This window comes from Anolis sagrei, chromosome 9 (assembly GCF_037176765.1).
Source record: "Anolis sagrei isolate rAnoSag1 chromosome 9, rAnoSag1.mat, whole genome shotgun sequence".
Taxonomy (NCBI): Eukaryota; Metazoa; Chordata; class Lepidosauria; order Squamata; family Dactyloidae; genus Anolis; species Anolis sagrei.
In genome coordinates this window covers 27,703,993-27,776,081 of record NC_090029.1, presented here as the reverse complement: position 1 = coordinate 27,776,081, position 72,089 = coordinate 27,703,993, and the positions used below count along the sequence as shown (strand labels likewise).

Sequence of the window (72,089 nt, the reverse complement as noted above, 5' to 3'; positions counted from 1 at the left end):
CTGTTTAGCCGGTATTGCACCACCTAACATCCGCTGGGAAGTAGCAGCAAAAAATGAAAGGACCAAGGCATTGACATCTCCGACCTATCCCCTGTTCAGATATCAGCCAGCATGCCAATGCCTTAAACCAAGAAATAGTTTTCTAAGATCTACAGAGATCTACAGAGATACTCACAGGAACACCCCAAGAAAGCAAGAGTCCAAAAGTGGCAGGCTCAAACCCAGAACCTCCATCCATGGCTGATACTGAATGAGAGACTCCCCCCTGGGCACACAGAAGACTGGGCAACTTGGAAGGTGCTGAACATGCTGAGCTCTGGCACTATGAGATGCAGAGTCAACCTTAAGAAGTTGGGTCACAAAGTAGAGTCCACAACATGCGAGTGTGGAGAACAAACCACAGAACACCAATTACAATGCAGGCTGAGCCCTGCCACATACACAATGGAGGACCTTCTTATAGCAACACCAGAGGCACTCCAAGTGGCCAGCTACTGGTCAAAGGACATTTAGTACGAGGGTTGAATGAAAAGTAATGCCTCCACCTTCGTAACTCCTCCACTGATGTCAGTACCGGTATGCGGCAGGTACTGGCTTGTTCAGTAGTCTCTCCTCTACCGTTCCATTTTGGCGGGAAGCCTTAGAATTGAACAGCTGTGTTTGTTAAAGTGCGAAGTATGGAACCCTGTGCACACGATCGGTCAGTGCGACTTAAGCAACGTGCAGTCATTGATTTCTTGACAGCAGAAAATATCACCCCAAAGGAGATTAATCAGAGAATGCAAGATGTTTATGGTGATTGTGTTGATGTGAGTACTGTGCATCGTTGGGCGAGTAAGTTTAAAGATGTTGAATTGGGAACATCTGACTTGTGTGTCAAACAAAGAGTTGGGCATCCTGTGACAGCAACTACCGAGTTTCACAAGCAAAAGATTGGCGGATTGATTCAGGACAATCATCGTATCGCTCAGAGAGAAATTTCAAGCATAACTGACAATTCACAAGAACGTGTGGGTCATATTATTGCTTTGCTTGATTATCGGAAGATCTGTGCACGATGGCTACCCAGGATGAGAGAACTGGGAGACGCTGGTTGCGGAAACAGAGTGTCGACTTCTTCAGAAAACCTGTTCATCGTTGGCAGAAATGTGAACAGGCAGAATGTCTGGTGATTATTTGGAAAAGAGAGTAGTTTAAAGATGTTGAAGTGGGAACATCTGACTTGTGTGACAAAGAGTTGGGCACCCTGTGACAGCGAGTTTCACAAGCAAAAGATTGGCGGATTGATTCAGGACAATTGTCGTATCACTCAGTAAGACATTTCAAGCATAATCGGCATTTCACAAGAACGTCTGAGTCATATTATTGCTTTGCTTGGCTATTGGAAGATTTGTGCACTATGGGTACCCAGGATGAGAGAACTGGTTGCGGAAACAGAGTGTCAACTTCTTCTGTGATGGCTTCAGAAAACTTGTTCATTGTTGGCAGAAATGTATCCAATTGTCTGGTGATTATGTGGAAAAGTGAATAGTGGTAGTTAAAGAGCACATTCTAAGAATTATTTTTGCTTTGGATTTATTAAAATATTCCCATCCAAACCCAAGTAACGAAGGTGGAGGCATTACTTTTCATTCAACCCTCGTATAATGCCAAGTTTTTTTTAAAAAATCGTGTTTTTTAAATACATTACAATTGTACCCCTGGATCGTTAAGGGAGGGATTATGGAAGCCGGGATCCAATCCCATCCAAAGGACCACATGCTTCCCTAGCTCTGCAGTACTACATCCTACACCTCTTTTTGGAAGCATTACAACATCAATCCTCACGCTATAATTCTGGGGAAATAAAACCACCTGCATCACTGAGAGTGTTTTGCCTTCAAAAGCCAGCATGAGCCGCTTTAAAGGTTGACAGAAGGGGAAAATGGGAGCACCAGCATGAACCAAATCAAAGTGCAGCTGCTCTTTTGGCTGTTTTAAATCATGCTCTATTAGCAACAAGTCTGGTGGTTGGCCAAGGCTCACGAAACGACATGCTGCCAGTGCGCACACACACACACACCCACACAAAGGTGCCACCAAGTCTTCCATCTGTCGCTAAAATTAGCCACGGCTCCGGCTTTCTGTGTGTCATCATTGTCCGGACTCACAAAGTCGACGCCGCTCACTCTCATGGAATCACGCAAACCTGCAAGCAAGCACACTATGCCGGCACATGCATTATAAGTCGTAATTCACAAGGAGAAGGTTTACACTGGGGGTTAGCAAAGCGAGGAAATGGATCAGAGGTGGAACACATCCCTAGCAGAGGGACTGCGGAAATGTGGATTTATGGAAATGAGATTAGCAAAACCAGGTAAACCTTGCAAGTTATTTTCAAAGCCACAATTGTCTCCCGTTATTGTCCCGCAAGGAGCCTCTGGTAGCACAGCAGGTTAAACCACTGAGCTGCTGAACTTGCTGACCGAAAGGTCGGTGGTTCAATTCTGGGGAGCAGGGTGAACTCCCGCTGTTAGCCCTAGCTTCTTCCAACTAAGCAGTTTGAATTATATAATCATAGAATCATAGAGTTGGAAGAGACCTCATGGGCCATCCAGTCCAACCCCATTCTGCCAAGAAGCAGGAATATTGCATTCAAAGCATCCCAGACAGATGGCCATCCAGCCTCTGTTTAAAAGCCTCCAAAGATGGAGCCTCCACCACACTCCGGGGCAGAGAGTTCTACTGCTGAACAGCTCTCACAGTCAGGAAGTTCTTCCTAATGTTCAGATGGAATCTCATTTCTTGTAGTTTGAAACCATTGTTCAATGTCCTAGTCTCCAGGGAAGCAGAAAACAAGCTTGCTCCCTCCTCCCTGTGACGTCCTCTCACATATTTATACATGGCTATCATGTCTCCTCTCAGCCTTCTCTTCTTCAGGCTAAACATGCCCAGCTCGTTAAGCCACTCTTCATAGGGTTTGTTCTCCAGACCCTTGATCATTTTAGTCGCCCTCCTCTGGACACATTCCAGTTTGTCAATAAACACGCAAATGTGAGTAGACCAATATTGATTATTTATTTATTGAAACCATTTATATTCCGCCCTTCTCGCTCCGAAGGGAACTCAGAGTGGAGCACAGCATATATACGGCAAACCTTCAATGCCAGGACAGGAATTCCTATACGCATACATAAACATTAAAAACATTTATCTCAATATTAAAATACACCATTTAAAACCGTCCTGGTCAGCTGCGTCAAATCCAGTTGGTCTGGTAATCTTTCCTATTGCTGCTTTATTGCCCTGTCTCGAAAGCTTGGTCCCACAGCCAAGTTTAGACCATCCTTCATAGATACTGTTTTGACAGGAAGGTAACGGCGCTCCATGCAGTCATGCTGACCACATGACCTAGGAGGCGTCTAAGGACAACGCCAGCTCTTCAGCTTAGAAATGGAGATGAGAACCATCCCCAGAGTCGGACACGACTAGGCTTAATGTCAAACCTTTGCCTTTACCTACTGTCCTGCCGTCCCCAAAACAGTTCATGATAGGAATAATTCTAACAGTTGTGATTGGCTTTCGTGTTTCTCTAAAACAATCCAAATAATTATATGCATTTTCAAAGGCTTCCATGGCCAGAAACACTGGATTTTTTTCAGGCTGTATGGCTATATTACAGTAGCATTCTCTCCTGAAGTTTTTGCCTGCATCTGTGGCAAGCATCCTTGGAGCTTCTGTTGGAAATGAGGCAAGTGGAATATATGTATATCTTGGGATGACCAATATCTGTGGTTTCATGTACCCTCATCTAACAAAGGGTGTCCAGCAGAGCACCTGATGAACCAACCTGGACACAGCATATTATTTGAGAACACAGAAATGCTGGACCACTCTCACAACCACCATGTCAGACTACACAGAGAAGCTATTGAAATCCACAAGCATGTGGACAATTTCAACAGAAAGGAGGAAACCATGAAAATGAACAAAATCTGGCTACCAGTATTAAAAAACTCTAAAAGTGCAACAGCACAACAACAGAGAGGAAACAAACAAGGACATCTAATTACCTCTCAACAAAAGTTTGCCCCAGGCACAGCCAGGCCATTGTATGCTAATCAAGGTGGTCAGTTGAAACATTCACACCTAGCTCTAGCAGAGAAGAGTCCTTTGTCTCACCCTGGTCATGGCACAGATATATAAATCCTTTTTCCTAGTTCCAACAGACCTCACTACCTCTGAGGATGCTTGCCATAGATGCAGGCGAAACATCAGGAGAGAATGCCTCTAGACCAGTGATCCTCAAACTAAGGCCCAGGTGCCGGATACGGCCCCCCAAGGTCATTTACCCGGCCCTCGCTCAGGATCAATCTAAGTCTGAAATGACTTGAAAGCACACAACAACAACAACAACAACAACAACAATCCTATCTCATCAGTCAAAAGCAGGCCCACAATTCCCATTGAAATAAGTTAATATTTGTTAAAATTGTTCTTCATTTTAATTATTGTACTGTTTTTAAGTATTTTTTTGTACTACAAATAGAATATGTGCAGTGTACAAATAGAATATGTGCAGGAGGTGCGGCAGGCTGCATCAAAGTTTGGTTTTCCAACGCAGCGCTCCTATCCAGCAAGGAGTAAGTGGAGGCCACCAGCACCCAGAGGGCGTAGGCCTTATGCTGAGATACATGGCTTCCACCACGGCAGTGACGGCATATGCCCGTCTCCGAATGTGGCCTCTACAAACTTGGTTTCTCTAGCTGTTCAACCCGTTACGAGACTCACCACATGCCATGCTCCACCACGTGCCATTTTTTTTTTCCAAATTATAATCCGGCCCTCCAAACAGTTTGAGGGACTGTGACCAGGCCCTCTGTTTAAAAAGTTTGTGGACCGCTGCTCTAGACCATGGCCATATAGCCTGAAAAATCCTACAACAACCCAAAGGGTGCATCCTTTTGTAATAAATGAAGATGGGATGTTGGAAGATGTAGTAGTTTGTTCTGCACATTTAAGAAAAATAAATCGATCAACAGGCAAGTTGAAAATATACCCATAGGCACATTTTGCAGAAACTTATATGCCCCTACTAAATCCATAGCAATGGTCCCATGTGCAGGCACATGTCCTTTAGTAACTCTTGGTTCCTGCAGCAGGAAGAGAAGAGAACCATCTCCTGCCCTTTAGCTCCCCCTACCGGTTGTGCCTATGGCCAACAATCTATATAAATAAAAATGTAATGTTAGTTCGTGCTACCATCAGAACTCAAAAACCACTGGGGGAATTGACACCAAATTTGGACACAAGACACCTAACCGTCCAATTTATGTCCTCCACTCAAAAAAATTGATTTTGTCATTTGGGAATTGTCGTTGCTGGGATTTATAGTTTACCTACAATCAAAGAGCATTCTGAACTCCACCAATGATGGAATTGGGCCAAACTTAGAACACGGGGCTCCCATGACCAACATAAAAAACTGGAAAGGTTTGGTGGACATTGACCTTGAGTTGCGGAATTATAGTTCACCCACATCCAGAGAGCACTGTGGACTCAAACAATGATGGATCTGGACCAAACTTGGCACGAATATTCCATATGCCCAAATATGAACACAGATTGAGTTTAAGGGAAATAGACCTTGACATTTGGGAGTTGGAGTTGCTGAGATTTATAGTTCACCTACAATCAAAGAGCATTCTGAACTCCACCAATGGTGGAATTCAACCAAACATGGCATACAGGACTTCCATGACCAACACACTGGAAGAGTTTGGTGGGCATTGACCTTGAGTTTGGGAGTTATAGTTCACCTACATCCAGAGAGCACTGTGGACTCAAACAATGATGGATCTGGACCAAACTTGACACAAATATTCCATGTGCCCAAATATGAACACATATGGAGTTTGGAGGAAATAGACCTTGACATTTGGGATTTGTACTTACTGGGATTTATAGTTCACCTACAATCAAACAGCATTCTGAACTCCACCAATGATGAAATTGAACCAAACATGGCATACAGGACTTCCATGACCAACAGAACACACTGGAAGGGTTTGGTGGGCATTGACCTTGAGTTTGGGAGTTGTAGTTCATCTGCATCCAGAGAGCACTGTGGACTCAAACAATGATGGATCTGGACAAACTTGACACAAAAATTCCACATGCCTAAATATGAACACAGATGGAGTTTGGAGGAAATAGACCTTGACATTTGGGGTTTGTAGTTACTGGGATTTATAGTTCACTACAATTAAAGAGTATTCTGAAACCCACAAACGACAGAAATGGGGCAAACTTCCCACACAGAACCCCCATGACCAACAGAAAATACTTAAGGCCATCCAGTCCAACTCTCTTCACCTGGGCAAGAAAATGTAATCAGAGCCCTCCTGACAAAGAGCCATCCAGTCATAAATATACATAGATAGATATGATTCTCTCTCACACACACACAGATATAGTATCATAGATTTGAAAAGGAGGAGGAGAGGAGGAGGAGATTCCATCTGAACATGAGGAAGAACTTCCTGACTGTGAGAGCCGTTCAGCAGTGGAACTCTCTGCCCCGGAGTGTGGGAGAGGCTCCTTCTTTGGAAGCTTTTAAGCAGAGGCTGGATGGCCATTTGTCAGGGGTGATTTGAATGCATGATATGTTGCATATTCCAGAGTAGGCAAACCAGACATCTCCACATCAACACTGACAAAGAAACAACAAGAAATGCTGTTTACTCACAAGCATCAAGACATGACATATATTAGAAACCAACACTTCCTCATTACTTTATTTTCCAGATCACCAGAATGGGCCACAGCAACGTGTGGCAGGGGACAGCTAGTGAATAATAAAATAATGTTGAATGTCATAGAGTAATATGCAGGTGCAGTGATTTTTGCATTAATGCTTGCATTAAGAATGCAAACATGCCGATTTTAATCATTATTATTATTATTATTATTATTGTATTTTTACATTATTTTATTATTATTTAAATAAATAATAATCCCAGGAGCAAGCTATCAGAACAAATGCAATTAAGGCCAGGATTGAAAAATCAGCTGATGACCCAAAATACAGACTATGTAAGGAAGCTGATGAAGCCATTGATCATATCCTCAGCTGTTTCAAGAAAATCGCACAGACAGACTACAAACAGAGGCACAACTCTGTGGCCCAAAGTATTCATTGGAACTTATGTCACAAGCACCACCTTCCAGTAATAAAGAACTGGTGGGATCATAAACCTGCAAAGGGAGTGGAAAATGAACACGCAAAAATACTGTGGGACTTTTGAATCTAGACTGACAAAGTTTTGGAACACAATACGCCATACATCACGATTGTGGAAAAGAAAATGTTTGGATTATTGATGTCGCCATACCAGGTGACAGCCGCATTGAGGAAAAACAACACGAAAAACTCAGCCGCTATCAAGACCTCAAAATCAAACTGCAAAGGCTCTGGCATAAACCAGTCCAGGTGGTCCCAGTGGTCATCAGCACATTGGGTGTCATGCCAAAAGATCTCTGCCGGCATTCGTAAACAATAAACATTGACAAAATCACAATCTGTCAACTGCAAAAGGCCACCTGACTTGGATCTGCACACATCATTTGAAAATACACCACACAGTCCTAGACGCTTGGGAAGTGTTCATCTTGTGATTTTGTGATACAAAATCCAATATATGTGTGTGTGTGTGTGTGTGTGTGTGTGTGTGTGTATTTTGTTTGCTGTGACATACTGTGTTTTTGTGTCAATATAACAACAACAACAACAACAAGTTGGCCATAGAGTGACGCTTAGAGGATCAAAGGCAAGAATTTATTTATTTATTTATTTACTGTATTTTTAGACCGCCGTTCTCAGCCCTAGGGCAACTCACGGCGGTGTACAACATATAAAAAAGACAATTTACAATAAAGGCAACAACACAAACAACAATAACAACATCACTATCAATAATACAATTACACTAAATCATTCGTGACGTCTCATCATAGAATCACAATCCAATCCTGGATTCATCGCTGAGCCTGGAGTCTCAGGTCTCGGCGGTGGCCAGGGGAGCATTTGCACAGCTCCGGCTCGTGCGCCAGCTGCGCCCGTACCTCGGGAAGTCTGACTTGGCCACGGTAGTCCACGCTCTGGTCACATCCCGTATAGATTACTGCAACGCGCTTTATGTGGGGCTGCCCTTGAAGACTGCCCGGAAGCTTCAGATGGTCCAGCGCTCGGCAGCCAGGTTACTAACAGGAGCAGCTCTCAGGGAGCATACCACTCCTCTGTTGAGCCAGCTCCACTGGCTGCCAATTTGCTACCGGGCACAATTCAAGGTGCTGGCGCTAGCCTACAAAGCCCTAAACGGTTCCGGCCCCACTTACCTCTCCGAACGCATCTCCACCTATGAACCGACGCGGACATTAAGATCGTCCGGGGAGGCCCTGCTCTCGGTTCCGCCTGCGTCACAGGCACGGTTGGCGGGAACGAGAGACAGGGCCTTCTCGGTGGTGGCCCCTCGGCTATGGAATGCCCTACCCATTGACATCAGACAGGCCCCTTCGCTGCTGGCGTTTCGGAAGAAGCTTAAAACCTGGTTCTTTGAGCAAGCGTTTGGCTAATCAGCGCAATCGAACATAGGATGACGGTAAACTGAACATAGGAACGGCACAAGGATTATGAGACTGGATCTTGTTTGTGATCGAGGCATTATGTATGATTGTTGTGTGTTTGCTACTGTGTATGCTGTGTTTTAATTGTTATTGCTGTGTTAATTAACATTGTGTAAACCGCATTGAGTCGCCTAATTAGGTTGAGAAACGCGGTATAGAAATAAAGCAAATAAATAAATAAATAAATCTCGTTTTCCATATTCCGTTCCAATCATCATTGCCAATTGTTGTAGCACTTAGTCAAACGCCTTCTCAAACAACCACGTCTGTTAGGAAAGAACAGTTCTGTTAGGAAAGGATGAGCCAAGCTATCTGCATATATAAAATATTACATTTCCCATCCGGTCACATGGTGGTCTACCCTTCAAATTTCCCCTTTTTGGCAGTCTGAATTAATCCTCTGCCATCCCATATTGTCAGTTGTTTTTAAAGTGTCCCAGATTCTCTCTACTCCTCCCACTTTCCCCTTTTGTCTTTAGACAACTTCTGTTGCCGCAAACTGCAGAAGTTTCAGAGCAGTTTGCTTTTTTGGGAGTCATGGCCCCAAATACTTAAAGGATCAAAAGTTGGAAAGAACAGTGATTCCCAACCTGTGGCCCATGGACCACCAGTAGTCTGCAAGAACTAAAATATGGTCCACGGCCTCATCATTACGACACCATTGCAACGAGAGCAACTGGTCTTGCAAAAACCTCTTATAGTGCCGAGGCTTATTCAATAGGGTTTTCAGTGGGCGAGCAGATGGCGACCACTGGGTGGCATATGTTCTGTATCAGAAACAAGAGCTGATGTGGTCTATCCAATGCAATTTTCTGAATCAGCACCCTAAATAATCAAACCGAATCTAAAGTTGACCAAAAACTGATTTGTAACTCTTGATATTAATGTTGGAGAGTGGTCCCTAGTTAAGTAGTCCCTGGTCAAAATAAGGTTGGGAACCACTGGTATAGAGGTATAGAGGCAATCAAAGCCAGGCAATAACATAGCAACAAAAAGCAATTTCCTAGTTACTTATTTGGTAACAGAACCAAAGTCTGGAAATATCCCCGGCTTCTCGGGTTTTGATTTTCCAAAGGAAGCTCGACAGGACACCAATATACACTTAGGCAAAGGGAAAAAGTTCTGTTTAGTCTGAGTTTATGACGTCCAGATCCTCTTTTCCTTCCAACTGTTTAGCACCTGTCAAGAGAAGACAGCCGGAGGGGAGAAGGATTGTTTAGCTCCATGATTGTCTCCTAATAGAGTTTGGTGAGGCCAGAACGGAAATAGAAATCCAGCATTTGCTTCTGCGTTGTTGTTTTTTTTTAAAAGAAAAGAAAAAGAATTCCTTTGTGAATTGATAAGGAGCTGGCACAAACTGATAGCAGTGATCTCATTTGCATGGAAATGGGCTCACGACTCCAGCGGGTGACAATAATTTCAGAGAACAGATTCCTGCAGAAAACGGGGACTCTCCCTCCCCCTCTTTCACCAACAGAAAAAGAAATAAGAGTTTCTCCGGACTTTAAAGGGCCCCAAAAAGAAACCTCACAAAGGACAGCAGCAATTTAAGGCAGTTGTCCTTGTTAAAAGGGAGATTACAATATATAAAAAGGGCTAATGTGTGTGTGTGTTCAGTGAGTGGATGTATTAACAAAAGACCCTCCTCATAAATGTACAGCAGAGTAGCTTATTAGCAGTAGCGTGACCCAGCACCAGTAGCCAAAAGCGATAAAAAGAACAAAAACACACAGACCAATGTTATCTCTTCCTCAGGAGGCTTTTCTGTATAGCAAAATAATATGGTTACACTATTTACCGGAACAATGTTTCCATAACACAAATAAAGTTCTTTATACTTCCTTCTTTACTTCCACGCTGAGCTTCTTTCTCATTCAGATAAACAGTTTTGCTCTCACTGAGCTTCCTCTCACACTGAACTTACACAGTAGCTTTTACACACAGCAGCCTTCACACTGGAGCTTCACCCATGAGGTCTTCAACCTGGGGCTTCTCTCACCGAAGCCTTCTCACACCAGACCATCCTCACACAAGGCCTCTCACACTAACATTGAGACCTACCTCACACTGAGGCCTACTAAAGCTGAGGTGTTCTCATACTGAGGTAAACCAACATTGAAGCCTTCGCACATTGAGGCCTCTCTCAGACTGAGACCTTTCTCTCGCTGAGGCCTCTCTAACACTGAAGCCTTCCAATACTGAGAACTCTCTCAGACTGAGGGCAACTAACACTGAGGCGTACTAAACTACAGTTCCCTCCTGTGAAATATAGCCTGTGATTCATTGGCGGTCTCCCTTCCAAGTGCTAACCAAGGCTGATCCTGCTTATCTTCCAAAGATGAACCATCAAGGAGGAGAAGATCTTCTGGGGAGGCCCTGCTCTCAGTCCCACCTGCTTCGCAAGTGCGGTTGGTGGAGACCTCTCTCCCCAATGAGATTAGATCTACACCCTCCCTCCTAGCCTTTAGAAAAAGAACAAAGACATGGTTATGAAACCAGGATTTTGACTAGTAATGCAGTACAAGAAGCAAATATGGAATATGTGCAATCGACATTTGGAATGGCCCTGTCTACGAGTTGGATAATTTGATTTTAATGCTTTTATTGGGTGTATAATTCTTATAGTTCTCAGTCCCACCTGCTTCGCAAGTGCGGTTGGTGGAGATGAGAAACAGAGTGTAAAGAAAGATACTGGCTACCAATGCTATAAAGCTATTAACGACCGATGTTTCTGGTAGAATTAGCTGCCACCACCTCAGCTTTATTGCTCTGAGGAACGAAAGGTGTGAATGTGTTGTAGGTAAGGTGTGTTTGCCCTTGGTTCCTCTATTGCTTCTTCACTGGCTGACTGGACTTTAAAAGGATTTGACAGACTGAGGCTGACACCAGTTAAAAGTGAACTAGAAAAGGTTTATTAAACTTTAAACAAATATCAACTCATAAAATGAGTGGTACAGAAACTTGATTCAGTTGTAGAGACTTAGTTGGGTTAAACAGTTAGTTCTACTGACAATAAAGCTTTCAAAACTGTGAGTTTCCTTAAACACACTGCTCTATTCTTAGAAACAGTATCACTTAGAGAACAGACTCCTATCTGTCTCACACACAGGGCAATAAGCTCTCTTATACTTTCCCTAAGTATAAGAAGACAAGACTCTCTTTTACTTCTCCTAAAAATCCCTTCCTTCTGTGTCTGATGTCAAGACACTTCTCCCCCTTTGTCAAAAGCTGACAGCCTCTTTCCCTCTCTCAACCGACTCCTCCCCTCATTGCTCTGACCAATCAGGAGTCGGCTTGACTTCTCCTCCTGCTTCTGCCTGCCTTTCAAGATGACAGCTACTGATACTCAGGCTTCGGCCTGGTGGCCTTAAAGGTAGATTTCACTACACAGGGCCTTCTCACTGGTGGCTTCTCGGCTCTGGAACTCTCTCCCCAATGAGATTAGATCTACACCCTCTCTCCTAGCCTTTAGAAAAAGAACAAATACATGGTTATGGAACCAAGCTTTTGACTGGTAATGCAGTACAAGAAGCAAATATGGAATATGTGCAATCAACATTTGGCATGGCCCAGTCTACGAGTTGGATAATTTGATTTTAATGCCTTTTTTTGGGTGCTTAATTCTTATAGTTCATGTTTTAAATGTCCTTTTATCTTATCCAATGGTGAATTGTCCTATTGATTTTATGCTAGTTATGTGTTGATAATTGAGTTTTGGTTTATGTATGTAAGGCATTGAATTTTGCTGTTATTTTTGTGTAAGCCACTTTGAGTCCCGTTCCCCCCCCCCCCCCGCCCAAGGGGTGAGAAAAGCAGTATATAAATACTGTAAGTATGTAAATAATAAGATCTGGCCAAATCAGGTGACTTCAGGGTAGTTACACTTAGCCTTAAGTAAAAGCAAAGTACCTGGTTGAGCACCATGTTTATTAGGACCATCCAAGGTGCCACTGTGCTGTTGCAAACTGGGCCTGTGCATAAGACTGTAGACAGGACATAAATTCTGTGTGCCCAATGGGAGGCCGAGGCTGCCTCAGATTAAAGGCCCTTGGATTCCCCCAAACAGAGTCTTTAGATTGCTTAAAGGTTCAACAATGTTCTTTATTAAGGAAAACAAACAGGTACTTTCAAGCTTTCTTAACAGTCTATTGGCTCTTGCAATCTTGTTCACTGGAAACAGGCACTATCTTCATAACTGGATATTAACTAATGGGGAAATCCTTAACTTCTAATCTGGGCGTGGAGTCCCTGCATCCGGTACCAACTGCGTCTGGCTTCCGCGAGCGACCCTTACCAAGCAGAGCTTTGTAGACTTCCAGGGGAAAAGAAGGAGTTCAGGTTTCGGTGATGGCTGGCTGAAGTCCTTCAGCAAAGGAGCTGTAAGGCTGTAAAATCCTCAGCCAAGCTGTGGGGCCTTTTCTTCCCGGCCAAGCTGTAGAAGATGAAGCTTTCTACAGGAGCTCTTGGAATTATATCCTGTGCGAAAGACTTCTCTGTGTGGACTGACCCAAAAAGGCTCCTATTCCCTCCAAAAACCCAAAAAGGGGGTGGGACCAGGGAACCTAACGATAATTGACAGGTGGCTTGCCCTATGATTGCAGCCAAAAGAAGCCACCTATCTGCAGAGTCCCTGAAACTTAGGACTGCAACAAACATTAAGTGCAAAGCAAACAAATTGGGAGCTTCTGGTACAGCTGTACCAGCACAGCCACCAAAGTATAAAAGCCTGCCAATCTGGGAAGGGTCTCTCCATCTACACGTCATAGCAGTAGCTGCATTGGCCAGAAACCTGACAGATTGATAGACTGGCAGGTAATCCTGAAGACCTGGGAGAAGTGGTCCTCAGGATGTGGTTGGACTCTAACTCCAGAATCCTTTCAACAACAGTTTACTCAATCTTGCCTCTTAGAATGTGATCTGAGGCTAGTTGGAACTCAAGTTATTTGAGTAGAGAAAAGTTAGGGAAAAAAGGGAAAATAGACGAGAGATGGATTGTCAAAGGCTTTCATGGCCGGAATCACTGGGTTGTTGTAGATTTTTTTCGGGCTATATGGCCATGGTCTAGAGGCATTCTCCTGACGTTTCGCCTGCATCTATGGCAAGCATCCTCAGTACCTCTGAGGATGCTTGCCATAGATGCAGGTGAAACGTCAGGAGAGAATGCCTCTAGACCATGGCCATATAGCCCGAAAAAACCTACAACAACCGAGAGATGGATTATTTCAATCAAGAAAATTATAGCCAGACTATTCAAGTCTCTCCAACAGAAGGGTAAGTGCCTCCCTCTGTGGCTCTTTTCCTTCTGGGAAGCAAAGAATTTTCTATTTACTTGGAACTTTGAGTATTAACTGTCAGTTGCAGAAGGTCATTTAACTGAGGTGTGTTGTATTCATATTTGTACCGCATTTTAATCATTGTTATTATAATTCAAATGCCCTTTTAGACTTTTAAAATGTAAAGTTTTAAATATCATTGTTAATTTGTTATCATTCCTATTGCTCATTTTCTCAAATTGTGGGTCGCCTTTGGCACCATATTGGGAGGACACCAGCATATATACGTTAAATAAACAAGCAAACTGGTCTGTTGCTGTCCACATGCTATAGAATAGGGAGACGGACAGCAGACCAGATTGCACATGAGGAAAAGAAATGCTGCATTGAAAAAATCCAAATGCACTACAGAAGGTTATGTTCTATATTTAGGCCTTAAATATGCTAAAGGCACCAAGAGACTGACTGGTTTTGGAAGCTAAGCAGGATCAGGCCTGGTTAAGTACATGGATGAGAGACCACCAATAGATATTGTGTAGGGTATATTTCAGAGGAAGCTACTGGCACAACTGTTTCTGAATATCCATTGCCTTAGAAAACCCTATGAAATAAATCATAGAATCATAGAATCAAAGAGTTGGAAGAGACCTCATGGGCCAACCAGTCCAACCCCCTTCTGCCAAGAAGCAGGAATATTGCATTCAAATCACTCCTGACAGATGGCCATCCAGCCTCTGTTTAAAAGCTTCCAAAGAAGGAGCCTCCACCACACTCCGGGGCAGAGAGTTCCACTGCTGAACAGCTCTCACAGTCAGGAAGTTCTTCCGCATATTCAGATGGAATCTCCTTTCTTGTAGTTTGAAGCCATTGTTCAGCGTCCTAGTCTCCAGGGAAGCAGAAAACAAGCTTGCTCCCTCCTCCCTGTGGCTTCCTCTCACATATACATGGCTATCATATCCCCTCTCAGCCTTCTCTTCTTCAGGCTAAACATGCCCAGCTCCTTAAGCTGATCCTCATAGGGCTTGTTCTCCAGACCCTTGATCAACATCAGTCAACTGGTGACTCGAAGGAACACACACACACACATATTCTAGTTTGGATGTTTGTTGAACATGCAGCAAAATTCTTTTCTGGGATCAAAGAATTTCCTTCAAAAAAAAAAACTCATCCCCAGATGCATCCATTCCACCATTCATTAATCAAGCCATATCCCACAACTGCATTCCGTGGTGACACCATGGGAGACCCTTGTGCCAGCTGAACTGCTGACCCGAAGGGATTTTTTAATGTCAGGAGCGACTTGAGAAACTGCAAGTCACTTCTGATGTGAGAGAATTGGTCATCTGCAAGAACGTTGCCCAGGGGATGCCCGGATGTTTTGATGCATTATCATCCTTGTGGAAGGCTTCTCTCATGTCCTCGCATGAGGAGCTGGAGCTAACAGAGGGAGCTCATCTGTACTCTCCCCAGATTCCAACCTGCAACCAGTCAGTCTTCAGTCCTGCCAGCACAAGGGTTTAACTCGCTGTGCCACTGGGGACTTTGGTGGTTTGAATCTGTGAGATGGGGTGAGCTCCCATCTGTCAGCTCCAGCTTCCCATGCAGTGACATGAGAGAAGCCTCCCACAGGATGGCAAAACATCCGGGAGTCACCTGGGCAACGTCTCTGACTATGGGTTAGAAAGCGGGGGAAATCAAAGTCAGGTAAACTAGAATGAATTGCCCACCGATGATGTGTGCGTTGGTTCAGGTGATTTTTAATCCTTGCCATTCTGCGTGACAAATAAGGCCCAACACAGAAGTAATAGGCCAGCCCTTCATAAATCGCCCGTTACATTGCCAGCATATGATTGTGCATAATTGAACTGCAAATGTTTATGAAAACAAACACTAGAACTGATTCGGTGGAACCACAAATTCGCATCTCTTCCCCCCCCCCCCCCCTTTTAGATCGCCAATCATTATTTCAAAGGCGGATCAAGCTTGTGTACTGAAACAGTGGAGTATATTAGCATTTAATCCTCAATTACATGCATACTTCAGTGTTTAAAGAGGGCATCGGAACAAACCAACCAGAAAGTAGCCTGCAGCTTGTGCTGTCTGGTTCAGTACCGCTCCTGCCAAATCCTTCCCTCCGAACAGCGGGGGAAATCTCTTTCTCCCCAAAAAGCAACGCTTAAGAGGCGGGTGGGAATCCTGCCACGCTAATGAAGTTAAAGGAAAGCTCCCTCTTCCTCCCATTAGCAAACCTCTCACGGATGGAGCAAGCTCTCTGCGGCACTTTAGGCACCCCAAAGTTACCTTTGTAATGTCTTTCTTTGTCTATTTACTTTTGAAACTTCTGCTTTGACAGTAAACATGAGTTCTACTCTATCTATATAAATAAAAATGCAATGTTTGTTTGTGGGATTAACATAACTCAAAAACCACTGGATGAACTGACACCAAATTTGGACACAAGATACCTATCAGGCCAATAAGTGACTATCACTCATAAAAACACTGAAAAGCACATCAGAAGAGATTTAAAAAGCCAAAAAACAAAAAAAATGAATTACAAGTTCAGGACCTGAACCGGTGCTTGGCCGCTGGGACAGTCTGGATGAGGGCGAACAAATTGAAATTGAATCCAGACAAGACAGAGGTACTCCTGGTCAGACATAAGGCCGAACAGGGCATACATAGGGTTACAGCCTGTGTTGGATGGGGTCACACTCCCCCTGAAGACGCAGGTTTGCAGCTTGGGTGTGATCTTGGACTCATCGCTTCTGCAAGGACGTTGCCCAGGGGACGCCCGAATGTTTTGATGTTTTATCATCCTTGTGGGAGGTTTCTCTCATGTCCCCACATGAGCAGCTGGAGATGACAGAGGGAGCTCAGTATTTTCCGTTGGTCATGGGGGTCTGTGTGTGGGAAGTTTGACCCCATTCTATCTAAAGGCCTCGTGATATTGCATCTCCCAGGATTGCATGGCATTAAGCCATGGCAGCTGAAGTGTGGGGTCAAACTGCATTCATCTCCAGATGCAGCCCAGGTTCCTTTCTGCTTGGTTCATGGTTGGGGCAACCTCCACCCTTGCCTTGCCTTGCCTTGCTTCCCTCCCTTTCCTCCATTCACCCATCCTTCCTCCTCCCTGCCCCTCACATGACTACCCACTGGGTCCCTAATCCTGTCTCCCTCCTCCTTCTCAGCCAGTGCAGGAGGCGCCCACGATGCTCAGCCAGCTGGCAAAGAAGACGAGGCGGAGAAGGAGTCCTGGGGCTCAAGTGCTCTCCTTGTTGCCACTGCTGCTTCTGCTGCTTCTGGGCACTGGGGATCCCACACGAGACCACCCCACCTGGGCCGCCTCTGCCCAACCAGCTCCAGGTAAGAAGAGCCTAAGGAAGAACTTTCTTCTATGCGATGACACTGTGGAATCAATGCACTTGCCACCACTTGAAGTGCCAGGGCTTTAGGCTATGGAAATTTGCACTTTTACAAGGTCTGCCAAAGAGTTCTGGTATCTCACCAAACTCCCAGGAGCTCGTAGCCTTCAGCCAAGTCCGTTCAAGTGGTGTCAAGATAACTTGTTGATGGATCCGAGGTTGGTAAAAGCTGGGATTTCTCCATCAGGTTTTGAAGCAGAGGGTGGATGGCCATCTGTCAGGGGTGCTTGGATCTTGCTCCCCCTGCTTGTCTGAATGGGGTTGGCCTGAATGGCCCTTGGGGTCTCTTCTGACTCTATGATTGGAGTGTTATGTGGTTTCTGGGCTGTATGGCCATGTTCTAGCAGCATTTTCTCCTGATGTTTTGTATTTGTGCCAAATTTGGTCCAGTGAATGGAAATACATCCTGCAGATTAGATATTTATTTACATGACGATTCGTAACAGTAGCAAAATGAGAGTTGTGAAGTAGCAATGAAAATAATTTGATGGTTGGGGGTCACCACAACATGAGGAACTGTATTAAGGGGTCACGGCATTAGGAAGGTTGAGAAAACCTGCTCTAAAAGCTCTTGAACAGACTTTCCCTTTTCTTTCAAAAAATAACTAGGTCAAGCAAAATGCATGGAAGATGGAGCATGAAGCTCTTCATACATTTGCTGTTGCTTTGGGGAATGAATGCCACCGCCTTGCTCTGCCTCAGCAATGGCTTTGTAGTTTCCTTCTGCAACTAGCTTGCCTTCCAAGTAGTGCTAATGGTTCATCAAACTACAACTTTCCAGGATTGCATAGCACTGAGCCATGGCTGTTAAAACTGATGTCAAACTGCATTAATTCTATGGTATAGATCAGGCATAGGCAAACTTTGGCCCTCCAGGTGTTTGTGCCTCCAACTCCCAAAATTCCTAACAGCAGGTAGGCTGTTAGGAATTGTGGGAGTTGGAGGCACAAACACCTGGAGGGCCAAAGTTTGCCCATGACTGGCGTAGATCGATGCACCCTCCCACCCTCTTCTCTGGGTCCTTCACTGAGTTCCAGCAACTTTTGCATTGTGGACACACTTTGCAGCCACTGAAATGAATTGAGGTCAAAGGGGGCAGAGAGAAACTGGGACATTTTAAAGCTGGCAAAGAAAAAATGCCAAATAAGGACAGCTGGAGAGCATACAGTTACCCATTTTGGCACTTCCAAATCCTACTCTTAAATCTTTTCCCCATTGGGTATATCTCCACTGTAGAATGAATGCAGCTCAATGCCACTTTAAGTGCCATGGCTTGGTGCCGTGGAATCCTGGGAGTTCGCCTTCTTGACCAAAAAGTGTTGGTGCCTTGCTAAACCGTAGATCCCAAGCAGTTAAGTTGAGGTCGTATTACATTCAATCATAAAACACTGCTTATCAAAATTCCTTTTAAGAATCACAAAGTCAATGTATTGTCAGAGGCTTTCATGGCCATAATCACTGGAGTGTTGTGTGGTTTCTGAGTTGTATGGCTGTGTTCTAGCAGCATTTTTTTCTGATGTTTTGCCTGCATCTATGGCTAGCATACTTGTAGGAATGAAGATGGAGGCATTACTTTTCATTCAACCCTCGTATATTTGTGGAATGTCCAGGATGAGAGAAAGAAGACTTTTCTGCTTGAAGGAAGTGTGAATGTTGCAATTAGCCACATTGATTAGCCTTTAATGGCCTTGCAGCTTCAAAGCCTGGCAGGTTGTTACCTGGAATCCTTTGTTGGGAGGTGTTAGCTGCCCCTGATTGATTCTTCCCTGGAATTCCCATGTTTTGTAAGTGTTGCTCCTTTATTTACTGTTCTGATTTAAGCAACGTGAATGTTGCAATTGGCCACCTTGATTAGCATTTAATGACGTTGCAGCTTCAAAACCTGGCAGGTCACTGCCTAGAATACTTTGTTGGGAGGTGTTAGCTGCCCCTGATTGATTCTTCCCTGGAATTCCCATGTTTTGTAAGTGTTGCTCCTTTATTTACTGTCCTGATTTAAGCAACGTGAATGTTGCAATTGGCCACCTTGATTAGCATTTAATGACCTTGCAGCTTCAAAGCCTGGCAGGTCACTGCCTAGAATACTTTGTTGGGAGGTGTTAGCTGCCCCTGATTGATTCTTCCCTGGAATTCCCATGTTTTGTAAGTGTTGCTCCTTTATTTACTGTCCTGATTTAAGCAACGTGAATGTTGCAATTGGCCACCTTGATTAGCATTTAATGACCTTGCAGCTTCAAAGCCTGGCAGGTCACTGCCTAGAATACTTTGTTGGGAGGTGTTAGCTGCCCCTGATTGATTCTTCCCTGGAATTCCCATGTTTTGTAAGTGTTGCTCCTTTATTTACTGTCCTGATTTAAGCAACGTGAATGTTGCAATTGGCCACCTTGATTAGCATTTAATGACCTTGCAGCTTCAAAGCCTGGCAGGTCACTGCCTAGAATACTTTGTTGGGAGGTGTTAGCTGCCCCTGATTGATTCTTCCCTGGAATTCCCATGTTTTGTAAGTGTTGCTCCTTTATTTACTGTCCTGATTTAAGCAACGTGAATGTTGCAATTGGCCACCTTGATTAGCATTTAATGACCTTGCAGCTTCAAAGCCTGGCAGGTCACTGCCTAGAATACTTTGTTGGGAGGTGTTAGCTGCCCCTGATTGATTCTTCCCTGGAATTCCCATGTTTTGTAAGTGTTGCTCCTTTATTTACTGTCCTGATTTAAGCAACGTGAATGTTGCAATTGGCCACCTTGATTAGCATTTAATGACCTTGCAGCTTCAAAGCCTGGCAGGTCACTGCCTAGAATACTTTGTTGGGAGGTGTTAGCTGCCCCTGATTGATTCTTCCCTGGAATTACCATGTTTTGTAAGTGTTGCTCTTTATTTACTGTCCTGATTTTAAAGTTTAAAAAAATACTAGTAGCCAGATTTTGTTCAGTTTCATGGTTTCCGCCTTGAAATGTCGGATAAGGAATGTCGGATAAGGAATGTCGGATAAGCGAGACTATGTTGTCATCACTACTTAAACAAAACCCTGTTGCTTTCAACAGATCTTGTTGGGATTCAAATAGGATACAGCTCTATGCATGGGAAACCTTACCATTTTCACAATTGAGAATAATAATAAAATATTCTCATCGGGTTATCCGTTTCGTTTCTGGAAAGCATTGTATTCAAAAACCAATCCGATTCTGGTTTTGTAAAAAAAACCAACTAGCTTTGCGTTCCTTAAAAGCATTGACTTTGTCTGGCGTTTTATAGAAGATGTTCAAGCGCAACAGAAATGATCTCGATGTCAACTCAAAACCTCCTAACGCTTGCTTTTCAGAAAACAAAAGCCAATGTATCCTCTCCCCGTCATCAGAATTCCCAGAGGGATTTTTTACGCAGCAGGAGCGAGAAGATGGAGGCATCATTATCTATTTCATAATCATTCTTTATATGTTTCTGGCTGTGTCCATTGTGTGCGATGATTACTTCCTCCCTTCCCTGGAGATCATCAGCGAGTGTAAGTTTTTTCTTCTTCTCCCTTTTTGTGTGTATCTGGTGGCGCTTTCTGAAAGGTCAGCCGTCTCACCTACAACACTCAACAAGCCTTCAAGATCATTATTCCATGCACAATGCAAAGGCAGTTTAGAATCTCAAAAAAGTGTTTAGCATCATAGAATCAAAGAGTTGGAAGAGACCTCATGGGCCATCCAGTCCAACCCCATTCCACCAAGAAGCAGGAAAATTGCATTCAAAGCACCCTCAAACAGATGGCCATCCAGCTTCTGTTTAAAGCCTCCAAAGAAGGAGCCTCCACCACACAGAGAGTTCCACTACTGAACAGCTCTCACAGTCAGGAAGTTCTTTCTAATGTCCACATGGAATCTCCTTCCTTGTAGTTTATTATATTTTAATTATAATATTTATAATATTATAATCTATATAAATAAAAATGCAATGTTCGTTTGTGGGATTAACATAACTCAAAAACCACTAGACAAATTGACACCAAATTTGGACATACAACCCAATGTATGTCTTTCAACCCAATGTATGTCCCAATGCCACCAGTCTTCATATTTGGCCATATTGAGTATTTGTGTCAAGTTTTGGTCAGAACCATCATTGTTTGAGTCCACTGTGCTCTCTGGATGTAGATGAACTACAAAACTCAAGGCCAATGCCCACCAAACCCTTCCAGTATTTTCTGTTGGTCATGGAGTTTCTGTGTACCAAGTTTGGTTCAATTCCATCCTTAGTGAAGTTTGGAATGCTCTCAGATTGTAGGTAAACTATAAATCCCAACAAATCCCAAATGACAAAATCAACCCCCCCCCACCTCCCCTCCCCCCCCCCCAAGTATTCAAATTTTGGCATATTGGGTATTTGTGCCAAATTTGGTCCAGTGAATGTAAATACATCCTGCATATCAGATATTTACATTACAATTCATAATAATAGCAAAATTGCAGTTCTGAAGTAGCAACTAAAATAAATTTATGGTTGGGGGTCACCACAACGTGAGGATCTGTATTAAGGGGTCACAGCATTAGGAAGGTTGAGAAACATTGCACTAAAGGCATAGAGAACACAGCTATTCTTTTGGGAGATCTTGTCCTTCCCACCCAAGCAATAGTAGTCTGAGGTTTCCCTGCTGAGGGGGTTCTCTTGGAAATATCCAAAGGAGCAACAACCAGACCATGTTGACTAATTGATAATTCTCACAATGAAGGGGAGGAAGGGTTCAAACCCCGACTGGCTACTGTGATCTGGAAAACTATTAAGGAAACTAGCAATGACAGGCAGAACAGAGTGTGTAAAATATTATTTTTAGGGCTATATTATCAAAGAATCATAGAATCAAAGAGTTGGAAGATACCTCATGGGCCATCCAGTCCAACCCTTCCAAGAAGCAGGAATAGAACTAAATCAATAGCATTTGTTTTGTGCCAGGGAGCATTTGTCGCATTATACTGGGTTATACGGATTGAAAACTGCTGCAGCCGTACTTACAGTGATAGCTGGTGGTTGACAATGTGTTATCGCAACTTTGACATATTTCGCTCTGTCTTCCTTTCATTGTTCAATTTCTTGGAGAAAGTTGTGGAACGGAAAGTAGTGGGAGGAATCATACAGGAAATTTAGGAGCACAGCAAGCTGCTTCAGATGAGACTCTTTGTCTCATCCCACACAGTCTCATTATCCCTGAGTGCCAGCAGCTGAACAAAGGTCTCAGGCGCAAGCTTTTCCCTTCTTTCATAGAATTATAGAGTTGGAAGAGACCTCGTGGTCCATCTAGTCCAACCCCATTCTGCAAAGAAGCAGGAAAATTGCATTCAAAGCACCCCTGACAAATGGCTAGCCAGCCTCTGTTTAAAAAGCCTCCAAAGAAAGAGCCTCCACCACACTCTGGGGCAGAGAGTTCCACTGCTGAACGGCTCTCACAGTCAGGAAGTTCTTCCTAAGGTTCAGGTAGAATCTCCTTTCATGTAGTTTGAAGCCTTTGTTCTGCGTCTAGTGATCAAGGGTCTGGAGAAACAAGCCCTATGAGGAGCAGCTTAAGGAGCTGGGCATGTTTAGCCTGAAGAAGAGAAGGCTGAGAGGAGATATGATAGCCATGTATAAATATGTGAGAGGAAGCCACAGGGAGGAATGAGCAAGCTTGTTTTCTGCTTCCTTGTAGACTAGGACGCGAAACAATGGCTTCAAACTACAAGAGAGAAGATTCCATCTGAACATGAGGAAGAACTTCCTGACTGTGAGAGCCGTTCAGCAGTGGAACTCTCTGCCCCGGAGTGTGGTGGAGGCTCCTTCTTTGGAAGCTTTTAAACAGAGGCTGGATGGCCATCTGTCAGGGGTGATTTGAATGCAATATTCCTGCTTCTTGGCAGAAGGGGGTTGGGACTGGATGGCCATGAGGTCTCTTCCAACTCTTTGATTCTATGATTCTATAGTCTCCAGCGCAGCAGAAAAACAAGCCTGCGCCTTCCTCCCTATGACTTCCTCTCACATGTTTATACACTAGCCATCCCCTGCCACACATTGCTGTGGCACACATGTGAGTTCTGTGTGGGAGGTTTGACCCAATTCTATTGTTGGGATTCAGAAAGCTCTGTGATTGTAGGTGAACTATAAATCCCAGCAACTACAACTCCCGAATGTCAAGATTCTATTTCCCCCAAACTCTACCAGTATTCACATTTGGGAATATTGAGTATTTGTGCACAGTTTGGTCCAGATCCATCATTGTTTGAGTCGACAGTGATCTCTGGATGTAGGTGAACTACAACTCCAAAACCAAAGGACCACTGCTCACCAAAACTTCTTAGTATTTTCTGTTGGTTATGGGAGAACTGTGTGCCAAGTTTGGTTCAATTCCACCATTGGTGGGGTTCAGAATGTTCTTTGATTGTAGGTGAACTATAAATCCCAGCAACTACAACTCCCAAATGTCAAGATTATATTTTCCCCAAACACTACCAGTGTTCACATTTGGGCATATTGAGTATTCGTGGACAGTTTGGTCCAGGTCCATCATTATTTGCACCCACAGTGCTCTCGGGATGTAGGTAAACTACAACTCCAAAACCAAAGGACACTGCCCACCAAAACCTCTCAGTATTTTCTGTTGATCATGGGAGAACTGTGTTACCTTCCTGCCTGAGTGGTACCTATTTAAGGTAAAGGTAGTCCCCTGACATTAAGTCCAGTCATGTCTGACTCTGGGGTGTGGTCCTCATCTCCATTTCTAAGCTGAAGAGCCAGCGTTGTCCGTAGATACCTCCAAGGTCATGTGGCCGGCATGACTGCATGGAGCGCCGTTACCTTCCCGCCGGAGCGGTACCTATTGATCTACTCACATTTGCATGTTTTCGAACTGCTAGATTGGCAGAAGCTAGGGCTGACAGCGGAAGCTCACGCGGTACCTATTTATCTGCTCACATTTGTATGCTTTCAAACTTCTAGGTTGGCAGAAGCTAGGGCTAACAATGGGAGCTCACCCTGACCTTCCCGGTCAACAAGTTCAGCGCCTCAGCGATTTAACCCACTGCGCCGCTGTGGCCCCATTAACTTTAACAGTGCTTTAATTCTGTGCTGAAACATAGCTTGTACCACCCACATGACCTAGGAGGTGTCTATGGACAATGCCGGTTCTTTGGCTTGGAAATGGAGATGAGCACCACCCTCCAGAGTCAGACCCGACTAGACTCAATGTCAAGGGGAAACCTTTACCTTTACCTAAAAATCAATACAATGTTATTATACTGAGACTTCGGCACAGCTCTTAACTTTCAACCAAGATTGTTGTTGTTCCTTACCTTAGCGCTGGGTCTCTCTCACGATGTTGCAGGAGCAACTTTCATGGCAGCGGGTAGTTCCGCCCCCTGAACTAGTCACAGCCTTCCTAGGTAAGTTCAGCCATGGTTTTCAAAGCACACAGATCCTATTTCTTCTTCTTCTTACCTTCATGGGAAAGTCAAAATTAATTTTGCCGGGGGATGCTTTGCTTGCTTTCAGGAGTTTTCGTCACAAAGGGAGACATTGGAGTCAGCACCATCCTTGGTTCTGCGATCTACAATCTTCTCGGGATCTCTGCGGCATGTGGACTGTTATCTGGCATGGCATGTACTAACTTCCATGATTCCTTTAAATTGTTTTAATTGATGGTGTAATTATGATGTTGGGCTTTGTTTGCATTTTCGGTCGTATTTTGTTGTTTGGGCTTGGCCTCATGTAAGCTGCTCCGAGTCCCCATTGGGGAGATGGTGGCTGGGTATAAATAAAGTTTATTATTTATTGTATTGTCGAAGGTTTTCATGGCCAGAATGACTGGGTTGTTGTAGGTTTTTTCGGGCTATATGGCAATGTTCTAGAGGCATTCTCTCCTGACGTTTTGCCTGCATCTATGGCAAGCACCCTCAGAAGTACTGAGGTCTGTTGGAACTAGGAAAATTGGGTTTATATATCTGTGGAAAGAACAGGGTGGGACAAAGGACTCTTGTCTGCTGGAGCTAGGTGTGAATTTATTTATTTATTTATTATTATTATTATTATTATTATTATTATTTCTGGGTTTATATATCTGTGGAAAGACAAGGGTGGGACAAAGGACTCTTGTCTGCTGGAGCCAGGTGTGAATTTATTATTATTATTATTATTATTATTATTATTATTATTATTATTATTTCTGGGTTTATATATCTGTGGAAAGACCAGGGTGGGACAAAGGACTCTTGTCTGCTGGAGCTAGGTGTGAATTTATTATTATTATTATTATTATTATTTCTGGGTTTTTATATCTGTGGAAAGACCAGGGTGGGACAAAGGACTCTTGTCTGCTGGAGCTAGGTGTGAATTTATTTATTTATTTATTTATTATTTCTGGGTTTATATATCTGTGGAAAGACCAGGGTGGGACAAAGGACTCTTGTCTGCTGGAGCTAGGTGTGAATATTATTATTATTATTATTATTATTATTTCTGGTTTTATATATCTGTGGAAAGACCAGGGTGGGACAAATGACTCTTGTCTGCTGGAGCTAGGTGTGAGTTTATTTTTTATTATTATTATTATTATTATTATTATTATTATTATTATTTCTGGGTTTATATATCTGTGGAAAGACCAGGGTGGGACAAAGGACTCTTGTCTGCTGGAGATAGGCGTGAATTTATTTATTATTATTATTATTTTCTCATGGTGTGCTGCCAAACCCAATTTAATTGGCAGGCAATTGGACTTAATATGGTCACAAAGCAGCATGTAATCAGCCCAAAGATAGAAAAAAAATCACACAAATCATCTAGTTTTATGCTTTTAGAAACTGGATAACCGCAATGAATGAAGAGCCACATCCCAAAGTCGCTTCACATTATGTATAAACATGATTTTATGTGTATATAATGAATAAAAATGCTTGGATTTCACTGAATGAGAATGTTTCATCAGGAGATTAAAATTTATGGAGCATTTCAAGATGAAATAGCAGCCCGAATTCATAAGATATTATCCACAAAGGCATCATGCTTGAGAGAAAGCTTTGAAACTGCTTGGAAAAGTTACATTTGTTTACCATTGGCTCTGTTTGATAGGTTTCAAGACTCTCTTGCTGGCCACTGTTTAGAGACTGTTTTGCTTATGCCATTAGTGCAGCTGCCGTTCTTGCAATGATCATCGACAACAAAGTTTACTGGTAAGTGTCCACCTTTTTATCTGTTACTGGTCAAAGGCTAGCCAGCCCAATTCATACCATCTATCTATCTATCTATCTATCTATCTATCTATCTATCTATCTATCTATCTATCTCTATCTATCTATCTATCTATCTATCTATCTATCTATCTATCTATCTATCTATCTATAAATGCTCTGTGCATAATGAGTACCTTAAAAACAAAAGAACCAATGAACAAAATCACACCAAATTTGGCAACAAAACGTCTCACAACACAAGGAATGACCATTACTCAAAAAATTATGATTCTGTCATTTGGGAGTTGTAGTTGCTAGGATTTATAGTTCACCTATAATCAAAGAGCATTCTGAACTCCACCAATGATGGAATTGAACCAAAATTGGTACACAGGGCTCCCATGCCCAACAGAAAACACTAGAAGGGTTTGGTGGGCATTGACCTTGAGTTTTGGAGTTGTAGTTCACCTACATCTAGAGAGCACTGTGGACTCAAACAATGGTGGATCTGGACCAAACTTGGCACAAATACTCAATATGCCTAAATATAAACACAGAAGAACTTGGGGGGGGGGGAGGGGGGAATAGACCTTGACATTTGGGAATTGCTGGGATTTATAGTTCACCTACAATCAAAGAGCATTCCAAACCCCCCCCCCCCATAACCAACAGAAAATACTGTGTTTTCTGATTATCTTTGACGACCCCTTTGACATCCCCTCGTGACCCCCCCCCCCCAAGGGTCCTGACCCGCAGGTTGGAAAACCCTACTCTAGGCTCTCCAGTATGACTTTCTTCAGTAATGCTGGAGGACCTAGACATTAATAAAGAGAACACCTCTCTAGGAATTCTCTTGTCCACTTGCATCAGAATTTGACCATAGAGTCATGCTGAAGGTCTGGGGACTATTTCTTTGGCTTTTTTTCGCTTTCATGGGGGTCCTGTGCACCTAACCCCAATGAATGCGGCGGGCTGACTCTAGCACTTTTGTGTGGGGAAAAGGGCTTTAAAAGGGGAGCAAACCCTTTTAAACTTCTTTGAATATTTCAAAAAGCCATTTGTGTTCATGGTTTGGTGATAAAAAGGTAATGTAAAGTTTTTCCTGGACATTAAGTCTAATTGTGTCCAACTCTGGGGGGTGGTGCTTATCTCCATTTCTTAAACCGAAAAGCTGGTGTTGTCCGTAGACACCTCCAAGGTCATGTGGTTGGCATGACTGCATGGAGTGCTGTTTCCTTTGTTTGTTTACGAACAGCTAGGTTTGCAGAAGCTGGGCCTAACAGAGAGAGCTCACCCCATTCCCCAGATTTGAACCACCAACCTTTTGGTCAGCAAGTTCAGCAGCTCAGTGGTTTAACCCGCTACGCTACCAAAATTAATTAAAGACAAATTATCAATGGGATGCATTGTCGAAGGCTTTCATGGCCGGAATCACTGGGTTGTTGTAGGTTTTTTCGGACTGTATGGCCATGTTCTAGAGGCATTTTCTCCTGAGGTTTCACCTGAGGATGCTTGCCATAGATGCAGGCGAAACATCAGGAGAAAATGCCTCTAGAACATGGCCATATAGCCCGGAAAAACCTACAACAACCCAGATCAATGGGATGCCTTTAAGGGCCCTACAAACCTAGTTTTTACCTATTTCCAAAGCAGTGCAGCTGAGTCAAGGTAGTCAGCTTGCAACTCAAAATCCCACTTTTTGGCACTATATTGAAACAGAATAAGCATGATTAAACGTGGAATGATTTTCCTGTTCAAATCAGTGCCCTATTCAGTATAAAAGAGAGTTTCCTTGTAGTGCTGTATTTTCCTTACAGGCAGGAGACAGCAAGAATCAATTCCAAAATGAACAGGGGTTTTAAAAAGCAAGCTTACTTCCATGTGATGTCGGATTTGCTCATCTGACGGAGATCACATGCACCACATCTGAAATAACTACAGGGCAGAAGTACAGAAAAGGGAAACCCACGTGGTTTCAGGGAGGTGGAATAATGCCCCAATTAGAAAGCCTTACTATGTTTGGAAATAATGGTATTTAGCATTATTTATGATGTAGAGCACTGGTTCTCAACCTTCCTAATGCTGCGACCCCTTAATACGGTTCCTGTTGTGGTTTTGCTACTGTTATGAATCATAATGTTAATATCATATGTAGGATTTTCATTCACTGGAATCAATTTGGCACAAAAACTCAAAAAGCCCCAATTTGAATACTGGTGGGGTGTGGGGGGGGGGGGGGGGCTGATTTTGTCATTTGGGAGCTGTAGTTGCTGGGATTTATAGTTCACCTACCATCAAAGAGCATTCTGAACCCCACCAACAATAGAATTGGGCCAAACTTCCCACACAGAACCTCCATGACCAACAGAAAATACTGGAAGGGTTTGGTTGGCATTGACCTTGAGGTTTGGAGTTGTAGTTCACCTACATCCAGAGAGCAGGAGTATGGCTTTTGGTGGGAGGATTTACCATCTGTTTCCAAAATGGAAGAGAAGGGATCTCTACCAAAGATGGTCTTAGGAACCATCAAAAATGTGTTTTCTGGTGGTCTTTGGTGACCCCTCTGAAACCCCCTCGCAACCGCTTCAGGGGTCCCAATCCCCAGGTTGAGAAACACTGATGTAGAGAAAGTTGGAGATAAAATTTCTCCATTTTTGTAATATTAGAACAGGATTTCGTATATAAAGGGGAATAGTGTGACATTCAGGCCTGCTCAATGAACTTTCAATCATGAGTTTTGATTTACATTCTATTGTCTCTATATGTCAATTCTGTAGCTGTGTTTGGTGTAAGTTTTCATAAAGATAAATATATCTTTATGAAAACTGGTTATATCACTGGTTATGCCCCCTCCCTCCTTCCCACATCATAAAGAAAAGTTGTTTCCACAATGGTGACATGGTAGGGGGAATAACAGGAAAATAGGGAGAAATGGCATTCCTCCTTCAACCCACCTTCCATCCCCATAAAATGGACTATCCATCTCTCTCTCACTCCCCCTTGTGGCCTCCGCCCGGATAATGGAACAGTACTATTTGTGTGTGTGTGTGTGTGTGTGATTTAGTAATTTGTATTTTTATGTTCATTTGTTTTTGAATTTGTTGTACCATGCCTCGAACCATTAGGAGAGACAGGTAATAAATAAAGTGTATTATTATTATTATTATTATTATTATTATTATTATTATTAGTTGTGGCCTCCGTCCGTATAATAGAACAGTACTATAAGTGTGTGTGTGATTTAGTAATTTGTATTTTTATGTTCATTTGTTTTTTAATGTGTTGTACCATGCCTCGAACCATTAGGAAAGACAGGTAATAAATAAAGTGTATTATTATTATTATTATTATTATTATTATAAATCTGATAAGAAACATGCTTTTATGTGAATTTCTAATTTGTTCTAGGTATGAATGTTCTTCGCTCTTGTTAATATACGGAGTCTATATTTTGGTCCTGTGCTTTGACATTAAAATCAACCAGTACATCATGAGGAAGTTCAGCCCTTGCTGTACATGTTTCACGGCGCATCTAGAAGAAGTGGAAGAGCAGCCGCTAATGGGATGGAAGGAGGAAAGGGGTCCCCTGGTCCGGCGACAGTCCAGGGCAGACAGCGGGATTTTCCACGATGAGTCCGATTACTCTCACCTCTCAATAAGTTTACATGGACTTGATACAATTTCTGAAGGTATGCATGTGCACTTTTTCATAAGAGCTCCAAAATAAACTCTGAAATGAATAATCTCTCTCAAATTTTACATTTTGCAATCATAAAATTATATTTGTCGTGTCATCAGCAACCATACCATTGTATTACATTTCTAACAGAACAAAACAAACAAACAGATAAAAAACACAGATTTTGCAAACTTGGTAGTTGATTAAATGTCCTTTGACCAGTATCTGGCCACTTGGAGTGCCTCTGGTGTTGCCGCAAGGAGGTCCTCCATTGTGCATGTGGCAGGGCTCAGTTTGCAGTGCAGCAGGTCGTCTGTGGTTTGCTCTTCTCCACACTCGCATGTCGTGGATTCCACTTTGTAGCCCCATTTCTTAAGATTGGTTCTGCGTCCCGTGGTGTCTGTGGAAGGCACTGAAGGTGTCAGTGCCTTCCAAGTTGCCTAGTCTTCTGTGTGCCCAGGAGGGAATCTCTCATCTGGTATCACCCACGGATTGAGGTGCCGGGTTTCAGCCTGCCACTTTTGAACTCTCGCTTGCTGAGGTGTTCCAGTGAGTGTCTCTGTAGATCTAAGAAAACTATTTCTTGATTTAAGTCATTGACGTGCTGGCTGATACCCAAACAAGGGATGAGCTAGAGATGTCTCTGCCTTGGTCCTTTCATTATTGGTTCCTACTTCCCGGCGGATGTCAGGTGGTGCAATACCGGCTAAACAGTGTAATTTCTCCAGTGGTGTAGGGCGCAGACACCCTGTGATAATGCGGCATGTCTCATTAAGAGCCACATCCACTGTTTTAGTGTGGTAAGATGTGTTCCACACTGGGCATGCATACTCAGCAGCAGAGTAGCATAAAATAAAATTGACGTTAATGCAATCTAAGCCCTGGCAGCTGTTGTGGTTTAAAATGACATAATGGCTCCAGTGAAGTACAAGCAGCCTTCTACATTTGGTGGGGTTAGGGGCACAGGACCCCCATGAAAATGAAAATACTATATTACCAAACAGCCCTCTTTAGGAATCTCTAGAGTTTCTGGCATGATTCTATGGTTAAATTCCACCTAAAGTTGAACATGGAATCTCATTGAAGAACCTACAATAACTAGCATTGTTCTCTCTAGGAATTTTTAGAGCTGGGTCTGCCCTGTTATATAATCCAGATTACATTATGATATAATGTAAGATAATATAATGTAGCCCTAAACGATTCCGGTCCTGTTTACCTCTCCGAACGTATTCTCCCCTATGAACCGTCAAGATTATTAAGATCGTCTGGAGAGGCCCTGCTCTTGGTCCCACCGGCCTCGCAAGCGCGTCTGGTTTATTTATTTGTCGTGTCAGAACAACCAGTCAAATTATATTACATTTCTAACAGAAACAAAGCAAACAAGCAGATTACAGAATTTGTGAGTATGAGAGTTGATTAAATGTCCTTTGACCAGTATCTGGCCACTTGGAGTGCCTCTGGTGTTGCTGCAAGAAGGTCCTCCCTTGTGCATGTGGCAGGGCTCAGGGTGCATTGCAGCAGGTGGTCAGTGGTTTGCTCCTCTCCACACTCGCATGTCGAGGATTCCACTTTGTAGCCCCATTTCTGAAGGTTGGCTCTGCATCTCGTGGTGCCAGAGCGCAGTCTGTTCAGTGCCTTCCAGGTCGCCCAGTCCTCTGTGTGCCCAGGGGGGAGTCTCTCATTTGGTATCAGCCATTGGTTGAGGTTCTGGGTTTGGGCCTGCCACTTTTGGACTCTCGCTTGCTGGGGTGTTCCAGCGAGTGTCTCTGTAGATCTTAGAAAACTATTTCTAGATTTAAGTCGTTGACGTGCTGGCTGATACCCAAACAGGGGATGAGCTGGAGATGTCTCTGCCTTGGTCCTTTCACTATTGGCTGCTACTTCCCGGCGGATGTCAGGTGGTGCAATACCGGCTAGACAGTGTAATTTTTCCAGTGGTGTAGGGCGCAGGCACCCTGTGATAATGCGGCATGTCTCATTAAGAGCCACATCCACTGCTTTAGTGTGGTGAGATGTGTTCCACACTGGGCATGCATACTCAGCAGCAGAGTAGCACAGCGCAAGGGCAGATGTCTTCACTGTATCTGGTTGTGATCCCCAGGTTGTGCCAGTCAGCTTAGGTGTGATATTGTTTCTAGCACCCACTTTTTGCTTGATGTTCAGGCAGTGCTTCTTGTAGGTCAGAGCACGGTCCAGAGTGACTCCCAGATATTTGGGTGCGCTGCAATGCTCCAGTGGGATTCCTTCCCAGGTGATCTTCAGAGCTCGGGATGCTTGTCTGTTCTTGAGGTGAAAGGCACATGTCTGTGTTTTAGATGGGTTGGGGATCAGTTGGTTTTCCCTGTAATAGGCAGTAAGAGCACCTAGAGCTTCAGAGAGCTTCTGTTCAACCATCTCAAAGCTCCCTGCTTGAGCAGTAATGGCACGATCATCAGCGTAGATGAAACTCTCTGTCCCTTCTGGCAGTGGCTGGTCATTTGTGTAGATGTTGAACATGGATGGGGCAAGCACGCTCCCCTGAGGCAGGCCGTTCTTCTGTTTCCGCCATCTGCTTCTCTGGCCCTGGAACTCAACAAAGAAGCTCCTGTTTTGTAGCAGGTTTCCTATGAGGCGGGTGAGGTGGTAGTCCTTTGTGATATTATACATTTTTCTCAGAAGGAGGCGGTGGTTCACAGTATCATAGGCTGCTGACAGGTCTATGAAGACAGCTCCTGTGATCTGCTGCCTTTCAAAACCATCTTCTATGTGCTGAGTGAGGTTCAACACTTGCGATGTGCAGCTTTTGCCTTTTCTGAAGCCAGCTTGCTGTGGGATCAGACATGGGTCTAGTTTTTCCATAATTCTATGCAAAATAAGTCTCTCCAGAACTTTGTAGAGGTGGCACAACAGGGAGATTGGTCTGTAGCTTTTTGGGTCGTTACGGTCTTTGCCTGGCTTCAAGATGGCTATGACTCTTGCTTTCCTCCAGATTTTGGGGATCTGACAGGATGCAGTGCAGTTGTTCATCAGCTCCAGCAGCCAGTGCCTTGCTTTGGGACCAAAGTTCTTGATTTGTTCCATCCGTAGATCATCCCATTCTGGTGGGGACGAGGGACAGGGCCTTCTCGGTGGTGGCCCCTCGACTCTGGAACTATCTCCCACTGGAGATCAGAACAGCCCCTTCTATCCTGACATTTAGGAAACAGGTGAAGACTTGGTTATGGAGACAGGCATTCGACGAGTGAGCCAACACCCTGAGATATGGATGGAGGATGATGAACAACGATTTTAGTGTGACGACAGCCCATTATAGTTATTGATTGTAATTGCTGTTTAATGTTTTACTGTAATATGTATTATGATGTTTTTATTGACTGTATGTGATATTATGGTTGGAAACCGGTCTGAGTCCCTCAAGAGAGGTGAGAAGGCCGGTATATAAAACTTTTAAATAAATAAATAAATAAATATACATATAATACTTATAATATTATAATGTAATATAATATACGGCTCCGGCCCAGCGTACCTGTCCGAACGTATCTCCTTCTATGTCCCACCTAGGAATTTAAGATCTTCTGGAGAGGCCCTGCTCTTGGCCCCACCCTTATCACAAATGAGACTGGCGGGGACAAGGGACAGAGCCTTCTCGGTGGTGCCCCCCCCTCCCGCCTGTGGAACTCAGTCCCCGGGGAAATTAGGTCATCGTCATCCCTACTCTCTTTTAGAAGGAAATTAAAAACATGGATATGGGACCAGGCCTTTGGGTAATCTGGCAAATTGACAAGGAAAAAGATGACAATGAGCTTTGGAAACGGACTATGATTAGCTGAATGGCTCACTGATTACGGAATTCAGCAAAACGATGGCCAATAAGCTGACTTTTTCTATGAGATTTTACTGCAATAATTTAATGTTTTAATTTAATGCTTTAACTATTTATAATTACTGTGATATGTATTTTATTGTGTTTAAATGTAGGCATCGAATATGTGCCGGCTGGAAGCCGCCCTGAGTCCCCCCCTAGGAAGTTGAGAAGGGCGGGGTAGAAATGCTCCAAATAAATAAATAAATAAATTACATGTAATATTGCTAATAATAATAGAATATAATGGTATAGTATAGTACAATATAGTAATATTTAATACTGATATTGTACTATGCTAATCATATAATATATTGTATGTATATGTATCTTGTAAGCCGCTCTGAGTCCCCTTCAGGGTGAGAAGGGCAGCATATAAATGTCGCAAGTAAATAAATAAATTACTAAAGCAGATAATCCACATTATCTGCTTTGAACTGGATTATATGAGTCCAGTTCAAAGCAGAACTGGATTGAACTGGATTATACTGCCATATAATCCAGTTCAAAGCAGATAATGTGGATTTTAAATTGCAGTGTTGATCCAGCCTGAGTTCTGGCAGAAGTTGACCGATTGTCACTGGAGAAGCTAGATTTTCCTAAAGCAGTAGTTCCCAACCTTTTTTTGACCAAGGACCACTTTGACCAGGGGCCACTCTCCAACATTAGTACCAAAAGGGTTATGAATCGGTTTTTGGTCAACTTTAGATTCAGCTTGATTATTTGGGGTGCTGATTCATTGGATCACATCAGTTCTATTTTCTGATACAGAATATATGCCATCCAGAAGTCCCCATATGTTCGCCCACAAAAAACCATATTTAATAAACCAGTAGTAGTAATCTTTCATAGGTAGTCAGCCTTTCCCTTCCCAACATCCCCATTGCCTCGGCACTATAAGAGGGTTTTGTGAGACCAGTTGCTCTCGTTGCCATGTGGTTTTGAGGCAACGGTGTAGTTATTATGAGCCCACTGACCATATTTTCGTTCTTGAGGACCACTGGTGGTCCATGGACCACAGGTTGGGAACCACTGTCCTAAAGAAATCAATCCATGAATAATCACATTTGCAAATCGAGAGGACCAACTGTATAGGTTTAACCAGGACTGCAAATGCTCAAACATTCATGCAGCAGTTGCTTTGCTATAGAACACAGATCAAACCCAAGTTTCACTTTTAGACACAATCTTGTTAGATCTAAACACTATAAAACCTGTGTATCATAGAAAACATTTAAGTCCTGCAAATATCTAATGGAGGTTTTAAAATATTTAAGTCCGGCAAATATCTAATGGAGGTAGGTTGTATTTGAACAGTTGAAAGTGAGAACTCATTTTGACATAGTTCCCGCTGTGTCTTGATAGATCCTCCAACTGTGTTCACTGTGCCGGAAGCAGATCTGAAGCGGGTTTTATGGGTGCTCTCCCTTCCCATTATTATTCTCCTGTACCTGACGACACCTGACTGCAGGCGGCAGTTTTGGAAGAACTGGTTCATGCTCACATTTTTCATGTCAGCAGTGTGGATATCTGCATTTACATACATCCTTGTATGGATGGTAACAATAGTAGGTATGTATATAACCTAGGAGTGTACTATTCTGCAATTTAGCCATGTCAAATGCATCCTAAGTTTCAGTTGTGCTTCTGCTAAATCCATTAATATCTAGGACTAGACTGACTTTTGATAGTTCATGCCTTGCATTCCCACAATGCTGATTTATTATGTGAATTTTATTAGAGTGCAAGTTGTCTGAGATTGGGTGCAATGTTGTATAGTTAGTGGGATAGTAAAATGAGTCACATTTTCCTGGGAAAAAGAGTAACAACATGAATGACTTTTAAACTTCTTTGACCAAATTGAATATATCAGGGACTAGCTGTACCCGCCACGCGTTGCTGTGGCTAACCTTCCCTCTCTCTTTCTCTCCTTTTCTTTCTTTCTCTCCTTCCTTCCCTTTTCTGGAAACCAGCCTGTGTCCCTCAAACGGAGGTGAGAAGACTGCTAAATAAATAAATAAAATTTCTTCTTTTCCTTCTCCTTTCTTCCTTCTCTACATCTTTCCTTCTTTCCTTCCATCCTTCCTTCCTTCCTTCCTTCCTTCCTTCCTTCCTTCCTTCCTTCCTTCCCTCCCTCCCTCCCTCCCTCCCTCCCTCCCTCCCTCCCTCCCTCCTTCCTTCCTTCCTTCCTTCCTTCCTTCCTTTGCTCTTTGGTTCCATCCTTCCTTTTCTCTTTCTTTCCTTCCTTTCCTCCCTTTCCTTTCTTCCATCTCTCTTTTCTTCCTTTTTTTCTTTCCGTCCCTCCTTCTCTACCTCTTTCCTGCGTACCCTTTCTTTCCCTCCCTTATTCTCTCCTTTTCTTCTCTACCCCTTTCCTTCCTTGCTTGCTTCTCTGCTTTTTTCCTTTCCTCCTTCCTTCTTTCCCTTCTCTCCTTCCTTCCTTCCACCCTTTCCCTACTTCCTTCCTTCCCTCTAGACATAGGCTGGAAAAGAGTTGGGCTCAAAGGCAACACTTGAGAGAGGTGCATCCCTGTTCTCTGCAGAGCAAGGGCTCCACGGTTTGTAAGCCGGGCATCTGCATCTGTATTGTCATTTAGCTTTTTAGGGTTTTTAAGTCCTTTCTGCTGCCTTTTGGGGGGTTTTATGAGTGATGGTCACTTGTTGGCCTGATGATAGATATCTTGTGTCCAAATTTTGTGTCAATTTGTCCAGTGGGTTTTGAGTTCTGTTAATCCCACAAACGAACATTACATTTTTATTTATATAGATTGAACCCAAGAGCTTCTGCATTCACAGCATTATGAACTAGTAACTGCTATCGTCTCTCTTTGGCAGACATCTGCATTTGTACGGATGTTTCCAAATCTGAGCAAAAATCTGTCTGTGGTTCGTCTAGTACTGCATTCTTTCCTATATTCTACCTGTCACTGCAAGCAAAATGTAAGCAGTGGTGAGGATCACATTAGATGCCACATCTGATTTCAGACTTTATGCTGGGTAATAGTTATGGGCCTGGTATTTGTCTCATTTGTTTATGTTTTCATTTCGTACTGTTCATTCGGATGGCACAAAACGGTACATTCCCCTCCCATTGGGAAAAAATGATGAAACGAAAGTGAGAATGGTAACCATTTGGTCGGCTGATTTTCGCTGGAGGCCCTGGTGCTTTGCTGCCAATGGGTCAAAAACATTCTGCCAGGTTTTACAATGTATTGTAATGTAATATAGCTGAATCATGCACTGCTAATGGGCTTCTATTGGAAATGTTGAGTCATGCATTAACTGTATATAGAACTTCATTTGGGGAATGTGTTCTGGCCTAGTCCAGGTGATTGTGAATGATGCAATCCTGGGTTTGAGTTGAGTCAATGAGTTGGGAACCAATCGGTGATTGCTATGTGTAAATGAATTGTATATAAGGAAGTCATGTACAGTGTATATTTCTCCTTGTGCTGTGATGTTGTTCGTCAAAGGCTATATGTAATTAAAGAACCCGTCTGCTAAGACAAGATATAACTGTATGCTGTGGTAAGTTTGTAATATTATCTAGACTGGGGGAAAGACAATGGTAAAACTGACAATGGCCGAGCATGTGCTCAAGTGTCTGTAAAAGTTTCCAGCGTGACTGCAGGCTGTGGGAGCAGTTGACTGAAAATATTGTGCAGGAAGAAGCTACTGGGAAGTGCTGAAGTTGTGCAACTGATCTGCTGCTGAATTGTGAAGTTAATCTCAACACATTCATTTTTTTCGGACCTTGGACAGTAAAGCTCATTCAGAAAGGTGCCAGTTTTCGGTGCTCAAAAACTAAAACGGGACCTTACGAATGAAACCGAAACGTATAGTGATTCTGTACAACTGCACAAGACTACTATGTAAACTGAATATTTACTCTGTTTTCAGGTATCAGAAATGCTTGAACTACATCAAAGCTTCGTTAACAAGCTGATAAACTTGGGGTTCTAAAATGCAACTGCATTGATAATGACAGTATCCCTTTATCACTTCTTTAAAAATTACTTTCCCACTGAACTTTCTCAGGAATGCCTCCTGAAACTTTTGGCATAAGGATTATCAGCAGACTTCCCATCCCTCCTCCCACGGGAATTCATGTGTTTCTTTGAACAGTGGGTCATTAAGAAGCATTAGCAGTTCATATGACTTCCAAGAGCTCATGTGACAAAACTGCCAAAGCAATTGAAAGGATTATAGTAGTTGGAATCATTCCAAAGGAGACTTCAAAAACAGCAAGTTTTTCTTGTACTTGAAGGAAGACTTGATGCAAGATTTCATGGTTAAAATATTTCCAAAGCTAGATATTTCATCTTCTTGGCCTATTCTTCAGTATGCATATCACCAAAGTGCAATATTTTAATCGGTTTGCGATTGTTTTTAAAAGTTATCCCCAAGACATTTCAATAATGACAAGTTTTTTGCTCTTGGTTTTTCCGGTTACAGGTGAAACCCTAAAAATTCCAGACACTGTAATGGGTCTGACATTGTTAGCAGCGGGAACAAGCATACCAGATACAATTGCAAGTGTGCTAGTGGCCAGAAAAGGTAAGCCTTCCAGATTGGATGCCCAAGCCGCTGAGTGGTTTGCAATGGTGGATAGAGGGTTTACTTTTTCCATGTTGGACAAAAGGTCACACGTGTGCTTTCTTAGTTAGCATGTAGTGCCAAACCCTTCAAGCCATCAAAACAAAGAAAGGAGGATTTTCTAACATTTAATAAAAATAAAAGGTACCAAAAGCAGGTCACTGACTCCATGCTGACTTTGCAAACTTCCCGAAAGGCAACTGGGTGGCTGGGGGCAGAATACTTTACAAACATGGTGCTAGATTCCTCTAGCAAGAGGGTATTTATTTATTCTGTTTCCCTGAAAATAAGACATAGTGATAGGTGTGGCTATGCAGCATACACAGTCAGCTTCCCCTGTTGTGTGCATGCTGCAAGCTGAGGCATAGAGGGAGACATAGAAAATGAAAGGAAGGACCTTCTGCTTTAGGTATTGTGTGTCCTCAGAGAAAGAAGCAAAGCTGTGACTGCTGTTTTACTCAGAGCTCTGTGGGTCTCTCTCCTCCAGCACCAACCAGCAGCAGTCTCTCTCACCCCCCACAAACACCAGTAAAGCTGCTGCTCCCCAGCACTGACCAGCAACAGTCTGTGGGCCTCTCTCACCCCAAACAAACACCAGGGGATTGGGGAAAATCTACAGCAAGCAGTCTGCTACTGAGCCCAGAAAGATCATCCCATTTATATAAATAAAAATGTAATATTTGTTTGTGGGATTAACATAACTCAAAAACCACTGGATTGACACAAAATTTGGACACTATACCCCTAACAGACCAATGAGTGACCACTCATTAAAAATTAATTATTTAAAATTAATTAAAAATGAGTGATCACTCATTTTAAAAAAGCCCAAAAAACAGCGGAAAGGACTTAAAACCCCCAAAAATCTAAATGATGAAAAGCTAAATGACGATAAAGAATAAAAGGGAAAGAAGGAGGGAGGGAAGGAAGGAGAGAGAGAGAGAGAGAGAAAGAGGAAAAGAAAGAAGGAAGCATGGAAGCAAAGAGCGAAGGAAGGAAAGAGGAAGAGAAGGAAGAAAGGAGAGCAAGAGGGAGGGAAGGAAAGAAGGAAGGAAGCAAAAAGCAAAGGAAGGAAAGAGGTAGAGAAGGAAGGAAGGAAGGAGAGAAAGAGGGAGGGAAGGAAAGAAGGATGGAAGCAAAAAGTGAAGGAAGGAAAGAGGTAGAGAAGGAAGAAAGGACAGAAAGAGGGAGGGAAGGAAAGAGAGAAGGAAGGAAGCAAAAAGCGAAGGAAGAAAAGAGGTAGAGAAGGAAGAAAGGAGAGAAAGCAGAAGGAAAAGAAAAGGGGGGAAGGAAGGAAAGAGGCAGAGAAGGAAGGAAGGAGAGAAGAAGAAAAGAGAAGGAAAGAAAGAGGGAGCGAAGGAAGGAGGGAAAGAAGGAGAGGGAAGAAGGGAGGGAAGATGGTCCACAGCAACGCGTGGCAGATACAGCAAGTAAATCATAAATCACCCCATGGAGCCACCAGTGGCCCAGTGGGCTAAACCGTTGTGCCGGCAGGACGGAATACTGACAGGTCACAGGTTCAAATCCGGGGAGAGAGCGGATGAGCACCCTCTGTCAGCTCCAGCTCCCTATGCGGGAACATGAGAGAAGCCTCCCACAAGAATGGTAAAACATTTTTAAAAATCCAGGCGTCCCCTGGGCAACCTCCTTGCAGATGGCCATTTCTGTCACACTAGAAGCGACTTGCAGTTTCTCAAGTCACTCCTGAAAAAAAAAATCCCATAAATGCAAATTATTGTACCATACTTAATAAAAATAAGACATCCCCTGAAAATAAGCCATAGTATGACTTCTTGAGGAAAAATAAATATAAGACAGTGTCTTATTTTCAGAGAAACACAGTAGTATGGCACCTAAAGTATTTTCAGGCATGTTAGAATTGAAAAGCAACCATGCTAGAAACTGATACAACGTAGATCAGGGTGTCAATCTCATTTTCATGGAGGACCACCTTACTGAATTGTCATTAAAAAAACCACTGAATCAGTGGATGGAGAATTTGTGTATACCACGGACCAACTATAATTTTTGACATAGTGGTTGGTGCTCTTTAATTTTTACCCAGTTTGGGTCCACAGATGTTATTGAATGACATCTCCCATTGCTTTTGATTATCTGTGGACTGGGGATAATGGGAATTGCAACCCAACAGCACTTGTGGTGGCTCTCAGGTTGAGAAAAGTTAAACATCGTAAAGCCAGGCATCCTATCCACAAGTCTTGTGTCTAAATTCACCACCATCCTGACTAAACAGAACCTACTGCAGCCTTCCAGATGTTACAATTTCACAGCTCCCATGAGGAATTCATGAGTTGCAGTCCAACATCTGGAGGGCCACTCCAGGGCCAGTGTGTGCCTTGAGCTTGACATGTGTGATCTAGACATAGTACATGGGTTTTAAAATACTACATAAGTCCACAGCTGATGTGTTTCCCCTTAAAGCTGACAAGCTGCATTTTATTTTTTTCAGGAAAAGGAGACATGGCCATGTCAAACATTGTTGGATCCAACGTCTTTGATCTATTGTGTTTGGGATTACCCTGGTTTATAAAGACAGCCTTTGTAGACACATCGGGGCCTGTGCAAGTGAGCAGCAGTGGCCTGACTTACACTGCCATCTCTCTCGTTTGCTCCATCGTTTTCATTTTCCTGGCTGTTCATCTAAATGGCTGGAAGCTGGACAAAAAACTGGGGGCTGTCTGTCTATTGATGTACCTGGTCTTTGCAATATTATCAATCCTGTATGAACTTGGGGTCATAGGAAACAATCCTTTCAGAATCTGTGGCAACTAAAATGGGTGGGAATTATTTTAGGCACTGTCATAAATGATTAAAAAAATAAAAAACTTAAGGAATAAAAGGACTAGTTTCTTCATTTAGTGAGAAAAAAAACCCCTAGAATCCCATTTGAGGTCTGAAATGTATTTACAGAGAGTCCACATCTATAGACATAATAAAAGTGAACGTATGTATGTGTGTATGTGGCTGGGGTGCCCACGTTCCTGCCTCCAGCTATGATTCCTACCTATGAGGAACCACCAAAGACCCTCCTTCCAACATGTACAACTCCTGCCAGTGACTGCCCATTACCCAAGTGAAGGTTTTCACGCAGAGACAATTTCATCCTAGATTTTATGTGTTTCCTCCACCACAAACATTTTGTGACTCTCTCCATTGGTGTGGAATTTGCATGGTCCCGCCCACTGCCTCTCCCTTAACCCTTTCCTACTCTTCAAATAGAGCTGAAGAGATTTTGGAAGAATTCACCATGATTTATAGGTATTGGAAGTACTGGGATTTATAGTTCACCTGCAGTCTAAGAGCACCCTGAACTCCACCAATGATGGACCTGGAACTAACTTGGCACACAAAACCCCCATGACGAACAAAACATACTGGACATCTTTGGAGGGACTTGCATGAGTTGTAGTTCACCTACATGTGGAGTGCACTATGAACCCAAATAATGATCGATCTGGAGCAACCTTGGCATGTATACCCGATATGCCCAAATTTGAATACTGGTGGGTTTTGAGGGAAATTGATGTGGACATTTTGGAGTTGTAGGTACTGGGATCTATGAGCACTCTGAACTCCATAAAATATGGAATTGGATCAAACTTGGCACACAGAGCCCCCATATCCAGCAAAAATACTGGAGGTCTTTTGAGGAAATCCATCTTGATTTGAGAGAGTTGTAGTTCACCTACATCCAGAGGTCACTGTGAACCCCAACACAGATGTGATATGCCAAATCACATCTTGGCACACATATCTGATATGCCAAAATTTGATTATTGGAGGATTGGGGTTTGGGGGGAAGTGACCTTCCTTTCTGGGAGTTATAGTTCACCTACAACCTACAAGTCGCCTTATCAGGCTGAAAAATGCGGTATAGAAATAAAGCAAATAAATAAATACAAATAAATACAACCAGAGAAACGGTGACCTCCCCCAATGATGGACCTGGACTAAACTTGGCACACAGAACCCCCATGACTAACTCAACCTACTGGAGGGGTTTGAGAGGAATGACTCACCACAGTGGAAGTTATAGTTTACACTATTGCAAGAGAGCACACTGAACCCCAGCAATGATGCATCTCGAACAAACTTGCCCAACATAACCAACTTTAACTACTGATGGAATTTCTTAGAGGTTAACTTGGCATGATGCAAGTTGTAGTTCACCCACAAGTTTATGCATTTTGTACAATTAAAATTTTGACTTCTTCAAATAACCCGGGCAATGCTGAGTACCCAAGCTCATTATGAAATAAAAATTATTTTGAAGCTTAAAACTACCAGGGGTTAATAAGTATATCTTCTTTGAGAGACAGGAACAGCAGTGACCATAAATGCAAGTAAAACAAATGCTGCTTGGGTGAGACAGATTTTTTTTTTACATTACAATTTCAATATGGGGAACTGGCACAAAACAAGTCCCGGTATACAGTTTGGTTAAACAGGGAAAATGGCTTATTTTATTAAAAACAGTAGAACCATTCATTTAAACTGAATGACTAGAGACACTTAGCATGATTTTAGACAGGTATTAAATAGCCACAGCTTCTCGACTGCAGCAGAAGGTGTGGACATTCATACCATTAAAACAAGTCAAGAAAGTTCTCTTCATAAACCAAAATGTCATTAAAAGATAACAAGTTCACAGTATATTAAACACTATACTGCTGAAGGCTGGTAGGTTTTAAAAGGTTTTTTCAAACTCAAAGAAAGCATACAATGTTACTAAAAACAACTTTTTTTCTAGAGAGTGTGGGGTGGGGTGGAGGGGGGGGGGGGGAGACAAGCTAAACCGACCAAAGGAATGTTCCTCCATAAGGAATTATAAATTATGCAATGCGATCCAAGCGTACATCGATTTCTCGGCCACTGATTTTGATGCCATTCATTACTCTACAGGCCTTTTCTGCCGATTCTGGCGAGTCGAATCTGACCGTCCCACAGCCCTTCGATTTTCCATTTTCCATTTTTATTTCTGCAAACATAACATGGCCTGTACAAACAAAAGTAGAGTTCGGTTTAGATTCCAATGCATTGAAAGAAATTCCATGGTTGCTACACATTATCCATTAAATATCCAATATGTAATCATTTAATTGCAAGTTTCAGGCTTCCTGCCTTCAACTGCACAAAGAGATGATGATCTTCTAGACATAGCATGCTGTATAGCAGGCATGGGCAAATTTCAATCCTCCAGATTTTTTGGACTTCAACTCCCACAATTCCTAACAGCAAATTGTGGGAGTTGAAGTCCAAAACATCTGGAGGGCTGAAATTTGCCCATGCCTGTACAGCCACACTGAAAAAACCTCTGGGACCCTATCACTTCAAATCACATGACACTTCAGCTACTTGTTCAGACCCCCATGAGGCTCTTCCTCCAGGGGCAAACAAAAAATGGACAACTTGGAAGTCCCTGAACAGACTCAGAAGTGGAATGGGCAGATCAAAAGACAATCTGGCAAAATGGCACTACGTAAAAGAATCCCCCACCTTGTGTGGAGCAGAACAGACAACTCCACATCTGTATGCTTCTCCGCAATGTCCTGCCTCATGTACAGAGAAAGAATTGTTGGAGGCTACAGACAATGCAATGGTGAGAACCAAGAAGACTTGCCAGGGGCCTATTGTTCTGCATAAGGAGAGGAGTTAGATGTTAAAAGGTTCCCCAAGGATTACAAAATCTGGAAAGCAGTGACAAACATCTCACTCTTCTAGCCTAGTTATTTCTTGTTTGAGATGCAACTACATTCGTGTTTAATACTTACCACACTGGTTGAACTTTTCCTTGAGCTTCTGCCAGGTCAAGTCAAAAGGAAGCTGAAAAGAGAATGAGTAGACAGTATTGAATAAATAACAAAAGGAGAAAAGGCAAGTAAATTCCACTGTTAAATAGGTTTGCTCATATACTTACATTTCTGACAAATATTTGGTTGCCTTTGGAGCCTCCGCGCTCTCTCGCGCCACTCCCCATCGGACCGGGCACAAATCCTCTATCCATGTCAATATTTCTGTCCAGACCAGTTCCCATGGTGGGCCCCATTCGATCAAAAGTGGAACTCATTCGATCCATGCCCATCCCCATGCCGCCCATGCCTCCAGTCATGCTGTTCATGCTGCTTATTCCACTGCCTGCAAAACATACAGATGGAGGGAAAGACAGAGACGCTTAAAAATGAATTCTGATTTTTTTTTATCTTATCAGTAAACAACCTTTGGATTTAGGTTCAGACTGACAGCAAAACTGGTTTTATGGAAATAAGCTTCCCTAAAGTAGACACATTAGTTTCTTGCCTGTTCACATGTGGCACCCACTTTTTCCAGTTAACAGACTATGCTGGTCCACTATCCATTTCACAGATTCCATGCTGTCAATAGTATTAAGGCTGGATTTCCATAATTGACTTTTGAGATAACATTCTATTTGCCTAAATGTGTCCACAGGTGTGCAAGCAGCTGCTTCACTAGTCATATACTGTACATACTTTTGAGTATAAGCCGAGTTTTTCATCCCTTTTTATTTTTATTACATTAATTTTTACTTTATTTATTATTATTACATTTATTATTTTACTCTACTACTATTATTATTACATTTCCATTATCTTACTGTATTATTATTATTATTATTACATTTATTATTTTACTCCCTATTATTCTCAGAAGGATAAATAAGAACATTTACAGTACATTAAAGGTTAGAATAATGATTTAATCAGAGCTGGACAGTCTTATCTTAAACTACAGTTTTATGTAAATATTCAAAAATATTTAACCTACTGATCCCTCCATTAATATAATTTTATAGATATCTGTTATGATTTTGAAATTTACCCGTAGCTGCTGCATTTCCCACCCTCGGCTTATACTCAACATCAATACGTTTTCCCTGGGGTTTTTTGTGGTAAAATTAGGTGCCTTAGCTTATACTCAAGTATATATGGTAAATAAGCTCTCTGTATATTGCCAATGGCTAAAAAGCCCCAAAACACACCGAAATTATCCGGTGTGTTTTGATAGACACTCATTTCAGAGAAAGGCCATAACATGGGGACAAAGTGCTGGCTCTACATCCAAAATAGTCTTACAAGTCACAATAGTGTTCACTCTAAGGTCTTCCTTTAAATATTTATGCAGCTAAATTCAACTATTCTGGATCTGGATGATTCACTTAGCATTGCATCTGCTTTTTTTCAGTAATTTCATTGGTAGTTCCATTGATAACTGAAGCAGTAGCAGAAACCAAGGTCATCTAGGCTAATATGGGGCTACTGAGACCACATAAGTCTTCTCTTGCAGAACTTCTTTGAAGACTTTTCACCAGCAGAAATGCATATAGACTCCTAACTAGCCTACTCACTGTGGGAGCATCATGTTCTCTGCATTTCTGCCTCCCTCTATTTGAAAGAAGTTTCTTAAATTGACATTCTTTTTCTTAGTTGGGTCAGTGTGAGAGGATGAACCCAATTGTCATAGATTGCTCCACCATGCCATCCTGGGAATAAGCACAATGGCTCTCACAAATGTAAAAATGCCAAAGGATAAATCTCTTTCTGTGACCATGGAGGAAAGCTAGAATCATATTCCACCTTATATGTTGGAAATATGTCAATGGAAAGGAGTTACATGTTCCTGACACCATGCAGCACCATGCATATTTGATTTATTTGGCAGGCAAGCATGCATGACAACTTTATGAAATGTCTGCTTATGGACAGATGTTAGATCATCACATAAAGTCAACAGTCATGTAAAACTCTGGATCACTCGTGCTTGTTCCTGAAAGTTCACTCAACTCTGAGTATGCACTAAGTTCATACAAATATTCCACTCTAGCTGGTCTTCAAATGAAGAATTTCCCAACAGGAAACTCTTTAGTGATGAAAGTAACTCTTAAGCACAAGAAACTGAATTAGATGCTACAAGTGCACATCATAACAAACCACTATTTCTTAGTGAAGTTTCATCAAAACTGCAGCCCCATAAACAGAAAAATACAGACTCAATATTCTTCCTGCCACAAACAAGATGTCTGGATCTACTGAGCACAATATTTAAATTCCTTCTGTTCCAGAATGTATATTGGGTTGAAACAGATCAACCTACTCATTCCAGATCCTACTGGGCCCATATTAGAAGCTCCCATTCCTCCTGCAAAACCACCAACCATTGCACCACCTAAACAAGGACAGAAAAAAAAATCAAGTTATATCACTCAGTTTTACTTAAAGCTAAGGAATTCTACCTAATAGCTTTCTTATCCCGAAGTCATTCTCTCTGGAAATCCTACTCATGGAACATACGGTATTCATCCCAAAACAGAAGCAAAACTACAGGAAACTAATGTAACTAGTGATAAATGCATTGACTATCCTGTAAAACAAATAAATGGCTACTAAGTCTTTACGGAAATGTCTCATTACTGATCTCCTTCTCTACTTTGACTAAATCTCAAAAGTAATACAAGAACCCTGTACTCCGCTATCTCCAGAAAAAAAAACACAATACTTTTCACAAACAATTCTTTGGGGGGGGGGGGGTGTTATGAACATGAAGTGACAAGGTTTACTCATGAAAATGGTTTGCTTGCTACATGCTTGAAGTAGAGGTTTACCAAGGGTCATACCCATTCTTCCAAATGAGTCTGCAAAACCACGGTTCATAGCCATGTCACTCCGGCCAAAATCTCTATCGATGCTTCCACCCATTCCTCCACGGAACATTTCTGTAGAAAATAGTACACAGGTTTTCTATAATTTCTCAATGAAGGGAGTTAAACAGAGGGGAAGGAGTAACTGCAAAGTGGCAACAGTGGGGGATTTCTACACATACCAAATTCTACCTTCAGTTCATCTCCAGGAATGAGTCTTTACCATATTTATTAGCCTCTCTAATTGATCCCATTTGTATTTTAAAAGCATGCACATGAATGCAGAGGCAAAACCAGGGATTGTAGCCTATATTTCAGAAAAAGCAAGCCACCTCTGAGCAGTCCATGCTTAATGAGACTCTATGCAATTCATGGACTTGTCATAAGTCAATAGGCAACTTGAAGGCACATACACATTTAACATCAGCTCAAGCTCATGCAAGTGAGAAACTAAGGCTTCCGCTTATCCAGGAAACTGACAGCATTTGCTAGAAACTTAAATGTAGACCAGTGATTCCCAACCTGTGGTCCATGGACCACCAGTGGTACGCAAGAACAAAAATATGGTCCAATGCCTCACCATTACTACACCATTGCCTCAAAACCACGTGGTAACGAGAAAGACTGGTCTTGTGAAACCCTCTTGTCGTGCCGAGGCAATGGGAATGTTGGGAGGAGTGGGGCCGACTACCCAAGAAAGATGATTACTACCACAGCTCTAAATTATTAAATATAGTTTTCTGTGAGCAGATGGTGACTACTGGATGACATATGTTCTGTATGAGAAACCAAAGCTGGTGTGGTGAATCCAATGCAATTTTCTGAATCAGCACCCCAAATAACCAAACCAAATCTAAAGTTGACAAAAAACCGATTTGTAACACTTTTGGTACTAATGTTGGAGAGTGTTCCCTGGTCAAAGTGGTCCTTGGTCAAAAAAAGGTTGGGAATCACTGATGTAGACTATTATATGTCAACACTATACAACCTTAATGTTGAATTAAGTTTTAGGAGATTTCAAATATATTTTAATAATATGGTACATTGCATATCATCCTGACATAATATGTTCCTTATGTATTTTTGCAAAGAATCTATTTGCCCATCTGTTTGTATTTATTTGCCCATCAGAATATACTCTGTATATTCTGAAAAGCAGCTTAGCATTCACATCAAAAATTATATTTCACATTTCGAGTATAAATCCTGACATCAAATTAAAGAGTGTGAAATGGAAAAATATGAAGTGAATTTAAAATATGATATCTAAAGAAAGTATTTACTAAAAAGAGTAAGATATCAGTCAGCTTCTTCTACATCACTTAAGCTTAACTGTAAGGGGGGGGGGGGGGTTATACTGGACTACCATGACAAAAAATAAATAAAACATACGTACATTCTTATTAAACTTACCTCCCATACCGGTTGCCATGCCTCCCATGCCTGTTCCTATGCCACCAGTCATTCCGGTACCAATATTCCCTCTGAAATCATCCACAGTGCCCATTCCTAGAAAAAAATCCTACTCTTGTAACGGCATGAGGTAAATCAACTCAACTTTTAATTTTTAAAAGCCGTATGTCCACATACCTCCCATTCTACTGACTCCTCCAAATCCTCCCATGCTCGCCATTCCTTTCATGCCACCAAATCCACCAACACCTGAAACATAAGCAAAGAGCTTTTCACTAACTTCACAAGGTTTGTGCAGAAACAACAGAAATATAGGAAATATTTACCTGCAGTCATTCTACTCATTCCTCCGAAGCCGGGACCATCAACTCCCATTCCTTGAAAAAATGAGAAGTAATCAGCATATTTCCAGATTATTTATTTACTTCAGTGAAACCGCTTTCAGAAGTATCATTGATGCAATACAGAGAAATGTAGTAAAACCAACACTTTAAAAAAGTTTGAGTCACAGATCCAGAAATATTTCTATTACTATATTGATTTGTTTCACTGTAGGAACCAAGATCCAAAGTGAGTCACAACTTTTTTAAAAAGATAAAATTAAAAAGATAGAAAAAGTAAATATTAAGATAGAATTAATTTAGGGCAATTATTAAACAATGCAGTTAAAACATAATTCAAAAATAAATAAATACTACTAACTAATTCACCAACAATCCTCCACACCACTGGCTCTTTTTTTAAAATATATTTTTAGTATTTTATCATAGTTCAATACATTTGTTATACATTGTTTATTTTACAGCAGATTCATATTATTCAATACAATCTATCATACTTTAACTTTTGACATCTACTGTTATTTTTCTGCTTATACATATTATCTCTCACCACTGTGCCCCCCCCCCCCCCCCCCGCTCTTCCAAGCCACAGCTTTTACATATCATTTGTCCAAAATTTAAATTCTTCTTGTGGAGCTAACTTTCTTTCTTTCTTTTTAAATCCTTTTTCAATAAAATTTCTCCATATTTCATCAAAATCACTTTGTTTCCATATACTTCTTTTAACTTTTAATATGCATGTCAGCTATCATTTATTGCCAATTTCCATATTTCCTTGTACTACTCCTCTATTTGTATATTTATTTCTCTTTTCCAATTCCTTGCTATAAGCAGTCTTGCTTTCGTTAATAAGTTTGTTATCACATCTTTAGCCTCTTTTTTCAATTGTTTATTATTATATAATGATAATAAAGCTATACTAGGACTTCTTTCTATTTTAATGTTCATTATATCCTCTATTTCTCTAAATACTAAGAGAAAAGTGTCTAAGGTGTTATTTTCCTTGAACTCATTTCCCAGACCTTATTATTCAGGCAGCCTGTTAGGTGTTTTGGATTTCAACTCCCACAATTCCTGAGGACCCACAGATTGAGAACCACTGCTCTGGAGCACCCCTTAGCCCAGGCATGGGCAAACCTTGGCCTTCCAGGTGTTTTGGATTTCAACTCCCACAATTCCCCACTGGAAAATGAGTGCAAGAGCCATGGGGCAACCATCAAGAAGGTCCTCCCTCACATCCCTATTGACTCCAAAAACTTGGATGGTGTGCCCTTGCTCTCTCTCTCTCTTGTTCTAAAACGTGATGCCAGGAAATAACATCTTAGGCACCAGGGGAACTTTTCAAGAGATTTACTAATACTAATGGGACAACAACACTAAAGAGGCTGTTTTGAAAAGTTAGAAGTATCTTTGCTTCCAGATTTATCTCTCTCACACACACATTCCAATCCCCTCCTAACCTAAGGTTTGGTATGAACCACAACACATTCAAAGGCAGATTAAACTTCTGAGATTGTGTCCCCTACCCGAAGGCAAAGCACTATGTAAAAAATATACTGACCTCCTGGAGCCACGCTCCCCATTCCTCCTCCTCCCATGCTCAGCTGGGTTGCACTTATGGGCTGCCCACCAGGTCCAAGTCCCATTCCAATGCCACCAAGACCACCTTTAAAAGCAAAATTGTCTCCATAAGGTTTTGGGGGTTGAGGCAACCCTTACAAAAAAAAGAGTTTCAGAAACCAAAAAAAAAAAGTTCACACTTACGGGGCAACTGTGGTGTTTTGCTATCTGCTACACGGAAATCGTCATGAGGAACCGACTTGTCATCCTAACAAGAAAATAGGGTTCAGAACACTGTAATTTGTTTGAGCCCTCACTGACAAAAGTAAATTTTATTTATTTATTATTTATTATTTACCACATTATATCCCACCCTTGTCAACCCCAAAGGGGACTCAGGGCAGCCTTACAAAGGCAACAATTCAATGCCATATATTAATGATTAATAATAATGATAAATGACAACTCACCATTTTAACATGCATTGGTCTATCGAACAGGAACTGTCCATTGAACATTGCTGGGTGTGAAGTCAAGGGGCTTATTTTCCATAAATGGGAAGTGCTAAACCAGACACCTTGAATAAAATACCACCACCCTCCAATATGAACTATACTTTGATCACATTGAAGAATTCTGCAATTTCACTTAAAATGTAAGCAATTTCACTGAACATCAAGTCTTTAAAAACATGTGTTTGGTTTAACAAGACCACCTGCCAATGTGTTTGCGTAATGATTCCCTTAAGATAAAAGATACCATTCTTCAAAGTCATAAACTTTTAAGTTTAAAGGACAAAGTAGTAACATTTTGGATAAGTACAGCATCTTATCCTGTTAAAGAGCAAATTTTCTCGCCAAATTTATTGTCAATTTCTCCCTTCACACAGATCACCAATGTTTCAGAAAATGCCATAAATATTTGTAATACTCAAATTCATCAAGCAGCTAGAAAGCTGTTTTTATCTGCTAAGAATCACATCTACAATCCCAATATCCTCCTTTGTTTAAAAAAGGATACATGTAGTTTTTGTGATGAGGCTAATCAAATGATTACTGCATTTATATAAATTACAAAATATGTTATTAATGCGCACTGATATCAATAGAATGTAACTGATATCAGTGCATAAACGCATTAATTATTCAATTAGCCTCATCGCAAAAACTACACGTGATAGGAAAAAAATAAACACAGATCTGAATTCAGCACAAAAAAACTCTGTAAGAATGGCCTAAAATCATGTCTGATGAAAAAACCTGTTGGCTTGTGGTTAATTAATTATATTGCTATTGGTAAGTAAATACATTAATTGTTTGATTAGTCTCATCGCAAAAACTACACATGATAGAGAAAAAATAAACACAGATCTGAATTTAGTGCACAAAACTGTAAGGATGATCTAAAATTACATATGATGAAAAATGCTTGTTGGCTTGTGTTACACAAATACAATGTGAAATATTCAGACTTTACAGTAGTCCGCTTTAATGTACCATTTGTCATATTTTTAAAAATTGATGTGATGGGAAAAGGGCATATTTAAAATCGGCATAAAATTATTTAGACTGTGCTACTCTCATTTCTGATGATTACAAAAAAGTAATCCTGGCTTGTGTAATGTATTCAACACTAGATACATTTAGAATTGTATCAAGTAAAATATGCACAGTACCAAATATTGTGCACATAGAAGAATTAACCATTATGGTACTTTTGTTGCAAAATTCACCTACATTCAAGCAAACACATAAGTCAAAGCAGCTGGTGGCATACAAAAATCCTTTGAATAATCCCATTTTTCACCCACATTTGATAAAACACTTCAATTCTGTCAGGATACATATTGCCTGAACAGCCTCGATTGGCTGTTCAAAGGTCACTGTTCCCATCCCTCGACTTTTGCCATCCTTGTCTTCTTTAATGTCGGCACGTTTTACAGTTCCAGCAATCATGAACACCTCCTTTAATTTCTTCCAACCAACTTTAAAGTCAAGCTTAAAAAGAAGAGAGAAAGCCTTGAAGGAGACAGACCAACACAGTTCTGCTTCACTAAGAGGCAAAGTTTCTAAAAGAGATTTTAGTATGGGTCCAGATGGCACCTGTATCAAACATTCAATTATATATACAGACACATCAGGTGTTCCAAACTGAAATACGAGTGTCTAAGTTGCCCTTAAATCTTAAATTTCATATATTTTATATTCCAACATATTGTTCTAATGGAAAACAACTTGATTTCCACAGTTAACATTGATAAAAATAAAATTGTATTACTTGACACACAATTCAATATTCTCTAGTTATGGAAGAAGATACAAAAAGGATATGTTGACTATTTACATTAGTTAACGATGACACATAAATCTGCTCATGTAGTTAAGCAGCTCAAAGGAGCTTTAATACAAAGGTTTTCAAGAACTACATAGAAACAGGTACAAAAACATTGGAAATAGGGCACACTCCAGATTAGATAGATGAAACCACCATGTAATACAAATGCAACACGATGAAAGAGTGCAGTTCTTCTCAGCTCAGAGAACCTTTTTTTTACCATGCTAATAAAACATGTTGTTACAATAAGAACATGTGCACCCAGTGCATCTTTTTACTTACATTGGCAACAAAAATGGTGGACCCAAGCCTACCAGCTTGCAGATTGCTGATAATTTCAGGGGGAATGTTTGGATTATTGATAATAGAAGGTGGCAAATTCATCAAGCCAGGTGCTACATCTGGGCCATGTCCTCCTGAGAAGCTTCCACTCCCACGCTGCAAGGCCCTACGGGCGTGCTCCCCATCTGGATCCTGCAACACATTTAATAAGAGAATGTGCAGCTGTTTCTCCCAAATCAGACGCCATCTATGCTGCAACACCTTGTTGAAATTCCCAAATAGACCAGTTAATGTGCTGATCAGTGACAGCAGAAGGCATAAGAACTTCATGTGCACGGAGATCTAGCTTCCTTCAACTTTATTTATTTATTTAGGACTTTTATATCTCGTCCTTTCTCAACCTCCACAGAGGGACTCAGGATGGCTAACCAAGTGGCACCCCATGGCGCCCACATCAAAACATAAATATACAATTAATAGCAATGTAATAATAATATAAAACCGTATAAACAATATAAAACCGTATAAACAATATAAAACCAATATAAAAACAGACAACAAATAGTCAGCGGTCACCGACTTGAATCATTATCCAAGGGTAGTCCATCAGTTCTAAATAAGTTAACACGTCAGTAAATCAGCCTATTCTCCAAAGGCCTCATCCCGTAGCCAGGATTTTACTTGTTTCCAGAAGGTCAAGAGGGATGCAGCAGATCTAATTTCACTCGGGAGGGAGTTCCATAGCTGGGGGGGAGGGGGGGGGACACACACAGAAAAGGCCCTGTCCCTTGTCCCCGCTTGTGACAATGAAGGGACAATGAGCAGGGTCTCCTCAGATGATCTTAGGGCTCTAGGTGGATCGTAGACAAGTAAACTGGGTCAGAAACGTTAAGGGCTTTATAGTCCAAAGCCAGCACTTTGAATTGTGCTCAGAAGCTGATAGGCAGCCAGTAGAGCTGGCGTAACAAGGGTGTTGTGTGCTCCCTGTACCCAGGGACCAACTTTAGAGGTGGCCCTTTTGGATGAGGATTGAGAGTTTGCCCTTTCAACATCACATGCTGTTACCTAGTCTATGGACAAGTAGAAATCTATCAGCCTAACATATTGTTCCAAGAAACTAAATTCAATTTGTTGTGTTAACTGTTTAAAATATTTGCAGAAGATAGAAACATGCGACTGAACCATCAGACAATATATACACACATGACATTGTGGATACAGCTCTCCCTAGGCAGCCAGAGTACAGATCAGAGTAACAGAGCAAGTTCCCCAGGACTTAAAATAGCTATTTGCACAATTACAGATATAACATTGCAGGTAGTTAAGTCATATTTAATTTTCAAATAAAATTAATTGAGCCTTTATCTCCATCTTAACCGACCCCTTGTCAATACAGCACTTTTACCCGAAGTTCTGATTATACAGAAACCTGAGCAATCTTACCAAGTCTGCTGTTTATGTAAGTAATCAATTTTAAATTTGTGAATAACAAGGAAAAAGGATTCATCTTCTTAAAAGAGAAAAGATCCTACTGATGTAACTGCTTATTTTGGAAAGTAACAGTATTATTATTGTGTAAATTATCTTTGAAGGGATTTCATAATGTTTTTTCTCATTTGCAAAAAAATCCATTATTTGCATGACCAACTTACCTCTTTTATGTTCAGTGGTCTTCCGTTAAGGTCATATTTATTCATAGTGTCCATTGCCTTCTTGACAAATTCTTCATCTCTGAATTCAACCACACTGGTGAAAAAGAATAAAAAGTTGGTTTCTTCAGGGGTTTTTGAATGTGCTATCTAAATACATTCTGAAACACTATGGTAGAAACTACTTACCCACAGCCCTGAATTCAGATGAAGGGTTGTCAATGTAGGCGTAGGGAAAAATAAATAAGACTGAATCAATAAGTGCAGTTGTTGCATCAAAATATTGTAAGATTTTAGACAAACAGAACAAAAAATAAGACATTGGGAACAAAGGACAGACGTTCGGAAGGGGGAAGAACAGCACTCAGGTAGCAATGAATGCTACCACTTATCATGTGAAGTATAAGCTTAATTTAGAGTTAGTTTTAAAAATAAAGAAGGTAGAAATTTGGTTTTCTGTGCATGTATTTAATTCAAAATCCTTCCACTTTGTTTTCCTTGAACTAAAACGGAAGTTGGATATGAAAATGACACACAGATGCCATAAACAACTAAAGTGGGTGGGAAGTTAGAACTGGATATATTAAAATATTATTGGGTGATTACCTTGAAGTAAATTGCATATGATTTCCATAAACTGGACTGCAATTATATTGTTTAGCTGTTGTAGATACCTTCACTAGTTTACAAATTTAAAAAGGAACAGTGTGATTTAAAAACGCATGGAATTCTTTAACAGAAATCAAGCAATCTCAATCCTATTTTTTTATTTTCCCCATTGTCTGAACAAAAATAGCATGTAAATAAAAATCTTAAAGAAAAAAATTGGACACCCAACAGGTTTTATTGCTTACGTTTGAGTCAAACCTGCATTTCTCATGTTCGCACAGCAGGCTCAGACTTACTATAGTTTGAACGTTTGACCTTTTTAAGAAGAAAGACACAAAGCAGCTTTAACATTCTTTGCACTGGACTGCCTCTCTCATTGCTGGCATCCACTACCTACCAACCAAGTCCTTCCATTCCATTTTTTTTTAAAAAAATAGACAAGTTCAATAATCCAGAAGTAGTTCTACAACTTTAATCCCAGCAAAATGTATCTTTGCAGTGATTGTTTTCCAATACTCAACTTAAGCACATCTGAACACAACAGAAAACCGAAGAAGGTAAGGTGCTGTTTTAAATGAATTAGGTAAATGCCATTTATTTAAAGTACATATTAAAGGGCGTTCCCCTTGCATCCAGCAACACTCATTTATATAAAAGTTGACACACTTGTATCTGGTACAGAAACCTCAGTCTGTAATAACATCAATGGAAAAAAATGAAACTTACTTTCCAAATACTGGTACAAGCATTATACAAAAGTAAAACTGCTGAGGAACATTAAACCTCAAGCAGATGATTGCCCATGGCACTTACCCTTGATTTGCCTTCTGCATCCTTAAACAGCTCCACGTATGTAACCTCACCAACTACATAAGACATACAAAGGGAAAATACCAAGAGACAATGCATTTAAACACCAGTGTCTTGCTTTGCTGTGTCCCTGTGCACAACTCTACGAAGCAGCACCTATTATTCACCAACAATCAAAACCAGACCAACATACCTCCTGTCAAGGACTATAAAATTTAGCTAATTTTCAGGAATATGCAACAGCCACATTCTCAAAAGCTAAAGAACAACTATATTTAACCTAATTCATACTACAAATCATATTTTGGCCAGTATGATATAGTTGGTGAACAAGTTCAGATATTCAATAGTCCCTTCACCTATCACATAGGACATCAACAATAGCACTTTTCAATGACATTTGTCATCCTGCTCACAACAGCTGTTTTAAGGTGACTGTCTACCTGAATAGCTTCAAAATAGTAGAGGTTGCCTTCAGTAGAATAACCAATTTACAAGAGTCAAAGAATTTCACAAGCCACACACTTTCTAAAGTAAAGTTTCGTTGCGTAAACCCAATCGTATAGTCACGTCACCTTACAACAGATACACCTTGCAGTTAAAAGAACGTTTTCATTTTTAAAAGACCTAGAAACCAAATATATTTGCGTGATTTTGATGCAGTCATTTTCCCAAGTTAATACAAACTAACTTTTGACAGTTTATAAATTGGGATTTCTCCTGCCCAACCTGCCCATGGCATGGTATTTGGGGCATTCAAATAATTCTGTCAAAACTACAACAGTAGTAAAGCGCTTAAAATAGAGCTCCAGACAAACAAGTAATGGCAGAAATGACAATGCAGACAGAAATATTTCCACAGCCAGATTCCACCAAGAAAAATACAGAAACATCTTTTGAAAGACATCCTTTGTGAGTCATACTTTTAAAAAGCACACTAGGTGTAGCGTATATTCAAACTACAACTAGACGTAGCACAGTCCCTTTAAAAGTTCATGGGGCATGTTTATTCTCTAAGCTATCTGCTATCATACTAAAATGGAAGAAGACTGTGGATACATAATTTCTTTTCCCATACCATCCTACAACGCAAGTGTCTCCAGTGAAAGAGAGGGGAAAGGTGGACATATCAAACAGAAGTTGAAAGGGACAAACCAAATTTGTATGAGTTATAGTACTCCAGGCATTTGTGTTTGTCCCATTCCTTTGTGAAGCAGGCTGTAAGGAGTGAGTTACCTTTCTCTCTCATAAGATCTTTAATAGATTGCCATTTCATTTCATATGGGATGTTGCTAATGAATACTCTGTTACGGTTAATGGTTTTCTTTTCACCACTGCCTGAACTCTTCTCCTTTGCATAGGGATGGAACCTATTCCTGTGTCCAAGAGATGGGATTGCCTTCGGTTTGGAAGAATACTTGGATTTCACATGTGAAGTCTCATCCTTTCCAGTTTCATCATTCTCCCTGCAGTTGGAAAATAAAATATTTCTGTTTTGAAAAATACATTTGATACTTCAGAAATATAATTGGGAAAGTCGCAAAGTACCACTGCCCTCCCCCAATGCTATTTAATAATGATTCTGCAACAAACTGGAAAAGGTATTAAGAGTCTTTAAAACGTTTTGCAATTTATCATTGCAATGTCTCCAAAAGAAGGCTTCCTTCTTCGGAAGCTTTTAAACAGAGGCTGGATGGCCATCTGTCAGGGGTGATTTGAATGCAATATTCCTGCTTCTTGGCAGGGGGTTGGAATGGATGGCCTATGAGGTCTCTTCCAACACTTTTGATTTTATGAAAATAGGACTAGATTATGATTTCTATAAAAACAAAGCTTATCATGCCTTAGGGCTCTTCCACACATCCATAAAACCCAGACTATTGAGGCAGAAAATCCCATATCTGCTTTGAACTGGGTTGTCTGAATCCACACTACCATGTATTCCAGTTCAAAGAGGAAAATGTGGGATTTTATTCAGCTGTTTAGGAGCCTTAAAGTAAAGGAATGGAAAGGCCCATTGGTTTAAAAGTAATGATGCAACTTTCTCTTGACCACCACAGATCAGGTCCATCAGGCTTTGTTTCTCTGGTATCCAGAAGCAATACTCAGGTTGAAACATGAAGAAGATAAGAAGCAGTAACAACTCTAAGTGCTTGGCTCCCAGGTCAGCTTCTTTCTGGCTCCACATCAAACTAACAGCATTATAGCTGCATTAAATTTGGCAACTGTATGCCACCATCCCATAACATTCAAAACTTGTGCTAAAGTTTTCACCTTTAAATAAGTGGCTTTTTCTACAGCTGGCCCTCCACATTTGCACATTTGACTTTTGTGGATATGATTATTCACAAATTTGATTGAAGTATTCTATGTGAGCATCTCTAGTTTCTTCAGTGCAACTCTATGGTCAACTTCCCCAGGAAAGGTATTTCTTTTAACCCAAGACCTCTCCAGAAATCTCCAGCATGATTCCATCGTCTGTTTCCAGCAGAAGCCATGTTGGAGGACATAGAAATTCCTAGACAGCCAATCTCTCAGGATATGAATTTTTCCAGGGGTCTTGTGCCTTTAACCCCAATGAATGTGGAGGGCTGGCTGCATTTATTTTATCACAAATAAACAGAACTCCAGTAGCAATCTGGTGTGATCATCTACTGCTGTGTTTGAGAATAGCCTCGCTTATTAAATTTAAGCTTTTCTTAGTAATGCTATTTTTGTTGTTCAGTCACTTCCAACTCTTCGTGACGTCCTGCACCAGCCCACAGTAGAGCTCCCTATCGGCTGTGGCTACCCCCAGTTCCTTCAAGATCAAGACAATCACTTCAAGGATAACATCCATTCATCTCATCCTTGGTTGACCCCTCTTCCTTTTTCCTTCCATTTTCCCCAGCATCATTATCTTCTCCAAGCTTTTCTGTCTTTTCATTATGTGGCCAAAGTACTTCATCTTTGCCGCTAATACCCTTCCCTCCAGTGAACAGCTGAGCATCATTTCCTGGAGTATAGATTGGTTTGAACTTCTTGTGATCCAAGGCACTCTCAGAATTTTCCTCCAACACCACATTTCAAAAGCTTCCATCTTCCTTTACTCAGCCTTCCTTATGGTCCGACTCTCGCATCCACAGGTTACCACAGGTGACTATGGTATTACTACCATAGGAATACCACTGCTTGAACTATGTGGATCTTTGTTGCCAGTGTGATGTAAGACTTGTAAATGTGGCATCTGGCTTTAAAATGTCCTTTAACTTTTCCTCATCGTAAGAGCCACAACTGCTTTTGAGTTGCCATTCCAATTATCCTGTTAGCATGGTGGATAATAATCAAAAGTGACAGGATTTTGAAATTTTTGGCTTGTTGTGGAAGCAAGGATTTAAAATAAAGCTCTTCAGACTCCTTTTCCCCATGATAACTCTTCCAGGAGGGGATTTCCCTTCCGAGGGGCAGATTTCTCTTACTTCCTGTTGTCTCAGTCCCGGTCTTAATTATGAGTCATTTGTAAATTGGATGTCTGTAACTCAGGGACTGCTTATATTTATTAATCTTGTATGTATGTATATGTGTATATAGAGAGAGCTTGTATGTGTCTGTAGATATGTGTGTGTGTGTAGAGAGAGAGCTTGTGTGTGTGCATCTCTACATAGCAACAAAAGTCAATGTTTGTATGTTTGTATTTTCCAAGATGCCCCAACTTTCAAACAGTACTGTAACTCCCACCAACAACAGGAGTTACATTAACCCATAACCCCCTTAGGGTTCTGATGGGGTGGGGTGGGGGGGCCCTGGATGATGGGAGTTGCAGTACCTTGACCCACATCCAGAGAGTACTGCGAACCCCATGAGCCATGGATCTGGACTAAACTTGGCACTAAACTTGGCCCAAGACTCACTTTATGCCCTAGTTAGTTTTCGGGGAGAAGATTCCACATTGGGGGGGGGGGGGGTTTACATTGTGGTTGGACATGTACCAAACTTGGACATATACAAGCTCGTATATATTATGTATATGTGTGTGCTTGTCTATACATAGAGAGAGTGAAGAGGGGGCAGCCAGGAAGTCACAGCTCAATCGTGTCTCCTGCAACATCACTCGGGAGCCCCTCAATATATATAAAATAAAAATATATAGAAACAAGAAAATTGTAATTTAATAATAATAATACTAATATATTATATATGATATAAATAACACCACAAAGACTAAGATCTTCTGGGGAGGCCCTGCTATTGGTCCCGCCACCGTCACATGTGTGTTTGGCAGGGATGAGACAGGGCCTTCTCAGCGATTGCCCCCTGGCTATGGAACTCCTTTTCTGGTGAGACTAGATCAGCCTCCTCCCTCCTGTCCTTCAGAAAGATGGTAAACACCTGGCTATGGGACCAAGCCTTTGGGGCAGTGCAATGAGGCAATAATAGGAAACCTACTCCGCTGACGGAAGCCAGCATGATCTCTTGAGATGGTTTTAAACAGCCGATTTTAAAGTAGATATAAGTGATTTTAATGTTTTAGTATATTTATAGGTTTATGTCCAGGCATGGAATGATGGCCGTATATATGCTGTGCTCTTGAGTCCCCTGTGGGGTGAGAAGGGCAGAATATAAATGTTTTGAATAAATAAATTTTATCCTGTTGATTGAAAATTGTTTGTATTTGAGTTTGGGCATTGAATGTTTGCCTTTTGTGTGTGTGTGTGTGTGTTTAAACCGCCTTGAGTCTCCTTGGAGAGAAGAGGGCGGTCTATAAATAAAGTTTGATTATTATATTATATGTTTTATTATTGTATATTTTAAGTTGTAATGTTTTTGATTGTGAGCCACTTTGACTCTCTGTATGGAGAGATAAAGCGGGATATACATTATTTTTATATATATATATATATATATATATACACACACACACACACACACACACACCCAAAATGGCCTTCCTCCTGTTGTTTTGCCCTTGTTTTTAACTAGGAATTGTAAGTTGGAAGTTTGTAACTCGGGGGTTGACTATATGTGTGTGTGTGTGTGTGTGTGTGTGTATATATATATATATATATATATACTAGCTGTCCTTTGCCATGTGTTGCTGTGGCCCAGTCTGTGTATATGTGTTTGGTGTTTGTATATATATGTGTATATGTGTGTGTGTATATATGTGTGTGTTTGTGTATATATGTGGTTTTGGACATGCGTTGTAATGTAATTTTTGTTTTTAGGCTTTTAAGTCTCTTCTGCTGTGTTTTTATGAGTGATGGTCACTCATTGGGCTGATAGGTGTCTTGTGTCCACATTTGGTGTCAATTCATCCAGTGGTTTTTGAGTTAGGTTAATCCCACAAATGAACATATTATATGTGTGTGTGTGTCTATATATATGTGTATATAATTTTTTAAATTTGCTTTTTAATTCTATTTTAATATTTATTTATTAAGTGTACATTGTGCTTTAAGGCATCGAATCGTTGCCTGTATGAAAACCCAGGACATCAGGCATGCCCCAACTCTGGCAGTCTTTAAGGAGGAGCCTGAAAACGTGGTTGTTCCAGTGTGCCTTCCCAGAATAAGGAAAGCTTTCAGCAATATGCCCTCAAAATGCACTTTACTACTGGCTCAGGATTGACAGCGTTCCCTCATCTCTCTTTGAAAACCCTATACCAGTTATATCCGACCTTGTTCATGCCCAGCGTTTATTTTTTAATTTTTAAACTATTACATTTGGCCCGGTTATAGGTTTTTTAAATTTTTGCGTGTTACTGTTTATTGGTTATTGTTTATATGTGATTTATATTAATTGTATTGTATTTTTGCTGTTTGTTGTTCTTGTTTTATTGCTTTTATTTATTGACTAGCTGTACCCGCCACGCATTGCTGTGGCCAACCTTCCCTCCCTCTTTCCTTCCTTCATTAGGAAGAACTTCCTGACTGTGAGAGCCGTTCAGCAGTGGAACTCTCTGCCCCGGAGTGTGGTGGAGGCTCCTTCTTTGGAAGCTTTTAAGCAGAGGCTGGATGGCCATCTGTCAGGGGAGATTTGAATGCAATATTCCTGCTTCTTGGCAGAATGGGGTTGGACTGGATGGCCCATGAGGTCTCTTCCAACTCTTTGATTCTATGATTCCTTCCCTCTTCTTCCTTCCTTCTCTACCTGTTTCTTTTCTCACTTCCTTTGCTCTTTGGTTTCATCCTTCCTTGTCTCTTTCCTTCCTTCCCTCTGTCTCTCTTTCGTTCCTTCTCCCCTTCCTTCCCTAGTTCACTTTTTTATTTCATTTTCTCCCTCCTTCTCCCTTCTTTCCCCCTTTCTCTCTTTCCCTCTTTCTCCTTCCTACCTTCTCTACCTTTCTTTCTTTCCTTCTCTCCTTCCCTCATTTCCCTTCTTCTCTACCCTTCTTTCTTTCCTTCCTCCTCTCCTTCCCTCTTTCTCTCCCTACTTCTTTCCCCTTCTTTCTTTCCTTCCTTCCTCCTTTCTGTGTATGTTTTGTGTGTATATGCATATATGTGTGTATATATGTGAGTTTGTGTATATATGTGTGTATGGTTTTGCGTGTGCGTTGTAATGTATTTTTTTTACTTTTAAAGTCTCTTCTGCTGTGTTTTTCCGTGTTTTTATGAGTGATGGTCATGGGAGAAATGTGTGCCAAGTTTGGTTCAATTCAATCGTTGGTGGGGTTCAAAATGCTCTGTGATTGTAGTTGGACTATAAATCCCAGCAACTACAACTCCCAAATGACAAAATCAATTTTTGTGTGAAGGACATACATTGGGTTTGGTTGTCTTGTGTACAAATTTGGTGTCAATTCCCCCAGTGGTTTCTGAGATCTGTTAATCCCACAAACTAACATTACATTTTTATTTATATAGATAAATGTACTGCTGGGCTTGGCCTCATATAAGCCGCTCCTAGTCCCTTGGGAAGATTGTAGCGGGGAAAAAATAAAGTTTTATATTAGTATTATTATTTTTATTATTATCATTAAAGCCGCCTTGAGCCCCCTCTGGAATGAGAAAGGCTATCAGAAATGTTGTATACAAATTTTATATATATATATATATATATATATATATATATATATATACACACACACACACACACACACACACACACATACATAATACAAACACACACACACACACACACAGACGAGTAAGTAGTCTGGTGAGTGGCTCAATAGCAGCGGTCGATGAAGAAGAACAAGCATGTCCTGCCTTGGGGAGGAAACAAAGGCCTACAGAAGCCTGAAGCGGCCTCCATTCCGCACACACCCCTCAGCGATTCCTAATCGAGGAAACTGCCGGGCCAAACCCTTTCCCTCGCTGGAAAGGCACAGGCCCCAACCGCGGCCTACTCAGCCCCCGCATCCCCGGCCTCAGGTAGCCACTCCATCCGCCCACCCCCCCCCCCCGCACACACGTTTTCACCCCATTGGCGTCGCCCCCGCTCTCGTTCATGGCCGCTCCGCCGGCTTCGTCGTGGTCGTTGGGGGTTGTCTCTTCGGCCTCCCTCAAGGGCGCCGCAGTTGCCGCCTCGAACTTGTCGCCTTCCGCCATTTCCTCGCCTGGATTTGAAACAAGGCCGCTCGGCCGCCGCCTCTTTCTCCTCTCACAGACTCCGCACCGGCTGCCCTCCGCTCTCGCGAGAACGGGTAGAAATGGCGCCCAGAGCGGGAAGAGGCTGCCGCCCCGCCCACCTCGAACTGCCCAGTTGCCATGGCGACAGCTACTCTAGCTCTGGAGGGAGGCCTTCCCATAGAAAGACACTGAGGTCCTTTCCACACAACTGAATAAAATGCACATTGAACAGGATTATATTGCAGTGTGGACTTAGGCGCCTTCCACACAGCTGTATATCATAGAATCATAGAATCAAAGAGTTGGAAGAGACCTCATGGGCCATCCAGTCCAACCCCATTCTGCCAAGAAGCAGGAATATTGCACTCAAATCACCCCTGACAGATGGCCATCCAGCCTCTGTTTAAAAGCTTCCAAAGAAGGAGCCTCCACCACACTCCGGGGCAGAGAGTTCCACTGCTGAACGGCTCTCACAGTCAGGAAGTTCTTCCTCATGTTCAGATGGAATCTCCTTTCTTGTAGTTTGAAGCCATTGTTCCATGTCCTAGTCTCCAAGGAAGCAGAAAACAAGCTTGCTCCCTCCTCCATGTGGCTTCCTCTCACATATTGATACATGGCTATCATATCTCCTCTCAGCCTTCTCTACTTCAGGCTAAACATGCCCAGCTCCTTAAGCCGCTCCTCATAGGGCTTGTTCTCCAGACCCTTGATCATTTTAGTCGCCCTCCTCTGGACACCTTCCAGCTTGTCAATATCTCTCTTGAATTGTGGTGCCCAGAATTGGACACAATATTCCAGGTGTGGTCTAACCAAAGCGGAATAGAGCATGGGGAGCATGACTTCCCTGGATCTAGACACTATGCTCCTCTTGATGCAGGGCAAAATCCCATTGGCTTTTTTTGCCGCCACATCACATTGTTGGCTCATGTTTAACTTGTTGTCCACGAGGACACCAAGATCTTTTCACACGTACTGCTCTCGAGCCAGGCATCGTTCCCCATTCTCTATCTTTGCATTTCGTTTTTCCTGCCAAAGTGGAGTATCTGGCATTTGTCACTGTTAAACTTCATTTTGTTAGTTTTGGCCCATCTCTCTAATCTGTCAAGATCGTTTTGAATCCTGCTCCTGTCCTCTGGAGACCATATTGAACTAGATTATATGGCAGTGTAGACTTAAGCCCATTCCACGCAGCTGTATAAAATCCACATTGAACTGGATTATATTGCAGTGTGGATTTAGGCCCCTTCCACACAGCTGTATATAATCTACATTGAACTGGATTATATTTTTATTTTTTATTTATTTAAAAGTTTTGTATACCGACCTTCTCACCTCTCTTGACCGGTTTCCAACCATAAAATCACATACAATCAATAAGACATCATAATACATATTACAGTAAAACATTAAAACAGCAATTACATTCAATAACTGCAATGGTCAGTCGTCAAACTAAAATTGTTGCTCATCATCCTCCATCCATATCTCAGGGTGTTGGCTCACTCGTCGAATGCCTGTCTCCATAACCAAGTCTTCACCTGTTTCCTAAATGTCAGGATAGACGGGGCGGTTCTGATCTCCAGTGGGAGAGAGTTCCAGAGTCGAGGGGCCACCACCGAGAAGGCCCTGTCCCTCATCCCCACCAGACTCGCTTGCGAGGCCTATGGGACCGAGAGCAGGGCCTCTCCAGACGATCTTAATAATCTTGATGGTTCATGGGGAGAATACGTTCGGAGAGGTAAACAGGGCCGGAGTCGTTTAGGGCTTTATAGGTTAACACCAGCACTTTGAATTGTACTCGGAAGCTAATTGGCAGCCAGTGGAGCTGGTGTAACAGCGGAGTGGTGTGCTCCCTGTACCCAGCACCCGTTAGTAGTCTGGCTGCCGAGCGTTGGACTAGCTGCAACTTCCGGGCAGTCTTCAGAGACAACCCCACGTAGAGAGCGTTGCAGTAGTTTAAACCCTATGCCCTGTTCGGCCTTTCGACTGACCAGGAGTACCTCTGTCTTGTCTGGATTTAGTTTCAATCTGTTGTCCCTCATCCAGTCCGTCACAGCGGACAAGCACTGGTTCAGGACTTGGACAGCCTCCTTAGTAGCAGGTGGAAAGGAGTGATAGAGTTGGACATCATCTGCGTACAGATGACACCGTACCCCGAAACGTACTCCCAACGGCTTCATGTATATGTTGAACAACATAGGGGACAGTACTGAACCCTGCGGGACTCCACAGTACAATGGCCGAGGAGTCGAGCAGGAGTCCCCTAGTGACACCTTCTGGGAGCGAACCTCGAGGAAGGACTGGAGCCACTGCAAAACAGTACCCCCCAAGACCCATTCCCGCGAGGCGTCCCAGGAGGATACCGTGGTCGATGGTATTGAAGGCCAAAGAGAGGTCCAGCAGAACCAACAGGGACACACTCCCCCTGTCCAGTTCCCGGCGAAGATCATCCACTAAGGCGACCAAGGCTGTCTCAGTACCATGTCCCGGCCTAAAGCCAGACTGCGCCGGATCTAGATAGTCCGTGTCTACAGGAACTCCTGGAGTTATGAGGCCACCACACGTTCCAGGACTTTGCCCAAATAGGGGAGATTGGAAACTGGCCGAAAGTTGACAAATTGAGTGGGTTCCAGTGATGGTTTTTTCAACAGCGGTAGTGTAATAGTGTAATAGTGTATAATAGTGTAAATTTAGGCCCCTTCCACAAAGCTGTATAAAATCCACTTTGAACTGGATTATATGGCAATGTGGATTTAGACGCCTTCCACACAGCTGTATAAAATCCACATTGAACTAGATAATATTGCAGTATGGACTTAAACCCATTCCACACAGCTGTATAAAATCCACATTGAACTAGATTATATGGCAGTGTGGATCTAGGCCCTTTCCACACAGCAGTATAAAATCCACATTGAACTGGATTATATAATAGTGTGGATCTAGGCCCCTTCCACACACCTGTATAAAATCCACTTTGAACTGGATTATATGGCAGTGTGGCTTAGGCGCCTTCCACACAGATGTATAAAATCCACATTGAACTAGATTATATTGCAGTATGGACTTAAACTCATTCCACACAGCTGTATAAAATCCACATTGAACTAGATTATATGGCAGTGTGGATTTAGGCCCTTTCCACACAGCAGTATAAAATCCAGATTGAACTGGATTATATAATAGTGTGGATCTAGGCCCCTTCCACACCGCTGTATAAAATCCACTTTGAACTGGATTATATGGCAGTGTGGCTTAGGCGCCTTCCACACAGATGTATAAAATCCACATTGAACTAGATTATATTGCAGTATGGACTTAAACCCATTCCACACAGCTGTATAAAATCCACATTGAACTGGATTATATGGCAGTGTAGTCTTAGGCCCTTTCCATACAGCTGTAGAAAATCCACACTGAACTGGATTATATAATAGCGCTCCTGGAAGTTATCCATCCAAGCTCCATCTAAAGACTTCCAAGGCTTTATCGCATTGGGATATATTCCGTTTATATCAATATGCAGAACACATCATGCGATGTGCAGGGCTTGACAAATCCAAGGCTAGAGCTAAAATTGCTGGACCAAACTCTACAAGAATACTCAATATGCCCAAATGTGAACACTGGTGGAGTTTGGGGGAAATAGAATCTTGACATTTGGGACTTGTAGTTGATGGGATTTATAGTTCACTTACAATCACAGAGCATTCTGAAACCCACCAATGATAGAATAGGGCCAAACCTCCTACACAGAACCCCCATGTAGGCCACAGCAACGCGTGGCAGGGGACGGCTAGTTTATTTATAAAGTGAAACAAAGAAATTGCACAGTTGTATGATATCCCCACTTTGCTTATTGCTGTATTTCCTCTTTCCATAGTAATCTTTGATCGGATCCCACATATCATCTTTCCAGTTCTAAGATTCTGTGGTTCTCTGCTTTTGTGTATATCCAGACAGGGAAGAAATAGTGAGGGCAATGATTCCTGCTCTTAAACCAAATTGGTTCTGTGATGTTGTCTCTTAGCCAAATCTCTTTCCTTACCTGGTGTCACAGAGTCTACACGAGTGTGGGAAGCATTGCTCACATCGAGGATTGGATTTATTATATTGTCGTATCATTAAATATGATTGACTGTATGGTATTGTGATTTTATTGCAGTAGTTATGTAATTCCTGGTTGGCTGAAATTACAGTCAGCAAGACAACATTTGGAAATGTAATAAGATTGCATCAAGGCAGGTAAAAACAGGTAGTAAAAAAAATAAATGAGGATCCGTAAACCTTGTAGGGCCTCCCAAGTAGTCATTTCTTATTCAAACAACTCCAAATTCAGCACTGTCTCAATTGGAGAAGTTAATACAGGCATGTATTGGTTGGTTCCTAACGTGAGTCTGTCTCAGACTGATGCTTTATTTTGTTTTTCCAAAATGAGTCACTGAAATGACTGACCGTTATTTACAATGGCTATAAATAGCTCGCATTCAGCAAGCATTTCAACATGATAGGTATCACTGCACAACCTACTTGATAATCTAAGCCTTAGTGAGGTTGACCACTAAATGTGAAGACAGGCAGAATTTTCTTGTGAATCGAGACTCAATTGTAAAGTGCTTTTAGACATGATTTGCTGTGTAACATGAATGTGGGTGCATTTGGATTTCATTCTCACAACATTCGGACAATGTGTTGTTGAAGGCTTTCATGGCCGGAATCACTGGGTTGCTGTGAGTTTTCCGGGCTGTATGGCCATATTTCAGAAGCATTCTCTCCTGACATTTCAACCACATCTATGACAGGCATCCTCAGAGGTTGTGAGGTCTGTTGGAAACTAGGCAAATGAGGTTTATATATCTGTGGAAAGAACTCTTGCCTGTTTGAGGCAAGTGTGAATGTTGCAATTGGCCACCTTGATTAGCACTTGCAGCTTCAAAGCTTGGCTGCTTCCTGCCTGTGGGAAATTTATTTATTTATTTATTTCAAAGTTTTATATACCGAGCTTCTCACCTCATAAGAGGGACTCAGCCCGGTTTCCAACCATAAAAACACATACAATCGGTAAAATATCAAAATACACATTACAATAAAACATTTAAAAAGCACATATATTAAAAACTACAGTGGTCAGTCGTCATACTAAAATCGAATACACACCGTCTTCCATCCAGATCATTGTCTCATTCTTCGAAAGCCTGTCTCCATAACCACGACTTCACCTGTTTCCTGAATGTCAGGATTGTTGGGTTCATGAAATCTTCATTAGCAGGTGTTAGCTGGCCCTGATTGTTTCTTGTCTGGAATTCCTCAGTTGTTTTGAGTGTTGTTCTGTATTTAGTGTCTTGATTTTAAAGGGTTTTTTTAAATACTGGAAGTCCAATTTTGTACATTTTCCTGGTTTCTTCCTTTCTGTTGAAACTGTCCACATGCTTGTGTATTTCAATGACTTCTGTAATGCTTCTGGAACATGGCCATACAACCCGGAAAACTCACAGCAACCCAACATTTAGACACATTTATATAATACTAGCCATCTCCTGCCACGCGTTGCTGTGGCCCAATCTGTGTATATGTGTTTTTGTGTGTATATGTGTGTATATGTGTGTGTGTATATATTTGTGTATATGTGTATATATGTGTGTTTGTGTGTATATGTGGTTTTGCGCATGCGTTGTAATGTAATTTTTGTTTTTGGCCTGTTAAGTGTCTTCTGATGTGTTTTTCAGTGTTTTTATGAGTGATGGTCACTCGTTGGCCTAATTGGTGTATTGTGTCTAAATTTGTTGTCAATTCGTCCAGTGGTTTTTGTGTTATGTTAATCCCACAAACAAACATTACATTTTTATTTATATAGAGGATGTGCATCTCTGAAATGTATCGCACAATAGCGTTCAGTAGATTCTCCACATTCATTGCTTTAATGAAGAAGAAGAACTATGCATCTTTTAAAAATGTGTTACTATTTTACCTAGGAAAATACCTTTCTAAGAGCCCTTCTACACTGCCATATAATCCAGAACATCAAGTCAGATAATCCACATTATCTGCTTTAAACTGCCGGATAATCCAGTTCAAAGTGGATTATCTGGATTTTATACAGCTGTGTATAAAGGGTCTAAGGCTAGGACTGTGTAATGTGAAACTGTACAGATTCTTTATTGTTTTTCTTTTTCTTTTTCCTTTTTCTTTTTTATGATATGAAAAAGATGGAAAAAGCAGTGGGAAAGCATAAGGAGTGTTACAATTGGAGTACAACTGTATCTGAACCACTTGTTACATTCTGCAAAGGAACCAGGCTGATTGCGTGGTAAAAATATAGTAAATATTTTAAATAGATAATAATTTTCAAACTATTCGCTGCCTATTTTGCCTTTAAGGGGCCATCGATTCCTTTGTATGTGGTCTTCCTTCCCATGATCATGAATGCACGATTAACAGAAGCACCTACCTGGCGGTCCCACAAGAATTGGGAGTCTGTTTTGTCAAACCTAGGAAATGACTGATGCAGAAATAAAATGTCCTCCACAATCACATTACTGATCCCCACTGAGGCGCTTTCATATGGGGACAATTTTCTCCTAGATGTTCTGTTTTTCACCCAGAATGGACATCCCAGGGTTCCTTACTCTCTCCATTGGTGTGGAATTTGAATACCCCCACACCCACTGCCTTTCCCTTAATCCTTTCCTACTCTTTCCTACAGTACACAGCAAACAGAGGAATTGATCAACAACTGAACAAGAGGCTTGGGGAGAATTCACTATGATTTATAGGAGTTGTCATTCACCTACATCCAGCGAGCACTGTGAACCCAACCAATGATGGATCTGGACTAAACTTGCCATGGATGATGGGACTTGCATACAGTTTAATGCAGTGTTTCTCAACCAGGGGATCAGGGCCCCTGGGAGGGTCGCAAGGGGTTGCCACAGTATTTTCTGCTGGTCATGGTAGTTCTGTGTGAGAAGTTTGGTCCAATTCTATCACTGGTGGGGTTCAGAATGCTCTTTGATTGTAGGTGAACTATAAATCCCAGCAACTACAGTTCCCAAAAGTCAAGGTCTATTTTCCCTAAATTCCACCAGTGTTTACATTTGGGCATATTGAGTATTTGTGCCAGGTTTGGTCCAGAGCTATCACTGTTGAAGTCCACGGTGCTCTAGATGTAGGTGAACTATAACTCCAAAATTTAAGGTCAATGCCCTCTAAACCCTTCCAGTATTTTCTGTTGGTCATGGGGAGCTCTGTGTGCCAAGTTTGGTTCAATCCCATTATTGGTGGAGTTAAGAATGCTCTTTCATTGTAGATGAACTATAAATCCCTGCAACTACAACTCCCAAATGACAAAATTAATCCCACCCAACACTACCAGTATTCAAATTCAGGCATATTGGGTATTTGTGCCAAATTTTGTCCAGTGAATGAAAGTACATCCTACATATCCGATATTTACATTATGATTCATAACAGTAGTAACATTACAGTTATGAAGTAGCAACGAAAATAATTTTATGGTTGGGGGTCACCACAACATGAAGCACTGTATTATGGGGTCGCAGCATTAGGAAGGTTGAGAACCACTGGTCTAATGGGAGCATTCATAAAAACAACAGGAAAGACTGGCTTTTTTTCCCAGAACAATAGAGCTACAAACTACCAAACCGATATTACCTAAAACAAACAATGCCTTTTTCAAATAACCTAGGCACTGCCAGGTCCCCAAGCTAGTAGCAAATAAATATGAAGAATGGATTTGTAATTTCACCCAGCACATTAGCAGTGCTACAGTCCTGGCAAATGGTTCCCTAATGGATGCGTTCACTACTGGTGTTTATTCCCATTAATATAGAAATGGACCCTTCAGAGAGTTCTGCTTCCTGAGCTGCGAAGAGTCATTCATATCCATAAAGGAAAAGGAAGCAAAACAGGGACTATTCCCGGCATGCTTTTTAACCATGCCCCGTTTTGTTTTCCATGCTAGGTGAGATTTCAATACAGGGCAGGGAATATGGAAAGGCAACTATTGTCCCCATGAATTCCTGGAAGCCAGTCAGGGAGCCAAAGAAATAATCTGGCTTCCAGTCAAAGGGGTTGAAAACATCCCCTGATCGGACTCGGTGACCTTCAAAAACGATCCAAAAAGGGGATTAACGTGAACATCATCTTACCCACTCCAGGTTGTGAGGCTGTTCAACAAAAACAGAATGAA

At 41.7% G+C, this 72,089-nt stretch overlaps 2 protein-coding genes across 2 annotated transcripts; one reads left to right on the top strand and one right to left on the bottom strand.

Moving 5' to 3' along the window:
* Window positions 1–16,945: 16,945 nt before the first annotated feature.
* On the top strand, window positions 16,946–41,505 carry SLC24A5 (solute carrier family 24 member 5). Its single transcript, XM_060755300.2, is given in 10 exon segments — window positions 16,946–17,303; window positions 20,683–20,862; window positions 24,667–24,725; window positions 24,727–24,751; window positions 24,861–24,964; window positions 26,436–26,536; window positions 29,945–30,225; window positions 35,428–35,634; window positions 38,518–38,619; window positions 41,129–41,505. Coding segments are annotated over 10 exon segments (1,536 nt in total). The 5' UTR covers window positions 16,946–17,149; the 3' UTR covers window positions 41,452–41,505.
* Window positions 41,506–43,114: 1,609 nt separating this feature from the next.
* MYEF2 (myelin expression factor 2) lies at window positions 43,115–63,965 on the bottom strand. The gene is made up of 18 exons (XM_060755301.2): window positions 63,723–63,965; window positions 57,567–57,796; window positions 56,334–56,386; window positions 55,101–55,108; window positions 54,915–55,008; window positions 53,263–53,454; window positions 52,490–52,643; window positions 51,117–51,166; window positions 50,851–50,914; window positions 50,648–50,752; window positions 49,072–49,122; window positions 48,923–48,994; window positions 48,746–48,841; window positions 47,309–47,407; window positions 46,789–46,860; window positions 44,597–44,814; window positions 44,451–44,502; window positions 43,115–43,675 (listed from the first exon to the last, which is right to left on the bottom strand). Exons 1-18 carry the CDS (start codon window positions 63,857–63,859, stop codon window positions 43,512–43,514), a joined length of 1,911 nt encoding a protein of 636 aa, XP_060611284.1. The 5' UTR covers window positions 63,860–63,965; the 3' UTR covers window positions 43,115–43,511.
* Between the last annotated feature and the right edge of the window lie 8,124 nt (window positions 63,966–72,089).

Bases quoted from the DNA above. Each gene is read 5' to 3' on its own strand.
- MYEF2 (XM_060755301.2), bottom strand. From the start codon at position 63,859: ATGGCGGAAGGCGACAAGTTCGAGGCGGCAACTGCGGCGCCCTTGAGG. The intron at 46,861-47,308 runs GTATGACCCTTG...GTCCTTGTTTAG, and splicing joins AGACTCATTTGGAAGAATGG to GTGGTGCAATGGTTGGTGGT. The intron at 44,815-46,788 runs GTAGGTTGATCT...TATGTTTTGCAG, and splicing joins CCCAGTAGGATCTGGAATGA to GCAGTGGAATAAGCAGCATG.